Here is a 63,272-nt window from a genome sequence, read left to right on the forward strand (position 1 = left end):
TTCAGGACTGAGGCTGTGGAATTTGGCCACTCAAGCCTGGTACAACTCGTGGGTCAGTTTATGACACTGATAGGATTCTACATGCACTGCAATAAAATGTGTCTTTGCATTAAGCAGTTCTTCTTGTGCTATCTTGTGAGGAAGGTGGACTATTTGTATTGACATCCCATGAGATAATGACCCTTCCCACACGATCAGAAATTAGAGAAACTGTGGCTGGGTCACACTGCCAGCACATGCTGTGTCCCATGTTGTGTCCATTGCAAAATAATTTTTGCCAGTTGTTGGTCATGACGTAAATTAAGTCAACAGTGGGAAGGTTATCAGAAATGACAGTATTTCACGCGATCTGTAGGATTTCTTCAGTTTCATTTTTCGTTACACAATCTATAGCCTATTTCATCTTTCAACTTGAACAGATTCGTTACTCCACACACGTGCAATTACGGGGTAAGTTTCTGCCCCAAGAGCATCTCCCTGTGAACAGTAGCGAGAGCTTGCGGTCTTGTGCAAAACCTTTTGCTTAAGCACTGAGTCCAGCAAAAACCTAAAGCGATTGGCGCTTTGGAATAAGGAACTTTGATGGGGGTGGGTTTCTGTTTCAATGCAAGACACAGACATAATACCAGTATTTAGAATTTGCAAGAAAATTAGCAGACTATTAGATTCCGACAATCCTGGTAGAGTTTATCAGGTTACCAGTGCGAGTAAGCGATTATATGCGTGCTGGGGCGCTCTACAGACGTTACAACACTCACTGTTTCACCCACTGTCGCCGTAACCGCTAGAACCCTGTGTCAAATATCGTATTGCAGTATGAAGTGATTCACTTTTTCCTTTTACTTTGCCTTCTTTATAACTTTATTTTCTTGTACACTTGGGGAATAAGGAATGTTTTTATTATAACTGCAACTCAGTGCAAACAGGGCCTTACGAAAGATGACATGGTTAATATGACATATCGATTGAATATTGTTACTTATACTCGACTATCATCTGTAGATCAGCGAGCTAAGTTGATGTTGTAGAGTTATATTAATATGTGGATGTGAAGAAATAGGGTGACCCCCGTCCTGGGAAATAATGTGGAAGTGTTTTGCATAAGTATTAGGATGCTTTGTGTTATTTGCACATTTTGCTGTTGCCTTCAGTGGGAGCAACAACACAATGGGAATAGCTGCGTAACAAACTATTGGTCGTTAACATACGTTAAGTTACTTCTGGAACAGTCTTATTTCGCAACCTCTGTAACCTGTGAACAGAAGCAGGAGACTGCATGGTGAGAACGGGTGGCTTTACACACAACTGTCCTGTTTGTGAGAAACTAGCCATGTAAAGACATGCTGCTACCACTATGTCCCCTGCTTTTCCACCACCATTCATACAGAAACCATCAATGCATATGCTATCATAAACTCTGCCTCCAACATATGGTTCGCCACTGTGACCTGCACCAGCTGAGCACCTCACAGCATTGTCTTAAGCCTCTTGTCGCGCCCCTCAGTGCAATAGAAGCTATAATAAATGTGACTAATACTACAAATGAAAATCCGATGCAAGAAGCAACACCATTCATTGTGGAGATGCATACTCATTCCATGACAAGATGTAATGAAGTTAAACACCAGTTCTGCCAAAAGCTGCTAACATGGAGCTCTCCATCAAATGTGAGAAAGTACGAAAAATGGATGCTGGATGCGAACTAAAATAAAGCAGAATACGTACAATATACCTTCAATGAATTTAAATCTGGCACTTCACATATGGATCTGTAGGCAAGAACAAATAGCCACAGAGCAGTATCCTATGCAACAACTTTCTGTTTTATATGAAACGAAGCTATGGAATCATTTACTCCACACACTATTACAGATGTGAGCAAAGATCAAGCGGGATACAAGCAACATATTCACAATGCAGTTGAAAATGTGGAATATACACAAGTAGCCGTAATCAGGAGTGTAATGCAATGAAAACAGCTCCACTTTACTACGAAATTAAGACAAATACGGAGGACTTTAAACCCGATATGGTGGACTGATAAACGTGCAGTGCTCCAAGCGACCTGGCAGAGATCCAAAGTCGTATTACCGGAAGTCCCTATACGAGATTCAGGCCCATGTTTGAAGTGAATATTTTTGTACCAACTGCCTTATTCCAGTTGATGAAGGTTTCTCGGGTCTCCAGCTGGGTGGTAGTGTGGATATATCTTGCGACGTTTCGGAAAGTGTCATACTATCCATCTTCTGGCGAAGTGTCGAGATTAGCGGAGAGCGGGCTATTTACATGTGTGGACCCCCCCCCCCCCCCCGCCCCTCCAGTAGACCTCGGGAAGCTAAAGTGGACCGGCGGCGTGCGCGCGGTGGTGGGGATAGCGGTCGCCCCCAGCGGCCGCGTTCAGTTCTCGGTGTAAGCATTCTGTCTGCGTCTGCAACGGAAGACGTTGATGGGTGCGCTCCCGACGGATTGCCGCTATCGCAGGGTTCCATGCAACGTTGAGTTGATATCCATCATCTCTTTTGACCAGATTGTCATGGATCCTTATTTCTATGGATTCTTTGATAACGCTTTCCCAGAAGCCAGATGCTCGGCACAGTACCTTCGTGTTTTCCAAGTTGAAGGTAATGTGCCGAGCATCTGGCTTCTGGGCCAGCATTATCAAAGAATCCATAGAAATAAAGATTCATGACAATCTGGTCAACAGAGGTGAGGGATACCAACTCAGCGCAGCATGGAACCCTGCGATAGCGGCAATCCGTCGGGATCTCGCCCGTCAACGTCCTCCGTCGCGGACACAGACAGAATGCTTACACCGAGAACTGAACGCGGCCGCCGGGGGCAACTGGTATCCCCACCACCGCGCGCACGCTGCCTGTCCACTGCAGCCACCCGATGTCTAGTGGAGGGGGGGTGACCTCGCATATAAATAGCCCGCTCTCCGCTAATCTCGACACTTCGCCAGAAGATGGGTAGTATGACACTTCCCGAAACGTCGCGAGATGTCAGCGCTACCACCCAGCTGGAGATCCGAGAAACCTTCATCTACAGTTGACGCCGGGAACGCCTACAGTCACATATGCCTTATTCCTTTCTACCAAAGCAATTACACGCGTTTTTGGTTTCTGCAAGCACTGTTTTTGGAGTACGTTTGGTAACACTGCATTTCATTATTCAAATATATCATATGGATATTTGACCACAAAATCAACAGATACTATATAGTTAACTAGACTGCAACAGAAGTCTTTATGATTTATCCCTGTATTAATTATACATTTTTATCCTGTTCAATATTCTTTCCTTCAACACGAAGGCTCCGTGAGAGACTGCACACGAATGGCTCTCGCTAGAGCTACTTGCACATGAATTCGATTTGTACTCGCCATTCGATGTATCGACATACACCGGAAACGTTCAGTATGCCAGTTTGACGTCATATCCTCATCTTGTTTAGGCTGCAGAGAAGCTTTGCAATCAAACCTTATCCTGTCACAAACATTGCTGTTTCTATTGCGATACGTTTCCAATATTTTTTTCTCGGTAAAAGAAGACCCAATACTTCATAGTTTGTTGTCATTGTAGAGTTGTGTGTGAGGAAAGGTAGGGAGTAGCAATGAAAAAACAGTTTTGTAGACGTATAAGTGAAACTTATTAGGAAAGTTACGCGTTCTTCAATGTTTTTCAGATGGCTTTTTTTCCTTTTATCGCTATGTCAACTGAATTTGACCGGGCGCCGAGCTTGCTGAGTGCTGATCTCGAGCCAACTATTCTTTCTGACGATGTATTTGTCCCACGATTGGCTGCTATGCCCTTACGATCGGGATATCTGCGTTCATGGCGTCATCAGCCGGCTCGTCGAAGCGGAAGATCGCACATTAGAAACAAGAAAGAAGGCTTTGAGGTTAACACTTCAATACTGATATTTTTTATGTTTATCCAGCAAAAAAATATGTATCACATTGCAATGTAAAAGGTTTATTGCGTATGTGTGTGCTTCTGTTATACTACGTACTTTATACATTGTTTACCATTGTTAAAAGTTCGCTTGGTCAATCTCATGTTGCATGGGGGAACAGGGCGGCTTAACTAAAATAACTAGTTTACTGATATGTGGATTGTTTCCAGGAAAGATTATCCTTCCTCAGTAATTTGGGACATATTGTCATTTCACAGGCTATTGCTAATGGATTAAATATAATTAGTTTTGGTAAGACCAGGAAAGACTGAAACGAATTGCATTTGATTTCGTGTAGGATAACATTATCTACATCATGTGTGGAACAGTTATACTCCTACTAACACTTAGTTTCCCAGGTAATTGTCTTGTTGCATTGTCCCAGGTCATTTTTTGTCAGTCGCTGTCCTAGATGTGGTCTGAGAGATAGTTATATTTAAATAATCATGAAAGTTGCATTCAGTACTTTCAGTGAAGTGGTTAGGTTTTTTATGTAAAAGGTTACGTTACTACCGCACGAAAATATATTCACATAAATTTTTAAAATTTGTTTAGGAGAAAAACATATTTAAATAGAAAACTACACAAAATGAATGTAATATTACATGAAACTGTAATGCTGTGAATACTCTAATAGCCTGTGCTCAAAATTTTACTCTTCGCAGTTTTTAATTGTTAATTGAACAATAACATAAAAACTTCGACAAAACATTTTAAAAAATCAAAATTAATTGTGTAGTTTTTAAGTTTTGGGTCTCCTTCCCACTGTAAAGTTTTGTAGAGAATGCAAGCTAAATTGGTATATCTGTCTACATGATTACTCTGCAAATCACAATTATGTGCATGGCAGAGGCTTCATCCACCCACATTAAGTTACTTCTCTACCATTCCCACTCTTAAACAGAGCGGGGGGGGGGGGGGGGGCGAAACACAAACAAGCAAACACACACACTTAAATCTTTCCATGCAAACTCTGATTTGCAGTATTTTCTGATGACGATCATTTCTCTATGTGGGTGCCAACAAAATACTGTAACATTCTTGAGGGGAAAGTTAGCGATTGCAATTTCATGAGAAGGGCTTGCTGCATCGAAATTCTTTGTTTTAATGACTGCCACTGCAAATCATGTATCATATCCATGGCACTCTCTCCCCGTTTCACAATAATACAAATTGAGCTGCCCCTCTTGCAACAGTGGCAAATAGAAGCATATTTCTCATCTTTTTGGATCACAGGTGGAGCATGTTTTGCTCGTTTCCGGTCATTTTACTATGACTTCTGATAGAGGGTCCCCTACAGCCAAAACACTGAACGGTTGCACGAAGTTCACGGGGCATGTGGTAGGTGTTGTCTCACTTCTTATCTGTAATGTTAGCAATGAATTTCCAAGCTTCTTCAGAAAGTTGAATTTGCTTACTAGAATATTGTCTTTGTAGGAATTGTGAAGGACAAACACATTTATCTCTCTTATGTCCATTATGCACAAAAATAATGGCATTGGGCATCTTTGAAAGAGGCTTTGACGATGAGTGATATTTGTTTTGATCATATATATTTCTAGCTGAACCTTTAGCTAAAGAGTCAGTCCCTACACTTCCATTTCTGTCACTCTGATCTCTTTGTCTTCACATTTGCTCTGTTCCTTTCCTGAATTACATTCATTTTCAATTTCATTGCTCCTGTCTGAACAAAAATTCTTTCGTAAACTGTCCTCAGACAGTTTTAAAACAGTATCCACGAAGTCAGGGTGAGCAACATGAACAGTAGACAAAGATCTGGTTACTGAATCCCTGAGGCAAAGACTTAGCACTAAGAAGGAGTAATGTTATAGGGCTATGTCACATTCAGGTGGTAACTGACGAATGAAACCATGGCAGCTTTGGGAAAGAACGACTAGACAACGTTGTAATCTCTTACCCCAGCTCTGTGTGAAAGGAACAGAGTAACAATATTATGTAAATTGAAAATGTGGAGGGGGTGAGGGAAGAAACTGAAGACATCAACTTTATCTGGAAATGGTAGCAATGACTGAAAATGTAAGCTCGACCGTGACATGAACCCAAGATCTCTTGTGTACTAGGCAGTTGTGTTAGCCACTGTGCTGCCCAGGCACAGTGTTTATTGCATGTGCCCGAACTGTCTTGGTGTGCTCCCTGGCTGACCTACATTCCTGCCCAGTCTATGTGCAGTCCCTGTCTGTGTCCTCTTTGGTCACTAATTTTAGATTCCCCCCTGTCATAATTGATTCATCTTGATTAGCAAAGAATACATAACCTTAAATCCCCCCCTGTGGGCCCGGGGGTTAGAATAGGTCCGAGGTATTCCTACCTGTCGTAAGAGGCGACTAAAAGGAGTCTAGCACCTTTTGGCCTTTATGTGGTGGTCCCCTGTAGGGTTTGACCTTCATTTTTCAAAATTTTCCCAAAGGGCGACCCAAGTGGGGAAGGGCGCCTTACATGCTGCATAATGTCCATCGTGCATCGAGATCTTTAGCCCACTTTCTGGTTGTGGCATTGCAGTCTCGCTCGCCCCCCACTATGCACTGTCGTTTTCTGTGTTGATGATGACCATGGAATTCTTTGCACCTCATATCCAGAACTGTAGCCAGTCTGTTGTAGTAGGGCTGCCATGTACCCTGTTAGTTGAAGCCCCTGGCTATACAGGGATCGCTCTGCCGATGCCTGTGCCGTTAACTCCCCCCCCCCCCCCCCCCCCCCCCCCCCCCTGTATGCCAAGGAGTAGATGCCAGTCACCCTGGGGCATCGGGACTCTTGGCAATGGCCATCCTGCCAGGTGGCCTTTACTGCGGCTGGATGGCGCTCGTGGGGAGGCTCCATAGTTGGAGTGGGTGGCATCAGGGTGGATGGCACACGATAAAGCGTACGTCGTCATCACTTGCTGGTGATCGAATGCCAGCCGTCTCTAAGCGTTTCAAGTCTCAGTACAATGCAAGGAAGTATGATCCTAAAGCGTTCCCCTCCCTGGCCACACCATGGGAGGAACGCCAGGCTAAGGATGGCAGTGAGCCTTATTCACCCCGGTACCTCATATGTACGAGAGCTGATGGGAACTGCGTTGTCTCGATGAAACTTCAGTTTTTTGTAGAGCATTTAGAGGACAAGTTTGGGGAGGTGGAGGGCTTGTCCAAAATGCGGTCAGGGTCAGTCTTGATAAAAACAGCATCCTTTGCCCAGTCACGGGCATTGCTCGCTTGTAAAAAGCTGGGGATGTTTCCCTTACCATCACACCTCATAAGACGTTAAATTTGGTCCAGGGCATTGAGCGGCAAAGAGTTCATTTCGTCTCGCGCGTCTGTTGTGGTCTGAGGGATAATCAGGTTGCCTTTGGTGCCTTCTTCGCCTTCGAGGGTGACACATTACCTGTGAAGTTCAAGGTCTACTACTGTGATGTCAAGCCATATATCCCTCCCCCAATGTGGTGCTGTAAATGTGACCATATGTTTTCCTGCTGTAATTCCAGCATTACATTTCGAGATTGTGGACGTCTACCCCATCCCAATACTCCATGTTCCCCATCTCCCGTCTGTGTGTCGAGCATCATTCCCCTTGCTCACCAAAGTGCATGATTTTACAGCAAGAAAGAAAAATCATGGAATACAAGACCCTGAACCGATTGATCTACACTGAGGCCAAGAGGAAATTTGAGTGCCTACATCCTGTGGCGATGACCTCTTATGCTGCCGCTACGAGAACAGGTCCAGCCCCATCAGTTCTGCGAGTTCTAGTCGGCTCTCAGAGCTGGAAGACTACACCTGCGCCCTTGATTGTGGGGGGGCACTTCACTCCCTGTTGCTCCCGCACCACCTACCTCGGTAGCACTGTCGCCCCAACCTTCTCCAACTTCTCAGCTGGAGAAGTGGAAGTCTTCTTCAGCTCCTCTCGCTAGGAAGGGGTCCCTTGGGTCACTCCCTTCCCGGGTTTCTGCTAGTGGCCGAAGTGCCCTAAAGCAGCTGGTCGTAGGGCTTCACGATCATCATCAGTCCTGGAGTCTGAATCAGTGAAGCCCTCCTAGCCAACCCAAGGATCAGCGAGAGAAATCCAGAAAGAAGACCCCCCCAAGACCAAGGGAATTGCGGTGGCACCCACACCACCGCTGCCTACAAGGTCTGCGTCTGAGGATGAGGTGAAGATTTTGGCATCCGCTGAGGACCTAGATCTCGCCAGACCCTCAGACAAAATGGTTATAGCCTGTTCCGGAAATAAGTCTGCGGCAGCAGGTGTCCTTGGGGCGAAGACTGCCTCATTGAGTGTTTCATGCCTTCCCAGTCTCACGATCACATCATCCACCAGTGGAATTGCAGCAGTTTTTTCCACCACCTGGCTGAGCTACGGCAGCTGTTAAGCTTTCACACCTGCTTACTGCATTGCCCTCGAGGAAACCTGGTTCCCGGCAATGTGGGCCCCAGCCCTTTGCAGCTACAGGGGATACTACAAGAACTGTAGCAAATATAATAGTGTCAGGTGGAGTTTGCGTTAATGTCCTGCACTCGGTATGTAGTGAACCTGTGCCCCACCCATCCAAATTCCTCTTGAAGCTGTGGGTGTCAGGATGCAGACAACACAGGAAATAACTGTCTGCAACGTATATCTCCCTCCAGATGGTGCGGTACCACTGAACGTATTGGCTGCACTGATTGATCAACTCCCTAAACCTTTCCTACCTTTGGGAGATTTTAACGCACATAACCCCTTGTGGAGTAGCACCATGCTTACTGGCCATGGCAGAGATGTCGAAAATTTACTGTCCCAACTCAACCTCTGCCTCTTAAATTTTGGGGCCGCCACACATTTCATTGTGGCTCATGGTAGTTACTCAGCCAGTGATTTATCAATTTGCAGCCTGGGACTTCTCCCATCTATCCACTGGAGAGCACATGACGGCCTGTGTGGTAGCGACCCCTTCCCCGTCTTCCTGTCACTCCCCCGGTGTCATGCCCACAGACATGTACCCCGATGGGCTTTAAACAAGGCAGACTGGGTAGCCTTCACCTCTGCTGTCACTGACAAATCTCCCCCACGTGGTGTTATCGATGTTGTTATTGAGCAGGTCTCTACAGCCATAATTTCTGCAGCAGAAAACACGACCCCTCGTTCTCTAGAGAGCCCCCAGCGAAAGATAGTCCCTTGGTCATCACTGGAAGTCACTGAGGCAATTAAGGAGCATCGGGGAGTTCTACAGCGACATAAGTGGCAGCCTTCCCTAAGCATGTAATAGCCTTTAAGTGGCTCTATGCCCGTGTTCGCCTGCTTATAATACGACGGAAACAGGAGTGTTGGGAAAGGTATGTGTCGACCATTTGGTACCATACATCACCTTCCCAAGTCTGGACGAAGATCAGACGTCTTTATGGGTACCAGACCTCAACAGGTGTCCCTGGCGTTAACATCAATGGCAAGCTCTCTACCGACTCAATTGTGATTGCTGAGCACTATGCTCGATCCTCTGTCTCTGAGAACACCCCCCCCCCCCCCCCCCGACACCTCCCCCAGCCTTTCGCACCCTCAGAGCATGGGAGCCTGGAAAGGAAAGTCCTCTCGTTCGCTACATGCTACGGTGAACCCTATAATGCCCCATTTACAGGGTGGGAGCACCTCAGCGCCCTTGCACATTGCCCCGACACAGCTCCTGGGCTGGATCAGATCCACAGTTGAATGATAAAACATCTCTCGTCTGACTACAAGCGATATCTCATCATCATCATCATCACCATCTTCAACCGGATCTGGTGTGATGGCATCTTTCCATTGCAGTGGTGGGAGAGCACCATCATTCCGGTGCTAAAACTCTGTAAAAATCCGCTTGATGTGGATAGCTATCAGACTCAACATTCTCTGTAATTTGCTGGAATGTATGATGTGGTGTGGTGGCGGTTGGGTTGGGTCCTGGAGTCACGTGGCATACTGCTCCATGTCAGGACGGCTTCAGTCAAGGTCACTCTACCACTAATAATCTTGTGTCCCTCAAATCTGCCATCTGAACAGCCTTTTCCAGGCGCCGACACCTGGTTGCCGTCTTTTTTGACTTGCGTAAAGGATACAACATGACCTGGTGACACGATATCCTTGCAACATTGTATGGGTGGGGTCTCCAGGACCCGCTCCTGATTTTTATCCAAAACTTCCTGTCAGTTCATACTTTCGGTGTCCAAGTTGGTGCCTCCCATAGTTCACCCCGAATTCAGGAGAATTGCGTTCCACAGGGCTCTTTATTGAGTGTATCTTTTTTGGTGGCCATTAACGGCCTAGCAGCAGCAGTAGGGCTGTCTGTCTCCCCTTCTCTGAATGCGGACAACTTCTGCATTTCGTATTGCTCCTCCAGTACTTGTGTTGCTGAGCGGCACCTACAGGGAGCCATTCACAAGGCACAGTCATGGGCTCTAGCCCATGGCTTCAAGTTTTCAGCTGCATCATGCACTTCTGTCAGCATCAGATCGTTCATCCAGAACCTGAACTTTATCTTGATGATGATCCACTCACTGCAGTGGAGACGTTTAGATTCTTAGGACTGGTTTTTGACACCCAATTGACTTGGCTACCTCACCTTCATCAGCTTAAGCGGGAGTGTTGGCAGTACCTCATTGCTCTTCGTTGCCTGAGCAACACCAACTGGGGTGCAGATCACTCTATGCTGCTGCGGCTCTACAGAGCCCTTGTTCAATCCCGCCTTGACTATGCGAGTCTGGCTTATGGTTCGGCAGCGCCCTCAGCATTGCCTTTACTCGACCCAGTGCATCACTGTGGCATTCACCTAGCGACGGGAGCTTTTAGAATGAGTCCGGTGACCAGTGTCCTGGCAGAGGCTGGAGTCCCTCCATTGTGGATCCGACGTTCTGATGTGCTCAACTGCTCACCAGTTATGTTGCACACATTCGTAGTTCTCCTGAGCATCCGAATTACGATCTCCTTTTCCGGGAGGGTCCTCTTTCTCCATCTGCTGTGCAGAGCACGATGAAGTAGTTCTAATCGACAGGAGAACTGGACGTCACTATGGGAAGGTACCGACAACCGGTTGCACCACAGGTGGTTGATGAAATTGCTGTTGCTATGGCAGACAATGCTGCGTGTAATTCCTAATCGTCAGGCAGTGCGAGTGCTATGTCACGACAGTCGAACATCCCATGGTCCACTGTATGGAACGTGCTTCAGACCATTCTCAAATGGTATACATACAAGATCAATATCATGCAGCAGCTTGTACCACAGGACACGCAATGAGATGTTTCCTTCGCTCTCCACTTTCTCGCAAGGGTTGAAGTTGATGAGTGCTGGACCATGCTATGGACAGGCAAAACTTGTTTTTCTTTGACGGGTGAGGTGAACACACAGAATTGCCGAGCATGTGGATTTTCACCTCGAGTCACTGTGCTTGAAGTGCCTGTGTGGTGAACGTGTCACCTTATGCTGTGGCTTCAAGTCCACATTCATCATTATCCCATTCTTTTTTGAACAGGTTGATGCTCAAGGAGGAAAGACATGCAGTGTGATTGGCCAGCATCACTGTGGTATGCTTAGCCAGCGTATCATACTGGTCGTACAGGAGAGACACATTGAACTCAACAGTTTTCATGCAAGGTGGGCCCCAGTGCACATCGATCATGATCACCTACTTCTTCTAAACACATTTGGAAATGTTCGAATTATCAGCCGACTGTTTCCAAATGCTTGGCCGGCACAGTCACCTGACCTCACTCCCTGTGATTTCTGGTTGTGGGGCTACCTGAAGGACAGGGTTTACCAGGGGAACATTCACACATTTGCTGTAGCCAGCATGCCTATGGACATGCTTCGTTCTGCGGTGCAGAATGCAATCCTATGCTTTCAAACTCTTCTGCACACTGATGGGCTGGGCACCATATTGAGCCCCATTTGTTGCAGTAATGGTATGATGTACCGTAGCAGCACGTTAAAAGTATTTCAGTTGAATTGACTCTGCATTATTTCTCTTCCCTATGTCCTTAACATTAATGTTACTAAGTTTGGTACTCGTACGGTAATCAGTTTCCATATTATAACATGATAGGTAGGGAAAGTTTAATTATAACCGCTCTGTACTTAAATATGTGATCAGTATGACCAACCAGGTGAAATACTTATGTATCCATTTCAATGCACTACATCTTGGTAGAACCTATATTTGAAATAACTATTAGTTTGGAATACTTCCAGTTTCGTGTGGCATTCATAAACTGGTATAGAGGCTCATTTTGTAGCTATCTAATCATTATTTTTCATATTATAGCTTCTGTTTTGTTAATGTGGGTGGGTGTTCTAAGCCTGAATCTAGGAGTTCAGTTAAACATAGTAAATATTAAAATGTACTGTATTAAGTGTAATTTTAAATGCTGTGTCCTATAAACAAAATTTTGGTGATTGAATTAGGTTGACTCATATGTGGAGTAAAATGTCAGCAGAGAAACTATAAGAAGTTAGTTGCAGATGCAATCCCTTTGTGTGTATGAAACAGAATAGCATAAAATTTCTGTTAGGATTTTGTGTTGACTGTTGTTTCTTTCATAGGTAAATCTTGATGTCCAGCAATTCAAGCCTGATGAAGTATCAGTAAAAATGCAAGATGATTTTATTGTAGTGGAGGGAAAACATGAGGAACGTGAAGATGAACATGGCTACATATCCAGACATTTCGTCCGTCGTTACAAGTTGCCTAATAATATTGATATAGATGCTGTAACATCAAAGTTATCATCAGATGGAGTTCTGACAATTGCAGCTCCCAAAAAGGTAAGTATGCATCACAATATAAGGTATTTTATGATAATGAAAATTATACTGTTGAAAATGAGCTACCAGTATTACAGTAGACAGTAAGGTTCCTTTGACTTTGTTCTTGCAGCATGATGGGACCCCCTGCACGTTCTATAGTGGGTGAACAAAAAGTTTGTTTGAAGGCTGTACAGTCCGGAATTGACATACCAATCAGGCAAAATTGCCTTGAGCATTGAGACAATCACCCCATCGATGCACTAGGTTGAACATACCCATTTAGTAAAAACCGTATTCTGCTATGTGAAGTAGTCGTTGCTGTCTACTGCACATCCTTGTCTAACAGGAGTCATTGACACTGCAAGGCCTGTTTTAAGGGACTGAAGGCACAATAATCACATGAGGAGACATCAGGACTACAGGATGGGTACTCTAGTGTCTATCACTTTAGTTGATCTATGGATGAGCCTGTCCTTCCTGATTGACCAGTGTCTTGTGTTGAATTAAGACCAAGAACAACCTGGTGCACTGTTCCACAACGGTAGTTTTTGGCAAACATGCTGCTCCATACACATTCTTCATTCTCTGATGGATGTCTGCGTTGCAGCAATGCTCTCAAATGGAAACTTTGATTACCTCTTATAATTGCCTGATGACACATCTAAACCCACCATATCCAGATCGATGGATTGGTAGACACGGTTACGTTTACTTGACCATCAAGGTCCCCAGGTCTTTACACCATTTTTGTGCATTGGTTTGAAGACTGACCTAGACATCTTCGTGTGGTGTTTGGAACAGTTGTCCTTTGTGTGCTTGCTGTTATAACTAGAGTACAGACCTGCTAGAACAGGACTAAGGACACCTGCAGGTTAGGTCAGTTATCAAAATATTGTTCACAAAAGGAAATTATCAACTCTACAAGAAACTTGAGGACATAACATAAGTTGTGGAGATAATACATCAGAAATAACATTTCTGCATATTACTTTGTTACAGGTACCATCAAAAGATCCCAAAGAACGTGTAGTCCCTATTGTCCAGACAAATAAACCAGCTGTCACTGATGCAGCAGAGGAGAACCCAGATAATAAACAGGAGAAAGCAGAGACAAAATAAATTTCACAAAAATATTACTCATGTGAAAGATTTAATTATACATAGTACAAAATCAGTCCATTTTGTGAAAAGAAGCTGTAATGTATGTTCCTTTAATTACTTTTTATGTATTTCATCCACTGCAGTTGTAAGACTGGATTTAACATTTTTTTAAATTATATATTTTTAAGTATTACTTTTTTTACAAATAAAGAAAAGAAAATTTATAAATGTTGTGGTTTCTTTCTCCTGATGCCCTTATTGGCCATATCATGAAGCAGTTAGAGCGAGATTAAAACTGAACTATATTTACCTAATGTAATAATATTGAGCTTTTGGACAAAGTCCTTCTTCAGAAGTAGGAAGCTTTTTCACACAAGCACAATGCTGTCTTACTTGCTTGTGCGAGTGTGTGTTTTTGCTGCTTATGGAGGAGAACTCTGTATGAGAGCTGAATATTTCTTTTCCTTGGGTCTGTTGGTGACTCAGTGCCTTATTGTGGTGAGTAGCAATATCTCTTTTCCATATTATTGATATTCCATCCTGGTCCTTTCAACTGTTTAATTTATACCTATTTTAAAAGCATTTATTGGCTTTTTTGGAACAAGTTATTTTGCATGAATCATATCGAAAAAATTGCTTCCTGACCTATATTCAAGTGTTTTCTTTTTAACACAACATTGTGGCCCAAGTTGTGCTTGAGCTTGATCTCCAAAGCTTTAAGAACTCATTTTTGATAACTTGCCAGGGAGTATACTGTTCCGCATACACTACAAGCTGCAAATAGACAACGTAGAAATATTTCTGAGGGGAATACAGGTTGTGGGAAACATAGAGGCAATGAAAAAGTGGAAACTCATTTTTACAGTGATAGAAATCTTCAATTTAGGAAGTAGGATTGTGATTAAATTATGAATGAGAACAAAATAATACCAGCGTAGTGTACAAGATACTGTTGTTATAAGAGAACAAAATACTATTCTTAATTCACAACACTGAGACTTCAAAGGCTTTTTTTATCGTGTACTTACAAAGTGTGTTTTCCTTAATGGTTGGGAGTTCATCAGAAGTGATTTGTGCCCACTTGCTTCTTTGTTGAGAGTGTTGCTTCAGTTTGCTCTTACCTCACATCAGACGTTTAAAATACATTTCTCACAGTCAAATAAACGTTTTACAGTCTTATTTTGTGGTCATGCAACAAGTGAAAGTACATGTGATAAGAGACTGAAGATCATGTAAAATTTTAATGGCACTCCTGTATTGTTCATAACATAACATAACATTACAATTTAAAATACGGAACCACCTTTGATGCAAGCCATTTAAAATTGTATTTTGTATAAATTAATGTAATGCATAAATTGTGTGATGGGGTAGCTGTTATTAATTTAAGCTGATTTAATGCGAGACTCATAATTTTTTTCCCTGTAGTATCTGGAGTTCGAGTAAGTTCTTCAGTTGTAATAGATGTTATAGATAAGTTCTTCAGTTATAATAGATGTTATGGTTAAGAAGACATGTAAAATGTGTGATTTTCCACAACCAACCTACATAGTGAGACTTGATTCCGAATTGCTGCGTAGAATGTGTGATCTTATAAGTGGACCAAGTAGAAGTAAGATATTTTCAATGATTAAACATGAAAAATTAATTGCACAAAATTACAAATTATGTTACGCATCCTTTGTCCTCTTGATTGTGTCCCAGTATTGTCCATACTTGATTTATATTCAAACTTGATTGTTGTAGAGGGCAGGGAAGACTTGTTATTTAGTCCTGATGCTCATCAAATCACTTACCTTGGAAGATACAATCACTTAGTGAAAGCATTGCGAGCTCCATTGGGGAACATGGTCCTATTAAATGGTTTTGTGGGCTTTGCTAGTTACCCTGCCTGTCAATGTGGGTACAGAACCCACTGTAAACAATATATCTGTACAAACGACCACAGAACTTGTGATGCGTTATATTTGGATGCTTTCATAGTGTCCTGTGCATACTTTTTCGAGTTTTTTTGTTTTATATTTTTTTATAGATCACAGCAGTAAATGGTAAGAAAATGATCGTGAACTTTTTGGAATTCTGTTTCTTTTCCTCCATTTTACAAAGGTGGTAGTTGTAGTACTGTCTGATGCACTTAAGACTACCAATGAATGAATATTAGGAAGGCAACTATATAGTTTCTAAATTGAATTCAGCAAAAATAATATTTTTACAGTAGCAGAAGAATACTGCAGAAAATAAACATTCTGAGTTTGATCTAGATAGCACCTCGACTACATACCTCACGTTCCTCGACCCATCAGTCTCTGAGCAATATTTCTCATAAACTCCTAAATGGGAATCTTTCCATACAGCTCAAAGTACTGTTTATAAACACTGAAAAAAATCCTTTTTGGATCTTCTTTCCAAGCCATAGGCATATCTAAATCTGTCGGTATGGTTCACACCTCAAATATTGCAATTGTATACTACAGTACGGTACCAAATGTTGAGTTTAGTGCTATTATTCTGCCTTCTGGACACACATCTTGTGTTCTGTGGTAACTGGAAGCAAGATACACAGTTTTCTTGTGTTTCCAGAGGACGATGTCCCATAAATCAGTCATCTATTTTCATACTCTTAGAAAGTTAAAGGGCCAATGGGAAAGCTTTCCTGTTTGTCCTGATTACCCCACAAGCCATGTTTTCTCTGCTTTTTGCAAAAGGCAAAGTGAGTAATAAAGTTATCGAAGACCAGCCTCCTGTTTTTGTCCCGAAACTTCTTTGATAAACCTGAAACTACAGTTTCTCATAACACGGTTTTCAGATTACCCCTCCAGAAATTCATTTCTCTCTTGATAAATATTAAAGGCAAGAGTGGTTTGCAGTACACCACAGTTAACTGCTTCTTTTGGTTGTGTTGTTTAATTGAATTTTTACCAGAGAATAAAATGATTGAGTCATCTATGCTTCCTCCACTGATTTTGGTTTCGGCCTCTGCCACCTTTCTACTTTTGCAAGCATTTTCATGCAAGCAACCATTTATCTATTGTGTTCCACATTTCTCTACAGTTTCAGGTACACTGATTTCGAGCTCCACTGGTGCTTATTCTGTCATCTCTCTTTCAAAAATTGTTTCAAAAGCTAAAGATTTTTTAAAAACCCTATCAGAACCTAAATCTGCAGGAGTGTTAGTGTCATTTGCATCATCATCATCACCACCACCATGCACTACTTCCATATCACCACCACCTGACAAATGTTTGAGAACAGCTGCAACAATTTATTCATTGGTAAGTATTGTCGACACACGAAAAGTGATACTTCTGTGAAACATTTATAACAATGAGAACCATGCTAACACTAAAAGCAGCTTTACATTTATAGAACTAGATATTTATTTATTTATTTATTTATTTATTCATTCATTAATTCATTCATCCCATTCCATTGTAGCCTGTTACCTATAATTTAAACTGAGGCTGTATTTTTCTTAGACAAGTTATGCTGCATACATTACTACCTACACAATAATTATTTCTATTATTTACAATAATAAAAATAAATGGTCACAGTTAAATACTGCACCTACCATTGCATCTATGTCTACTACTATTACAATTGTTCATCAGTTCTTGGCTGTCACGTTCCACAACGAACTCCATTGCCTCATGGTTCACAGGCATTTGCTGCCAGTTCCTTGGCCACTGAGGAAGGTGTTGGGATTGCATCTGCCTCTCTTGTTTGTTGGCTCCCTAGTTGCAGGGGACGATTCCCATGTTCAGAGGAAGTATCATTGTTGCTGGTAAGGAGCATAGCCGCGTGGCAACCCACATCATCTTGGTTCTAGTTCATTGGCTGCCAAGAAACTGTCCACAGCTGCCTTTCTCTAGGGTATTGTTATGATAGATGGGTATGAGATGTTGCCTGTTCTTCTGCCGCAGCTATTGACTTCAGCTGACTTCTCTGTATTGCTTCTCAGTCTTCTGGTGCAACCTCTTGTAGTGCAGTAGACTGATGTTGATTTATAAGATAACATACTATCCAAACCTTTCTTGAAATAGCGTCAGCAATGTTGCCGAAGATGTGCCATTCAGCCTTGCATTGCAGTATCTTCTTGACATTGACTCTTCCATGCTGATTCAGTTCCTGTCAGAATCAGGATATTGTTCTTTCTTCAGCCAATACATCACTTTTTTCTGTATCTGATTGCATGGACATATTCCAAGTATTACTTGCAACACGTCAACTGGCACAGTGCAAAAGCCACTCCTAACCAAAGTAGAATTCCACATCGCACCATGTTAACTGTCCATGCTGGTTTTATGAGCAGAAGTAGTTACACCCAAGCTCTTGCACAGTATCCCATGGTCACAGTTAAAATAGCATTATGATATGTTCTTATGTTTGCATCTTGTAATCTTAACTGGCGAGACTAATAATTTTGCTCATAATATACCCGGTTTTGTTGCTTGTTTCTTCAATATGTGCATTATAATTTTGTCTTTCATCCAAGAAGACTCCTAAGTATTTGGTGACAGGCTTTCTCCTTTGGATCTGTCACTTAATTTCATTGTCAGGTCTGTTAAAAGATTCCCTTTTAAGAGCATGTATATGATCTTTCCAGGCACAACAGACAATGTTGACATCTTGGCACCATTGATGTAATTGTTGAAGGATTATGTTACATACATCTTCCAGGTTGCTTCTGGAACTTCTGTTCAGAATGCTAATCAGGTTGTTGGCATACACCTGAAATACTGACTCAAGTACTAGATCCCAGAAAACAGTGCCTGTGGTCAGCCTTTCGAAATTCCTTTCATTAGCGTCTCAAGGCATGACCCTGTTGCTCTGTTTTCACAGTAGTTCTTAAAGCAGTTGTATGATGCTCATGAGCAGTGTAACCTAACCTAACCTAACCTAAGTCCATTATGTGGTCAAAAAGTGCTGGCCACCATAAGTAATCGAACGCCCCAGTGATGTCAACTATTATGACTACAACACACTGAAGCACATCTTTTTTCAGAAGTCTTATCGCCTCATTTACATCGTCCTCTGTTGTCTTCTCACTTCTGAAACCATAGTGTTGCGAGTTCATTCCGTGAAGTAGTGTTTTCTACTGTAGTCTACTGCATAGCAGCTTCTCCAGAACTTTCACTAAGATGTTGAGAAGGCAAATTGGTCTCTAGGACTTTGGAGCTAAGGAATCCTTGTCTTCACCCTGTTTCAAGATAATCAAACACATTGTAGAGTTGGCATAAACATAAACTTAAATGCATATGAAGGGCTTGTAGAACTTAAGCTGGGGTGTCTTCAGCACCAGGTGATTTCTTTCCTCATCTTCTCTTCAGAAAATGAACAAACTACCCTGTCTCCACAGTATGCTTCCCAACTTTAGTTCTGCAATCCTGTGTCCGCCAAATACATTTTTTGCAATATCGTCTGGAAAGCGTCCATCAGTAACTGTGCAGATTGGCGCCAGTTTTTCATGCTGTCATCTGGGCATTTGGAGTTGATAACACATACAGAGATTTTATCTTTCGGCAGATGATTCTATATAACATGCCCCAAGGATTGACGTATGTTATGTGCCACAAATCAGTTCCAGCTCTCTGTTCATGCATACCATAGGCGACTTTTAAATTGCTGCTTCAGAGTGCTGTATCTGGCCAGTTTGCAAATTCTTTCTTCTGTAGTGCAACCTTTCAGGTAAAATCTCGTTGCCCCCTGTGACTTCTGTTGTCAGTCTCTGGGGACCCTCCTTCCATGGTACTTGTGAACTCCAGTCCATTTGTCTTATGACTGATATTGGTCCTTTTGTAGTGTCTTGTATTACAGTGATGAGTTCTTGGCCTTTTGTGTCTGTTGCCATCTACTTCCACTGGGTCCGAACAGTGGAAAATACTCCACAGATGGTTCCAGTCTTTAATGTGTTTAATGCACCATCATTACAGAGTCAGCTTTGAAGTTTTCAATGATGTGGTCACTCATGGTGAGGCCTCTTTCAACTTTCCAGGTTCTGATCTTTCTGTCCACATGTTCATTAGCTACTGTGTTGTCTATATTGGGCTGTGCACAAGCCCTCCCTTCATATGTGAGTGGATTTTTCACTTCTTTTTGCCACCTTCACATTTAGTTCCAATATGGCTTCCTACAATGCCTCTTTCATTGTGCACTGAGATGAACCATAATGGTGATTTAGTGTTCACATCCATGGTGTAGATGAGTGGTGTCCTATGGCTAAGATGAATGATGTCTTTGACCGCTCTATATATTCATGTATGGTGTCACTGAACTGAAAATAAATACAACTAGATAGACAAAGCTAGTAAAATATAACACAAAACAAAGCAACAAACTACTCTAATAATACACGAAAAATGCGCACATGCCCAGATGGTACTCTAAGAGTACTATGGTGTTCGGCTTATTTCTTAAATAAAAGCTAAAGATGCATTAGATTGAAAATAGGACCTAAGAATTGTACCTGAGCTAGTAAATGAAAACTGCTAATGGTTGTACAGTAGTAAACATAATAAGTATGAAGAGTTTGAGTTCGAGTCTCGGTCCGGCACACTGTTTTAATCTGCCAGGAAGTTTCACAATAAATGATTTCTCCAAAGCAGATCTTGAGCTGTCACCAAAGGACACACAAACATACTTCTTGAAGAGCACATGAGATTTAGAAGGCAGTGGAATGTTTCCAGCTGAAAATACAGATGTACTGTACTTATATGTACAATTACCCCAGGATGTGGGGAATATAAGTGCAGTTGGAATAAACCGTTATCAAAAGAAGTGGGACCTATTAGTGCCAGTGGCAATAAAAAGTAAACACACACTGTTGTAGGACTCACTGTGAAAGTTCGTTAGTTGGATGACATTACATGTTTTGATTGCTCAATATTCCACTTTTCTGTTCCTCGATTTCATGCTGATTACAAGTGTTTTGGCAATAGCAACTCCATCCTGACTGGTGTATTCAGGTGCCTTGACACATAATTGATACTGTTTGCTAGTACATTTTAAACCTTGGAAGTTACTTTCTATGCCAGTACTATTCTTTGTAAAGGCAACAGTCCTGTCATTTTGTCCCTTTTAGTAAGTTCAGATTTTCTTCCACTGTTGTGTTTAGTCATAAGAGGTTGTCACGATGTGCCGAATGTTACCACTAAATGGATAAACTAGATCTGATGTGATGATTTGATGGTAACCCATGTATGCCAAATGCAAGCAAATAACTTTTAAAAAGTGATCAATAAAGATCACAGCCCTACAGGCAGCTCAGAATTTTTTCCAAAGATGAGATCATACAAAGAGGAAACAACATAATGTCAGTACATAACTGATGTAGGTGTAGAAATGAATCGTTTGTACCAGACATTTCATATAATTTTGTCCAACGTGTGTGTTTCCAATAAATACCCCACATGCATATGTTTTTATTTCTTTTTCTGACTAACAGCAGCTTTTGAGCAGTAGTTAGTGTAAAAAATAAACTAAGTTTTTAAGGAGTGGGAAGCTATTATAAAACGTATTAGGCTGTTCTTGAAGTTACTCTAAGGCAAATGGATGTTGCTGCTCTTAAAAAATTGTTTGTCAAGATTGTGACCACCAACTAAATACAGGGGTGAAGAGGGGTTTGTCCACAGTGGTTCAGCAGTATAAATCTCGAAATGTCTTGTTAAAATGGTCTGATGTACACTTTAACAACTCAATAAAGTGATATTATTAGAAGTGAAACACCTCTTACTGGAAGGTGGGGCAGACTAACCAAACTGCACCAGTCCTCTAAAGGCTTTGTAAAGTGGTGCTACACAACTCAAAAGTAGTCCGGGGCCAAATCAAAACTAGAATCCGAAGTGCGGGTCACTGTAGACTTCTTGGTCAATTGTGTTGAATATAGTCTTTTAAAATTAACAAAAATTAATCATTATTCCGGTTATCAATTATTACTTTATTATATATTTTCATTGAACTGTGACATAGAAATAGCTGACGTACTGTACAGATGTAGACTATGTAACATAAACAGCAACCTGAAATATTAAACTTTGTAAAACTACAAAAAAATTCTTTTCGAACTCTTGAGAATAAATACTTGATCTACAAAATATTATTATTAAAAAAAAAACTTTTTTAAAGACAGGGAGGAATGACAGTTTTAATAGCATACTTTTATGGCAAACAATTATTTATGAAAATAGTATAAAAAGATGATAAACTGAAACAAAGGTGTAATGTGAGACATAGCATTGCATGTCAGCTATAAGTTTTTCAAAGTCTGGAGTCATACTTGACATTGAAGTTCTTAGTATGTGTCCTAAATGTTCATCAGCTAAACAAGTGTGCAATTTGCTTTTATTTTAGTTCATTCATACATGTAAATTCTGCCACACATACTGAATGTTTTTATTGCTGTGTCTCTTAGGTTATTAAATTTATTTTTGACCAAGCGTTTATAGAAAACAAGAAGACCACATTCTCTTGCTTGGTTTTATTAATTGGAGAACACTGAATTTTTATGATCTCCTTTAGGATTACAGAAAAAGGATCTTCAACCCCCTTGAACATGATGTCCTCCTCTTTTGACAGAGCAAACATATTGTCGAATTCTTCAATTAAGTTATCATTGTTGTGAGAAAATTTCCTCCCTAGCACAGCATGTTAATCTGAAGAAATTGTTTTGCTAGTAGGAAAATGGGTCATGTCTGCTTTCAACAATTGGTTTTGGAAGAGTGTAAGTTTCATTTTGAAAGCATGTGCTGCAGCCAACAGATGAAAACACAAGTCATTTTTCAATAGGAAAATCCTTTGGATAGTTTTTCATAAAGCCGATTATTTCCTTTCTTAGTGCAAAAAAAGTTCTGCAATACTTTCCCATGACTTAGCCAATGAAGTTCTGTATGATACAGCAAATCCTCAAATTTCTTGCCCAGTGGTTCTTCAAGAAATCCGTGAAATGTTCGGTTTTAAGGCCCTCTTGATCAGGTGTAGTTGATAACAGGAACCATAGTTGGCATATGGTCAGCTCCCAGAACTTTGCTACGTAACACTTGTTGTTGAACCATACAGTGGAATTTGCTTATTCTTTTTCCGGCATATTCTTCCAGTAGTGATACTGCACCAATTGTCTTTCTACAGATAGAAGGTGCTCCATCGGTGCAAATGGCCACAATATTTTCAAAAGTCGAACCCAGTTTCTGTGTGACACATTCTTTCACTTCGTTAGAGATGTCTCCATCGGGTGCTCACCCTTTCATGGAACACAATCCTACCAATTCTTCTATGATACTGAAATTTTTATCAACACCATGAGTGAAAACTAAAAGCTGATCAGTATCATTTATGTTGGTATATGTATTCTTCAGCATTCTTTCTTAACTGGTTTTGAAGGTTGGCAGTGTATGCATGCTTCTTTGACATATATTCTGGACAAGCTTCTCAAAACTTGATTTTTTTTCTGGAAATATACTAATGAGCCGAAACATTATGACCACCTGCTTAATTGCATGTTGAGCGGAGCTACCTTTGGATTGCAATACAGCAGCACTTCTACATGGCATACATTCGACAAATTCTTGGTAAGTTTCTGGAGATATGTGGCACCAGATGTCTATACACAGGTCATGCAATTCCTGTAAATTATAAACCAGTTGCTTGTGGGAGAGAAACTGTTGCTTGATAGTGTTTCACTTGATTTCCATCAGGTACAGATCAGCCAAATTTATGGCCAAGGCATCAGCATGAGTTCACTATTATGCTTCTCAAACCACTGTAGCATGATTCCGGCTTTGTGACATAGACATTTACACCGCTACAAGAGTCCATTGCTATCAGGGAAGACATAAGCATGATTGTCCACAATATTGTTCATGTAGTCCACCACAGTCATTGTGCCTTCCATTACTACCATAGGTCCCATGGGCGACCAAGTGAATGTCCCTCATAGCATAATTCTGTCCCCACCTGCCTGTGCCTGTGGCATATTGCAAGTTTCAAGCAGTCATTCACCTGGATCATGGCATATCCGTACACGATCCTCAACCTGGTGTAACAAGAAACATGATTCATCTGACCAAGTGGTATATGACCACTGATCCACAGTCCAATCTTGAAGATCCTATGCTCACTGAAATCATAATTGATGGTTTTCTTAGGCCAACATGGCAGCATGTAGGAGTCGTATGCAGGGGAGCCCAAACAATTTGCACTGAACAGTAGAGATCCAAAATGCTTGTGCCTGCACCACCACTGTACTCTGTTAGATCTGTCACAGATCGCCGCCTATCCTGTTTTACAGAGCAGACAAGCTGCCAATCTCCATGCCCTATGATGAGGTGTGGACGTCCACACCTGGTGGACTACTCGTTGTTTCACAGTTCTTCAGCCACTTTCCCAAGGTGCTCGCAACAGTAGCACGCAACTGGCGACCAGTTTTACCTTTTCCGTGATGCCTGTTCCCAGCATCGCTTATGCTGATGGATTTCTCAATTTGCAGCTTATATCATCGCAAAAGCAATACCCCATTCACCTTTGCTCTGTTTGTATACTTTCATTTCCGAGCCATGCTCACAACGGCACCAGGTGGGTGGCATTCAGTCTCACGATGGGCAGTGGTCATAATGACTAGAAGTAGTTCTGATACAGCGATCGCCATGCACATTATTAAGAAATTGCCTTCCATGAGAGGTTTTCCAGCAGCACCAGTTTCTTTAGAAATTAAGAAGCTTACTTTTGTAGCCACTTCATTCTATGTCATTCCTTTCTTGAAAAATTGGTGTTGACTAGACAAAGATTTTGGTTAATCTGACACCTTGATTTTCCTCTCGTTATCATCCAACTTCGCCAGATCAGCATATTTTGATTCAAAATGACATCAGATATATTCTTTTACAATGGCAATTGATTTGTGGCAAACCAAAGTATTTAACTGTTGTACAGTATTAAAAAATACTTATTTGTCTATCTGCGTTAAATACTATGGATTCGGACACAATTTTTTGCTTACACTTGTTGTCATCCATTCTTTTGTGGCCAGCTTGATGCGAACATTAGTAATTAAAACTTGTACTTTACCATGCATGCATACATAAAAGCAGAGGGCTCATGGTAATTAACACAAGCTAACAGTAAAGTGGTATGATGGCCTCAAGATATCTGAATTTGAAATTTTAATCAAAGACAATAATTTTCATCTTTAATTAAAGCTATGTCAGCAACATTATTTCCACAAGAGCACAACAAATACAAAGGCATGTCCATTACTCTTCTAATGGTAAGATGTAAACATTTGTTAGAAATTAAATTCAAATACTGTGAGACAACCTGACTACAGGACACAGAACTACAGTGCAGTAGCCTGGAAGTGCGGAAAACACTTCACACGTCTCTTGAAAAAGCAACAGTCACAAGCAGTGGTTGCTTGTGTAGTCAGAAATACACTATGTGATCAAAAGTATCCGGTCACCTGGCTGAAAATGACTTACAAGTTCGTGGCACCCTCTATCGGTAATGCTGGAATTCCGTATGGTGTTGGCCCACACACAGCCTTTATGACAGCTTCCACTCTTGCAGGCATATGTTCAATCAGGTGCTGGAAGGTTTCTTGGGGAATGGCAGCCCATTCTTAACGGAGTGCTGCATTGAGGAGAGGTATCAATGTCAGTCGGTGAGGCCTGGCACGAAGTCGGCGTTCAAAAACATCTCAAAAGTGTTCTATAGGTTTCAGGTCAGGAAGTCTGTGCAGGTCAGTATATTACATTGATGTTATTGTCATGTAACCACTCCACCACAGGCCGGGCATTATGAACAGGTGCTCGATCATGTTTAAAGATGCAGTCACCATCCCCGAATTGCTCTTCAACAGTGGGAAGCAAGAAGGTGCTTAAAACATCAATGTAGGCCTTTGCTGTGACAGTGCCATACAAAACAACAAGGGGTGCAAGCCCCCTCCATGAAAAGCATGATCATACCATAACACCACTGCCTCCAAATTTTACTGTTGGCACTACACACACTGGCAGATGACGTTCACTGGGCATTCGCCATACCCACATTCCGCCATCAGATCGCCATGCTTGTGTAACATGATTTGTCACTCCACACCACATTTTCCCCCTGTTCAATCGTCCAATGTTTATGCTCCTTACATGAAGTGAGGCGTCGTTTGGCATTTACCGGTGTGATGTGTGGCTTATGAGCAGCCTCTCGACCATGGAATCCAAGTTTTCTCACCTCCCGCCTAACTGTCATAGTACTTGCAGTGGATCCTGATGCAGTTTGGAATTCCTGTGTGATGGTCGGGATAGATGTCTGTCTATTACACATTATGACCCTCTTCAACTGTCGGTGATCTCTGTCAGTCAACACATGAGGTAGGCCTGTACGTTTTTGTGCTGTACGTGTCCCTTCATGTTTCCACTTCACTATCACGTCGGAAACAGTGGACCTAGGGATATTTAGGAGTGTGTAAATCTCACAGACGTATGACACAAGTGACACCCAATCACTTGACCACGATCGAAGTCCACGAGCTCTGCAGAGTGCCCCATTCTGCTCTCTCACGATCTCTAATGACTGCTGAGGTCGCTGATATGCAGTACCTGGCTGTAGGTGGCAGTACAGTACAATGCACCTAATATGAAAAACGTATGTTTTTGGTGGTGTCCGGATAGTTTTGATCACATAGTGCAACTAGCTTATACCCGTAACTTTGTCCACATGGGATAGCAGCTGATCAAGCAGCATCTCCCACCCTAAATCACCACCTGTGTGCCACTCACCAGGTGTGTGTACCACCTGTTAAGTGGAATGAATTGGCAATGCATTTTTATTCCAACTGCTGTATGATAGTGTCACTGGCCCCAAGCCCAAAACTACCATCTTGTCACAAACACTTCCATTACTAATAAGTTTTGTAACCTAAACCTATTTTATCCTAGTTATCACAGAGACTGCCATCAATTATAAGTCAAAGAATTTATTTGTGACAGTCTTTTTTGTTGTGCCTATCTGTGACCCAGCACCTCCACTACATGGCTAGTGGCAACTTTCCTTTTCCATAATATTGTTACATTGTTTAATATACAAAAGTCCACAGCTTACAAAACTTATTAACATGAGCAACGATAAATCAGTAAGATAAGTGAGGTGTTTATCATAATGTTAAATAATTATCTTAAAACTCTCATAAAGGTAGGGATTGATTAATGTACGCTAAAATTAAGTACTCATTTAAGTCAAGTATGAAAATGTTTTATATAGGGTCAAACTGACTGCTTTCTTCTGTTTAGGAATGTCAAAAACTCCACTGTCCTAGGTGTAAGGAAAGAGAAGATCTTTCTTACACCTTCCTCCAGAAAAATCTGATGTTCCCTTGCAGTAGTTCTTGCAAGATACGTGCCCTGATGCAGAAGTCTGTTGTGAGACGTTGGTAGTATGAGCACATTCTGAGAGAACTTCTCACATCGTGAATGTGCATTGGAATCAGGAAATCTGTGATTGCATTTTTTTCTGTGGATCAGGACACAGTCCATCACCATTCACTAGATACTCCAATTGGGGGTATTGGCTAGTGGTTGTTGAGCTAAGGTTGATGTTTGATCAAAATGGAGAAATCTGAGAAGCTCTTAAAATCTATCCCTTTTCCTAACATCTTTGATGAAACTAAGCCCCCAAGAATGCGACCAAGGATCATCCAAAGACATATCTTTTGTGCAAATGACACCATGAACATATATGTCACTATCAATTTTTCAAATTTCTCAAGTGATACAGTCCAAACTTTTGTGTTGTCTCGTTGTCATTGTAGGCTTGTACCATGGGAATCCTCTTTCTATAACACAACTGCATGCATGTATTAACTGTGTTCTATATTTATCAGAACAGAAAATTACTTATCTTGTTGTGGTACAAGCCCTCTGTAATAGTCCACGTTAGCTTCACTGCTGGTGAAGTAGAAGTCCACTGTGTACACTTCTCTGGTCTCTGTGTGCTGCCTGTCTGAGGTAGAGGCTGAGCTAATTGTGACTACAATTTTGTCATATGATGACATGGTTGGAGACCATGGCTGTTATTTGAAGACAAATGTTGACGGTGTTGAGATAGCAGTCAGCCACAAATTTATTTTCAGTTCCTTTATTCAAACTGTACTGTTACCAGTTTCGAATCATTACGATTCATCTTCAAATGGTTTTCATGCCTTCATTACAACATGTGGTGCATTTTTTTACAGATTAATTGTCCTAAAATATAAATAATACATAATTATAAGCACGTCACACAGATGGTTGCGTTACAGATTTGCATCGGATGTGACTTATGTGAAACGTCCATTTGGAGCGTTTGTTTTCATAGTTTTCATCCAACAGATGTGAAAACATTCCCACTGCATTCTTATCGTTGCACACGTACATTTTTCTCACTGAACACTTCAGATTTGTCACAGAATGGATTTCTAATACACACCACATGTTTTGATACATACAAAGTGCTTACAAACATATGTGTGACTGCGACTCCCACTGGGCTGCAGCTGATGACTTGATTCATTGACTCACTTTATGTCTGACTGGGCCCTCTGGTCCGTGGCGGTGATCTAAATACTGGTGGCCGAAAGGGCATTGGCGGCGCATTTCTTGCGCTTCTGTCATTGGCCTCTGTCAATCTTCTCACAACCTCTTTGCCACCCATTGTGCTGGCGACAGCTTACGCCAGTACACAATCAGTACTTTTTGAGCATTTGATTCTGTGTATTTCTTCATCAAAAATAAGAAGGAAAGCACTGATGACAGAGTCATCTACTCGTTGGCAAGCATAAGTTGCGACTTCCTGTCTCGTTTAGAAAATTCACAGCTGACCTTATTCCAGAAGATGGAACTTCGGCCATCTCCCACTCGATTCCATCACTAGTGACCTTCTTTGTAGAGGCTTTCAAATGGGTCTGCTGTGATGTATGAGATGAGGACTGACGTAGCTCAACATCTGAACCCTCCTCCACTGACTTCTCCTCGCCCACAATGTCTTTATCTTCACTTGTCTCTGGTACGGAATCCGCCTCATCATCATCATTATCATCAGTGAAGTCACTTTCTGATTCAACATTGGAATTCTCTAAGAGATGTAAAAGTTTTTCATCAGAAAGTCCACGCTGATGAGACATGTTCGAAAACATCTTTTATGGCCAAAGAATATTACCCAAATGACATGATATACAAACTGTGGCAGATTGAAACATGTATGTGGCAAGACAGAACAATGAGCAGCAACAACTCTGCATGATTACTGATATGTGCAGCTTCATTGTTGGATTATGTAGGTATATCCAGAAGAGAAATTGCAGTGGTGGCAGATTTACTCCTTCCACTGTTCTAGGTATATCGAATGAAATGTCCAAGAAAATATCAATATTTTATAAATCCTCATACATCATTGTAAAGAGGAGAGAAAATTTAGGAAAAGCTATGTGATTTCATAAATGCAGTAAAAAGTTGGATATGAAACTGAAGAAAAAAGAATGACATAGGTAATTTAGTCCTCTTTCACTGTTCTAGTGTTAAGGAGGCACTAACATCTTCCCCAGGCTAGTATCACCACATGATGAGAATGCCAAGGCAGACCTTCACACCAATGCTAGCAGCTATGGAATAGGTGCAGTTCTAGACAAATCCAGGAAGATGTTGAAAAGGTCATAGCTTATACTACCAGGGTGTTTTCTAAGTCGCATTTGTTTGGGCCATCAACAGTTTCCAGCCATTTTTATTTAGCAAACCATCCACCTTAGTTACAAACCATTATTTTCTGTGCTGGCTTGACTAGCCTGAAGGATCTGTCGGATCACCTGGTGAAATGGGTGCAGAGGCTACAGGAGTATGATATCACAGTGGCATGTAAAAGCAGACACAAACATGACACCAACTGCATTTCATTAGATACTTTGGCAGAATACAGGGGCATGGATGAAATCTCAGTCTCTGCTGCATTAAATAATATTGCTGCCAAACAGAGGGAAGAAGGGAAATAGCAAAGTTCATAATTTTCAACCATGGAGCACCCTCTGTGATGTGCTCTGATACTAGTATCAGAGGTAATTTCATGTTGCAACATTACCTGTAGTATGGCAAATGGACTCACAGAATGCCTGAATAATACTTTGGCAGATTCGCTCTTGATGTAGGTTCATGTCAGACACTGAGATGGGGAGATAATACTGCTCGCCATGACATTTTCCATACAACATTGCAAAGCAAGATACTTCAGACTTCACACCATTGCTTCTGCTCCTTGGATGCAATTGCAATACTGAAATGACAATAGATACACTGTTTCCTTTTCAACTGGATGATATTGTGGATGACTACTTGAAACACCTCATCACCAGGACCTAAGAAACAAGGCAGCTGCCTTGCTTATTGACCCTGGACACTCAGGAGGGAGACTGAGAGCACTGTAAACACCAGCCACTGAGATATGCCTGTGCAGAAAGAGGACTAATGGAAAAGCTACTAAAGTGCTACTTTGTGCTCTGTTGTCTTTGTTGGTTGTCGGATGTCATGTATGAAGTTGAGAATTATGAGCCTTCAACAGGAAGACTGAAGCACAGAGACATCATCCATGTCCTATGTGTATGAAGCCCTACTAGTGTCCAGAGGCACAGACTGATAGTGGGAGGTTCAAGGAAACTGAAGACCCACTTGCTGATGGCAAAGCTTTGATGGGAAGGGCTACCTTCAATGCTCATCATAATGGAGAGATTGTAACAACAAGTGCAAAACGTGATGATTCAATAGCTCCACCACACAGAGGACCATTGACCAGATCTAGATTGATGGTGCTGTAGTCACATCCAATGACAATTTCTGAAATAGGACACTGTTTCTCCAGGAGTGAATGTCACAAGCTGTAATGCAGTGTATCCTACGGCCCAGGGTTGCTGTCTGGCACCACCGATTTTTTGTTATTTATTACTTCTGGATGGTTCTTGAAGTATCTCATGTTGAGAATATTTGATGTTTGTATAAAGCTGCACTCTTCATCCAGGAGGTCGGTTATGTTCTGGCTGTACATTTGTGTTTGTAAGAAATGTGTTTCCAGTCCTAAGTATTGCATTTCAGTGGCAACCCTGCTTTCAGGTTTGGACTTTAGTGTGGTCATGATGTGATAGTATGTCAGCCACAGTATTAGTACATTTTTATAAAAATAATGTCACATATTATTGTGGTTACTGCTGTGTGCTTTACAGTTTGGTGTTCAATCCATGTGTGTGGCAGAGGGAACTGTAACTCGTCCATTTAATGAAAATTTAAGCTATTAAAATTCTAAAAATCTGTGTTCCTGATATTTTCTCTGAGGATAGAAAAGCTTTATATCTTGAACTAAATGCTACAGTAAAAGCTCATTTGATACTGCAAATAGTATACACATGGTTTTATTCTTTAGCAGTGCACCTTTAAACTATTTGCCAGAGCAGGATTCACATTCAAATACCTTCTTTGCAGGTGGTGTATTGCCAGCTGTGTGAGCAGACTATGTTACATGATACAGAGGCGAGAACACCTAGAAATGCATTAACTCTCACCCCTGTTTTGCAAAGAAGAGCTTCAAAAATCTATACAACAATAAAAGAATACCAAAGCAGTTGGCTTGGCTGACATTTGAACGGAGCAGATAAATAAAATTGAACCAACAACGCCGAAAAAGTTTATGGAATCCTACAATAACTATTTAAAGCAGAACAGTATTCCAGAAATACAGAGGAAAACCAAGATAATTTCTGCCTTGAAACTGGGAAAAGAGCCTTCTGATACTCTGAGCTAATGGCCTATCTCTTTATTATTATGTCGTCTTTAAAATATCTGGACAGATGTTACAGGGGACCTGTAATACCAGGGGCATTCAATAAGTAATGGAACACGGTTTTTTCTGAAAACAGGTTGGTTTTGTTCAGGACACCAGTACAGAAAAACCCTTGTTTTGAATGTAATCTCTGTTCAATGGGATGGCCTTATGCCAACTTATTGGGAGGGCCAGTATGCTCCATTGTACCACTCTAATGGTCAATGCCAGAACCAATATCTTGCTGTGTTAATAACCTCCCCATCATCCGTATATTGCTTCCTGTGGAGTGCATCCTTCTTTGGGCCAAACAGATGGAAGTTGGAAGGTGCGAGATCCAGGCTGTGGGAGTCACAGCTGTATGCAGCTATCAGGCACATGAGATGTTGAACATGTTTGTGAAATCTTGTTGCAATGATGACAGACACCTCGCCCAGCTATTCAATATGCTTTTTTCACTTGCAGGTCTCCACAGACATTCTGCAAATGCCTATGAATATCTGTGATGTTCTGGTTTTCCGCCAAAAGAACTTAGATGCCAGCTTACTGTTTGGAATGCATCTCCATTAAAGATGCTATTTCGAAGGCTGCATGTAACGCTGCCACCCTCTGGAACTTCATGAAATAATAGAGCCTGTAGTAAGAATATTCCATGATGTCCCACAACAAATTCTACATGTTTTCAACTCAAACTGGCTGAGAAAAAAAAGCTTTTAATTTCTTATTGAACTCTCTTCCTCCTTGGAGTGTAACAAATTCTAATCAACTTCTAATCTTACCAAGTCGGATGTTAAGAGTTATTAAAGCTATTTCATTCAGCAAGCCTCACTAGTATCTCCTGTGATTTTTCTTGCAGCATATTTCATCAAACCTTGGCAACAAGTAAGAGCACGAATTATAAATTGATTTTATTAAAAAGTGAGTTTATTTATCTTCTCCTCATTGTCCATTCCATCCAGATGTCATTGTAGACACAGTTTTATTCTGGGATTTATGATAGCCCTGCTTACAAAATTGTTTACGGGTTTCAGAATTCTTTATGCATACCATTTAAATGAAACACTACTTGAACTTTTCCATTTTATTAACGCTTCTATACAATTATTCTCACAGTAGAATCAGTTGTAACAAGGCCAGTCATACAACTTTTTACAAGCACATCTGATATGTAACTCATTTTCCTACAAATAAATGACTTCAAAGAAGTTGCATTAAAAAGTTATTCTATTGGCTTCAATGTTAAATTTTTAAGAGGAAATGTATTTACTTACAACAGATTTTTAATGTCTTATTGCAAAACTTTTCAGTAATCAAACTACTATGTTGTTGTTGTTGTTGTTGTTGTTGTGGTCTTCAGTCCTGAGACTGGTTTGATGCAGCTCTCCATGCTACTCTATCCTGTGCAAGCTTCTTCATCTCCCAGTACCTACTGCAGCCTACATCCTTCTGAATCTGCTTAGTGTATTCATCTCTTGGTCTCCCTCTACGATTTTTACCCTCCACACTTCCCTCCAAAACTAAATTGGTGATCCCTTGATGCCTCAGAACATGTCCTACCAACCGATCCCTTCTTCTAGTCATGTTGTGCCACAAACTCCTCTTCTCCCCATTTCTATTCAATACCTCCTCATTAATTATGTGATCTACCATCTAATCTTAAGCATTCTTCTGTAGTACCACATTTCAAAAGCTTGTATTCTCTTCTTGTCTAAACTATTTATCGTCCACGTTTCACTTCCATACGTGGCTACACTCCATACAAATACTTTCAGAAACGACTTCCTGACACTTAAATCTATACTCGATGTTAACAAATTTTTCTTCTTCAGGTACGCTTTCCTTGCCATTGCCAGTCTACATTTTATAACCTCTCTACTTCGACCATCATCAGTTATTTTGCTCCACAAATAGCAAAACTCCTTTACTACTTTAAGTGTCTAAATTGCTAATCTAATTCCCTCAGCATCACCCGACTTAATTCAACTACATTCCATTATCCTCGTTTTGCTTTTGTTGATGTTCATCTTATACCCTCCTTTCAAGACACTGTCCATTCTGTTCAACTGCTCTTCCAAGTCCTTTGCTGTCTCTGACAGAATTACAATGTCAACTGCGAACCTCAAAGTTTTTATTTCTTCTCCATGGATTTTAATACCTACTCTGAACTTTTCTTTTGTTTCCTTTATTGCTTGCTCAATATACAGATTGAATAACATCAGGGACAGGCCACAACCCTGTCTCACTCCCTTACCAACCACTGCTTCCCTTTCATACCCCTCGACTCTTATAACTGCCATCTGGTTTCTGTACAAATTGTAAATAGCCTTTCACTCCCTGTATTTTACACATGCCACCTTCAGAAGTTGAAAGAGAGTATTCCAATCAACATTGTCAAAAGCTTTCTCTAAGTCTACAAATGCTAGAAACGTAGGTTTGCCTTTCCTTAATCTTTCTTCTAAGATAAGTCGTAGGGTCAATATTGCCTCACGTGTTCCAACATTTCTACGGAATCCAAACTGATCTTCCCCGAGGTTGGCTTCTATCACTTTTTCCATTCGTCTGTAGAGAATTCGTGTTAGTATTTTGCAGCTGTGACTTATTAAACTGATAGTTCGGTAATTTTCACATTTGTCAACACCTGCTTTCTTTGGGATTGGAATTATTATATTCTTCTTGAAGTCTGAGGGTATTTCGCCTGTCTCATACATCTTGCTCACCAGATGGTAGAGTTTTGTCAAGACTGGCTCTCCCAAGGCTGTCAGTAGTTCTAATGGAATGTTATCTACTCCAGGGGCCTTGTTTCGACTCAGGTCTTTCAGTGCTCTGTCAAACTCTTCACGCAGTATCATATCTCCCATTTCATCTTCATCTACATCCTCTTCCATTTCCATAATATTGTCCTCATGTACATAGCCCTTGTATAGACCCTCTATATACTCCTTCCTCCTTTCTGCTTTCCTTTCTTTGCTTAGAACTGTGTTTCCATCGAAGCTCTTGATATTCATGCAAGTGGTTCTATTTTCTCCAAAGGTCTCTTTAATTTCCCCGTAGGCGGTATCTATCTTACCCCTAGTGAGATAAGCCTCTACATCCTTACATTTGTCCTCTAGCCATGCCTGCTTAGCCATTTTGCACTTCCTGTCGATATCATTTTTGAGACGTTTGTATTCCTTTTTGCCTGCTTCATTTACTGCATTTTTATATTTTCTCCTTTCATCAATTAAATTCAATATTTCTTCTGTTACCCAAGGGTTTCTACTAGCCCTTGTCTTTTTACCTACTTGATCCTCTGCTGCCTTCGCTATTCCATCCCTCAAAGCTACCCATTCTTCTTATACTGTATTTCTTTCCCCCATTCCTGTCAATTTTTGCCTTGTGCTCTCCCTGAAACTTTGTACAACCTCTGGTTCTTTCAGTTTATCCAGGTCCCATCTCCTTAAATTCCCACCTTTTTGCAGTTTCTTCAGTTTTAATCTACAGTTCATAACCAATAGATTGTGGTCAGAGTCCACATCTGCCCCTGGAAATGTCTTACAATTTAAAACCTGGTTCCTAAATCTCTGTCTTACCATTATATAATCTATCTGATACCTTTTAGTATCTCCAGGGTTCTTCCATGTATACAAACTTCTTTCATAATTCTTAAACCAACTGTTAGCTATGATTAAGTTATGCTCTGCGCAAAATTCTAACAGGCGGCTTCCTCTTTCATTTCTTAGCCCCAATCCATATTCACCTACTACGTTTCCTTCTCTCCCTTTTCCTACTACCGAATTCCAGTCACCCGTGACTATTAAATTTTTGTCTCCCTTCACTACCTGAATAATTTCTTTTATCTCATCATACATTTCAATTTCTTCGTCATCTGCAGGGCTAGTTGGCATATAAACTTGTACTACTGTAGTAGGCATGGGCTTCGTGACTATCTTGGCCACAATAATGTGTTCACTATGCTGTTTGTAGTAGCTTACCCGTACTCCTATTTTTTTATTCATTATTAAACCTACTCCTGCATTACCTCTATTTGATTTTGTATTTATAACACTGTATTCATCTGACCAAAAGTCTTAATCCTCCTGCCACTGAACTTCACTAATTCCCACAATATCTAACTTTAACCTATCCATTTCCCTTTTTAAATTTTCTAACCTACCTGCCCGATTAAGTAATCTGACATTCCACGGTCCGATCCGTAGAACTCCAGTTTTCTTTCTCCTGATAACGATGTCCTCTTGAGTAGTCCCCGCCCAGAGATCCGAATGGGGGACTACTACTACTATAACTAATAATAATCGTAATTCAATGTATCCAGTCACACAAATACATGAAATATGTATGGTATGGCAATTTTGAGATAATTTCTTTTGAGTAAAAATTGATTCATATGCAAATTCCAGGTAAATAATATCCAAATGCACCCCTGCAGCACTGAGTATCAGAGAGGTTGGATGAAAAGAAGGCGAGTGGTTGCCATACATTGTCCACGCATTGTTGTAGGACAGTCCCAATAGGTGTCTGGCTCACTCCCAACACCATTGCAAGTGGGGCACTGTGGTGGAGGTGGGCCAAAAGGGCCACTTTTTGAGGTCCCATTTTGTTTTTCCAAAGCTCTTGATCATGGCCAGGGTACAAGGGACCAGTTTATTGCCTTTGTTTTTATCACCACGGAGTGCTGTAGTAAGCAGCCCTTAGGTGGCAGTGGCGTCATCAAGGTGGTTATGGGAAAGCTGATCAATCCAATGAAATGCCGGAGACCTTTGAAGGTAGTACGGGGTGGAAAATCTGCTACTGCCTGTTCTGTCTTGGGGAGGGGGCGGGAGTGGGAGCCAGTGGCAGAGACTAAGTGTCCAAGGAATTCAACCTCGCTCACCCCAAAAATATATTTTGCTGTGTTGAGGATCACTCCAGCTTCCTGTAGGTGAGAAAAAAAATTTGCATAGGTGTTGGTGGTGTTTGGTAGGGCCCTCAGAGTAGATGAGCAGTGAAGGCATGATTTAAGTTTCCTTCAATGCTTTTAGGGGGCCTACATGCCTATAGAGGTACACTAATTAATAATATCAAAAAATAATGGGATGTGCTGGAAGAGGTATGTGAGCTGGTTTGCAGATATTATTCCGAAAAGCTAAAACCTGCAATAAAGTTTAACGAGTTACTTCCTCTTAGTCAAGGGATGACCTCACTTTTGGTGGAGTCTCTGAACAGGGCGGGCAATGGATGGTTCACAATGCTTTGTTCAGTATCGTCTGCCGGCATGGAGAAACTCACTTCAGTGGCGCACTTGGCTGTAAAGGGGTGCCAAAATGGCAGGAGACAGAACGGTAATAAACCCATCTGGTACTCCTGGCACACTCTGCTCTTCACTGCACTATTTACACCATACTGCACACAGTATCCCAGGTGCTGATGCCAGGGGGATGAACCAGGCATCTGGCATCAGGCTTGGTACAGCTGCAGTCAAGGGAAGCCCCTTGAGGTACCATGGTTCAGGAAGGCAGCACAGAAGACACAGTAGCACTTCTCTGTTGACCCAACTGCGACAAAACACTGACACTGGATGTGAGTGCAATATCCTGCTGTCCCCACGTACTCTAGTGAAGTGTGGCAGATGACGACATGAGCTACATGGCGTTGCATGAGAGAGCTGTTGAGAGTACGGACAGGAGGTGTTGTCTCATTGAAGCAGAAGAAAAGAGCACTTGAGTGATTGTTCTGTGTGCATGGTGTTGAGAAAGTGTTGCCATCTAAGCTCTACCTCCATCGGAAGTGACCAGTGGAGGTGCTGGGGGAATGTGGTAGTATTTTGGCTGGCAGGCACTTTTCTGGCAGGCACTTTGCTGATCACTCATTTTTGGTCAGTGCAGACAATCATCTGCTGCTACAGGTGGAGGCAAACAGAAAGTGTCACTGCAGGCATACTTGCAAATGTATGTATACAAAGCTACTATATGCATAGTTTCTAGAGCCAGAAAATTAAATTTACGCTTCATTTAGCAGATAAGAACTAAAGCAATGGAAAGTTATGCTGTACTTAACTTGCTCAAAAGAAAACACAACAATTAAATGAGATTTTTTAAAGTTTACTGTGCCAAAAGGTAAACAAAAATATGACTGTAACTCTACTTTATGATCTTTTCATGTTTTCTGGAATAATATGTGAAGAAAGCAAGAAAAACAGACCAATACATGTATTTAATTAGTTATCAGTATTAAACTAAGTTTTATTTTAGTTTAAATCACTTATCTGTATGAGAGCACAAAACTCATGCATTTCTCAGGGTGAAGGACTACCAAATAGAAACTGAAGCTGTGTGTGAGATTGGTTGGATAAAACTCAGTATGAATTGTAGGCATAAACATATAGATGGCACTTTCTAGTGGTCACTGGATTCACCTCCAGATGTCATTGAAAACTTGACAGAAAACCTCAACTGACTAGTAAATAATTATGATCTCTAATCATACTGTCATCATTGTAGGAAATTTTAATCATTGAATAGTCAACTGGGGTAGTTACTGCTTTGTATGTGCCAGCCGTAAGACATCCAGTGAAACAGTACTAAATGCTTTCTCTGGAAACTACCCAGAACAGAACAGTTTGGAAGCCCATGCATGATGGAAATATATTCGATCTAATGGCAGACTTGTCCTCTTGAGGATGTCCGCTTTCAATCAGAGGCCATGTGTCTGTTTAGCAACAGTGATTACCAAAGCACAAAAGGCATCTTAAACAAGTAGGAAGATTTAGATGTTCAGTAATCTAGATGAGGAAGCATTTCAGTAAGGCATTTGGCTCAGTACAAGAGCATGCAGATGAACTGTAGCTCATGTTTAAGCAAACAGTTGACAGTGCACCGGATATGTATGTACCTAGCAGTACAGTTCATAAGGGGAGGGACCTCCATAGAACACTGTCATAGCAAAAATAAAAAAAATTAAAAATAATAGAAAGAACTGCTAAAGAAATAGCACCTTCTGCATAATAGATGTAAAACAAAGTGTAATGCTGCAGATAGAAGAGGCTGAATGAAAAGCATTTGGCTGTCAAGAGGGCAATGTGTGAAGCTCTGAATAACTGCTGTACTTGAATGTAATCAAAAGATCTCCTGCAAAACCCAGAAACATCTAGTCTTATGGCTCTGAAGTTGAGCATACAGACACGGATAACAGAGGACTTGACATTGAGAAATACTGAACACTGTTTTCAAATGTCCCTTTACAAATGAAAATCCAGCTGTATTACCAAAATGTAATTCTCATACCACTGCAAACATAAATGATATAGCTATTAATGTCAGTAGTGTAGAGTAACAGCTGAAACTGCTAGAACTAAACAAAGCTCCAGCGCCCATGAAAACCTCATCAATTTCTGTACAGAATTCATGGCTGGGGTAGCCCATCTTTTAACCACAATATACTGTAGATCCCTGAAACAAAATACTGTGCTCAGTAGTTGGCAGAAAGCATAGGCCACAAATGTCTACAAAAGTACAACAAAACTTCCATCCAATACCAGTTGTAGAATCTCAGTTGCAGAATCTCAGAACATAATCTGAGCTCAGATGTAATGCTAACGAGCATGGATTCTTAAAACAATGAGCATGAAAAACCCAACACGTGCTTTTCTCGCATTTCATCTGAAAGCAATGTATCAGTATATTTGCATATGTAATGTATGCAATATATTTTTTACTTCCAAAAAGCATCTGACTAAGAACAACACCTATTTCTACTACTGAAACTTCAGTCATATGGGGCATCAAGCAAATTTTGAGACAGGATTGAGGATTTATTGATAGACAGGTGACAGTACATTATCTTGGATGAAGAGTCAAAAACAGAAATAGAAACAACTTCAGGTGCACTGCAGGGAAGTGTATCAGACTCCTTGCTGTTCGTATTTTGTATTAATGACCTTGAAGACAATAGTAAACTCAAACTATTTGCAGGTAATTATAATGAAGTACAAACTGAAAAATAAGCTGTAAAAATGTTCAGTCAGGTCTTGATAAGATATCAAAGTGGTGGGAAGCTTTGCAGCTTGCTTTGAATGTTCCAAAATGTAAAATAGTGTCTACAGTATCAGTGGGTTACAACTGAAATCAGTTAACTCATACAAATACCTGGGTGTAACATTTTGTAGGGATACAAAGTGGCAGTGATCATATAGGTGCAGCAGTGGGTGAAGCAGGTGGAAGACTGTGAATCATTAGTAGGATACTAAGAAAATGCAATCTCTCTACAAAGGATATTGCTTACAAAACATCTGTTTGATCCATCCTAGAATATCATTGTGCTGAGGCCATATCAAATAGGACTTACAGGGGACATTAAGCCTACACAGGAGGGAGCTCCATCAAGGTGTTGAGAAAACTGATCTGGCAGATGCTTGAAGATACGTGGAAACCATCTTTCGAAACCCTACTTACAAAATTACAAGAACCAGCTTTAACTGAGGAATCTAGGAAAATACTACAACCCCCTATTTAACACTTCCTTCTTTATCTTCATCATAATTCTTCTACTTGGTTGTCAACTCTCCCATAGGAGTCACACAGACAAGATTAGACTGATTACAGTGTTTAAGCACTCAATCTTCATGAATTCCATATGTAAAGAGAATGGGAAGATCCATAATAACTTGTACAACGAGAAAATGCTTTAATAAACATGGCCAACACATTCAGTCTGATTCTCACAATACACTATAAACAAGATCAACAGACTGTACAAATTCCATCATATCCAATTGCAAATAAGTACTTGTTTCTCTGAACACAACATTGGAACATTTAATGTCTTACAAACTAGGGAAAACTGGGTGAAAAATTCCATTCAGGGCAATGTTGATAGCATGTTGCACTTTCAGAACATCTTCCATCACCGTTTTAATATAGCAATACCTACTGAAGAAACAACATTCAAATCTAAGAACAATAATAAGTATATATTACTAAACAGCCAAAAAGGTCACACATGTCTTATTGCAGGTTGCCTGTCTAATGGCTTCCAGGGGCAACAACATATCATTTCTGGTATTTCCTATAATTATTGACAGCATTTAAAAATTAAGAGGTATACATAAGGTTTTGGCCAGAAGGCATTCTTCTGAAATAGACAACATACACATTTACACAAACACAGCTCACACACAAATGACTACTGTCTCTGGCTGCGAAGGCAAGACTGTGAGCAAATGTGCATGATGGGAGAAGCAATCTTCATGATGGCAATAAGGAGGGGGATGCAGAGCAAGGTATGGGTGGGGGAAGGTAAAGTGCTGTTTCTGGAAGCACACAGGGATAAGGTGGAGAGAGGTTAGGGCAGCTAGGTGCAGTCAGGAGGTTAGATGGAGAGCAGATTAGGGGCAGAAAAGGAGGAAAGTAAACAGACTGTAGATGTGCTTGTGGAGTGGGAACAGGGTAAGGATAGGTGGGTGAAGGACAATGACTAACACACCATAAACCTGAGGCAAGGAGGGTTACAGGGACGTAGGATTCTCACCAGTGCTATTGAGAAAAGCTGGTTGGAAGGAAGGATCTAGATGGCAAAGAATGTGAAGCAGTCATTAAAATGAACATTGTGATAGGCAGTATGGTCAGCAACAAGGTGGTCCACCTATTTCTTGGCCCCAATTTTTCAGTGGTCATTCATCCAGAAGATAGCTTGTTGGTTGTCATACATGCCCAGCATGAAGCACAGCTTGTAGATGACAAGACTGTTTTCACATGTAGCCCTACCTTTGATGGGATAGGTGGTCCTTGCGACTGGACCGGAGTATGTGGTGGTTGGAGGAGGATGTGTGGGACATATCTTGCATCTAGGGCCATTACAGGGATAAAAGCCATGAGACAAGGGGTTGGGTGTGCGGGTTGTGTAGAGATGGCTGAGGATATTGTGTGGGTTCAGTGGGCAGCGGAATACCACTGTGGGAGAGATTGGGAGGATAGTGGATAAGACATTCCTAATTTCAGGGCATGACAAGAGGAAGTTGAAACTCTGGTGGAAAATGTGATTAAGTTGCTCCAGTCTTGGATGGTACTGAGTAATGATGGGTATGCTCCTCTATGACAGGACGCTGGAACCTTGGGAGGTAGTGGGTGTCTGGAGACATAAGGCATGGGAGATCTGTTTCTGTACAAGTTTAGGAAGGTATTTATGGCCTGTGAATGCTTCAGTGGGACCCTGGCCATGGTTGGCTAGACTGTATGGAAGGAACTTCTTGGTACGGAATGGGTGGCAGCTGTCGAAGTGGAGGTATTGCTGGTGGTTGATTGGTTTGGCATGGACAGAGGTACTGATGTAGTCGTCTTTGGGGTGGAGGTCAGCATCAAGGAAGGTGGCTTGTTGGGCTGTGGAGGACTAAGTAAAGCAAATGGGGGAGAAGGTGTTGAAGTTCTCGAGGAATGTGGATATGGTGTCCTTGCCGCCAATCCAGATCACAAAGATATCGCCAGTGAATCTGAACCAGGTGCCATACGAACTTGTACGTCATGCTGTCAACCCCTTCCCACACCCCACAAGTTCTCCTCCCTTATTCAAACTTACACATACTAATCTCATCTTATCAGATGTGTGTAACATCTGTTGCCCCCTCTCTTCATGCATATCTTCCCACAGACCTGAAACCCACATTACATTCTTTTTCTTATTTTTATCTTTGATCACGTTGTGTTTTCACCTCAATTTCAGTTCATTTTCAGTTTTTCCTATTGGCCTACTGCCTTGGTTTTCATCTTGTTTCCTCATACTTCATCCAGTTCACCCTTTTTGTGATTTTTCCCATGTATTTTTGTTGTTTTTTGTGAATTTTTTCACATGTATTTCTACATTATTTACGTACTTTTACATGTTTTTATCCTCCAACAAGGAACCTTGCTTCTTCCATCTGCACCAATACAAAAATTTTCCTTATACCTAGCCAGAACCAACTCTCACATACCATTCCTGCGTTGTTGCTTGGCTCATGGAAGTCCCCTAAATGGCCTTACCATCAAATTACCTATCTCTGACTGCAACCCATCCTTCCACAATTATGTCCATCTGTTCAGATTTTGCCTGCCCTTAACCCTTTCCAACATAGTCCTGCAAAACCATGCCAACAGGTCCAAACCCCCTTGCAGTACCTCCTCTCCATCTATGAAACTCTTCTGCTGTGCAGTCCCAATTGCCTGGATCCCATCTCACACATTGAAACTCTTTCTGCATAGGAACTAGAGCAGCATGCACACCACCTCAAAAGATTCTCCATCCTCTTTGCTTCCTACTCCCACCTTGCATTACCACTATCCAACATCTCTACAACAGCCTCCAGACCTCCCCCCACATTCCCTCATAGCTGACAAACCCTACATTTCAGACCTACTACATTTACCCCACCCTCACACTGCAGACCTTATACATTTTTTGCACCCTCAAAAACTTCCTCCCACCATCATACAGATTTCAGAACCTAAACATACCCGATACACAGTCATGAACCTTTCTTTCAAAAGCCTTAGCCCCCACACAAATCTCAGTCTTTTTCAAAGGCCTTACCTTTTGCTCTACTCACAAATTCAATCTTTCTGGACTTGTTAAAGGCCTTCTCTCCTTCACCTAGTCCCTACAGTGGAAACAGTTTTTTACCACCAACCCTGCCAATCAGTTTCAACATAAGGCTAATGTTGAACCTTCCTTGACTTGGTTCACTCCTCCTCTGAACTGTGATCCATTCCTGCTGCCCCCTAATCACTCCCTGTTAACTTTCCAGAATTTCTTAACCCTGAAACTTGCCTCTCCATTATTCCCCGAATCCCTCAGCATGCAAACTAACCTTACTTAGTAGAAAGAACCGCAATCCACCACCTAAGATCTGATCCTGACCTTGTTATCCTACCTGCTGATAAAGGCTCCACCACTGTTGTTTTGAACTGAAAGGATTACCTGCCAGAAGGACTTCACCAGCTGTCAGATTTCTTCTCCTAAAAACCCTGCCACAATGACCCTTTCCAGAAATCCGGAATGATTTCCAGTTTTTCCTCAAATCCTTAGGCCAATCCCAGGATCTCTTGCCAGAGTCTGTCTCTCTCTTTACCTCTACCACTCCCTACACTTCTGTATTCTACATGCTTCATAAAGTCCATAAACCCAACCACCCAGCTTGTACCAGTGTGGCCAGTTACTGTGCCTTACTGAGAGAATCTTTGCTCCTGTAGAAAAACACCTTCAGCCTGTTACCTGCAATCTACTGTGCTGCATAAAAGGTACCAACCATTTCCTCCACTGACTCTCCACATTTCCTGTTCCTTCACCACATGGTGCACTGCTCATCACTGTTGTTGCCACTTCACTTTACACTAACATCACTAATGCCCTTGGCCTAGCCACTATTGAACACCACGTTTTCCAATGCCCAAGGATTCCAAATCTACAATCTTCTCAGTGATCACCATGACCCAACTACAGTCTCACCCACAATTACTTCTTTAAAGGCATCAGCTACAAACAAATCGGGTGTATAGCAATGTGTACCCACATATCTCCATCCTATGCCAACTATTCATGGGGTATATAGAGGAATCCTTTCTGAACAAGCAGAATCCCAAATCCCTCACCTTGCTCAGATTCACTGATGACATCTTCATGATCTGGGTTGAGAATGAAGATGCTCTGACCACATCCCTCCAGAACCTCAACACCTTCTCGCCCATTCACTTCACCTGGTCCTCCTCAAACAACAAGCCACCTTCCTCGGCGCTGACTTCCATCTCAAAGGTACCTCTGTCCATATAAAACCTACCTACCACCAGCAGTACCTCCACTTCAACAGATGCCACCCATTCCATACCAAGAAATCTTGTACAGAAACAGATCTCCGGTGCCTTATCTCTTCAGATGCCAACCACCTCCCAAAGTCCCAGCGTCCTGCCACAGAGGAGCTTATCCCTTTTGATCTGGTACCATCCAGGACTACAGCAACTGAAACACATTCTCTACCAGCTTTCTGACTACCTCTTCTCATGACCTGAAATGAGGAGTGTCCTACCCACTATGCTCCCCACCCCTCCCTCAGTGGTATTCTGCAGCCCACTGAACATCTGCAATATCCTTGTCTATATGTACACAACCCCAGCTTCTAACCCCTTGCCTCATCACTCACATCCCTGTGATAGACATAGATGCAGGATCTGTCCCATACAGTCTGGTCACATGCATCACCTACCCCACCAAAGACAGGGCTACGTGTGAAACCAGTCATGTGATCAACAAGCTACGCTTCAACCATTGCACTTTGTTCTACATTGGCTTGATAACCAAAAAGTTATCTGTCCTGATGAATGGCCACCAACAAACTGTGGCCAAGGAACAGCTGGACCACCCAGCTTTTGGGCACATCACCCACAATGTTTTTCATTTTAATGTGTGGTTCACAGCCTTTGCCATCTGGACCCTTCCTACCAACATCAGCTTTTCCGAACTGCACAGGAGGAACTCTCCCTGCAATTTATCCTATGTTCCCATAACCCTCCTGGCCTCAACCTTAGTGAGTCAGTGTCTTTCACTCAGTCATCCCTTCCATGTTGGCACCCCACAGCCTTCTACTCCACCAGCACACTCACAGTCTGTTTACTTTTCTCCTTTTCTTTCTGCCCTCACCCTGCCCTCCATCTAACCTCCTTACTGAAACTAGCTGCCCTACCCTATCTTCATCTCATCCCTCATCTCTGTATGCTCTCACGAACTTGCTTTTCTCACCGTGCACAGTTCCTCGTAGTTTGGCCTTAGAAGCCAGAGAAAGTGCTCGTGTGTGTGTGTGTGTGCATCTCTGTATGCTCTCATGAACTTGCTTTTCTCACCGTGCACAGTTCCTCGCAGTTTGGCCTTAGAAGCCAGAGACAGTGCTTGTGTGTGTGTGTGTGTGTGTGTGTGTGTGTGAGTGGCATTTGTGTGAATTTATATGTGTATGTTGTCTATTTCAGAAGAGGCCTTCTGGCTGAAAGCTTACATGTTTAGTATCTTTTTCTTGTGCCTGTACATCACCAATGTATGGTGAGTTGTAATCTACCTTTTTCATAATATTGAGGTATAGTCTTACTTTGTTTAACACAGTAAGGCCAATATTATGATTAGAAACTATGTATGTCTTGTGCCAGTGTAATTATGATGTGCAAATTACCCAGTATTTGAGACTGACAGTAGTTAGCAAATTATAATGAACTTTATATATAATTTCAAAACTTTTAGAAAGTTTTGCTATGATGAAGCTTAAAATAAATAGTTTGGTACTATGCAGCATATTTTCCATAAAGTTCTTACAAGATCACATGAATGGGTTATCACCTATTTAGTTTTGTTTTTGAGTTTTTCGTTAGTCTGTGTGTGAATAATCTGAAACTAAGAATTTTGATATAAATAGGTTTTGCATCTTCAGCCTAAAGGTTTTACATAATTAATGTCAAATATTTAACACATTAACTATTTTGTAATGTAATCAGACATTAGAAGCTATTTTCATATATGAGTTTGATACTTTAAAGAACTGGGATGGGGGTGGAGGTTTACCAGTGAGTAACTAAATGGATGAAAGTTTCTAGCATAGGAAACAGCTTTCTGCAGAAACTTCTGTAAAGAAATTTAGGTCTACCAAAGAATTTGCAGATTATTTGAAACCGTGCAAAAGAATCTATGGTAGAGCAGCCAGACAGACTAAAATTATGCAGAATGACAATATGATCAGAAACTCTTCAAACAAAATAAGATTCTTGTGGGCAGTTATAAAGAATTATGTTACTCAGCATCAAAAGAAAGATTGTATCTTTAACACTAGAGGGCTATGAAGTCACACTCAAATGTACTGTGAAAAAATTCAGTGAATACTTCATTTCACTACCTGAGGACCTCATTCAGGAGAACTGTAAAGGATCAGTCCCATGTTTCTCAACTAAGTTGTGATCTAAGATGCCTCTATGTATGAAATCAATCCTGGTGAAATTGTAACTAGAACTAAATCATTAACCAATGTCAACTGGTGTTGGTGAATTACCTGACTTCAGATTAAAAGCATATGCTCACCACATAGCTATACTATTAGCAAAAAATTTCAACCTCTCTCTAGTAACTACTATCATTCCAGATGTTCTGAAAATAGCAAAGGTTTCACGTCTGTGAAAAAAGGGAATATTGTTTTCCTACCATCCATATTTACAACATAGATAAGATATGTATTCACACTGTCCCTAATAAGCTCCCTAAACATGTTGCCCCAAAAGATAGAAATGGTGAAATCAGTGGCTGCAGAATGGGGGCAAACAGTCAGTGTTGTCTGTTCCATGAGTGCCGTACCAAAAATTTAGACAGAAACTAATAGGAAAGAAAATGTCAATAAAGTTCTTGAGCAATGTAAACTCGGCAGTGGAATTTAAGACTCAATGTTTAGATCTCCATATCTGCTTTGCTGCTGATGTCCTGTTATCCATAATATGTTACTGTAAGGAACTGTAGCAGTCTTGCCATATTGTGGAAATCGTTAATGAAAGTTCAGGAGTTGCAATGAGTTCTTTTATTACTGCGTAAGTGGTGAGCATTAATAAACAATTGGCATTACAAACTGACTACATCTTGACTCTCTAAAACTGGCTACAGTCTGGGTAATGGCAGTGCTGTTTCATGTATATTTATACTTTTAGCAACAATCAATAGTACTGTTTACAATACAAAATTATAATAGCAAATTAATACACAGAGATAAACTGTGAACAGTCTAATTTAGGTTCACTATTTCCTGATGAGTATGTATAGGTAGCTTGTGAAATAAAGAATTTACAAGTGTGAAACAAGATAATATGCAGAAATTAACAATGCACATTAGATTTGATTAATTTAGAATCAAATTGTAAGTTGTGTCATTTTCCTAACATAAACTGGAGTTACAAATCGCATATGCTTTCATTTAACAGTAGCCACATAGTTCAAAATTACTGCTAAGGCTGAAAATCGGTATCTGTTTACATTTGTAATGAAGGATTGCATAATTTCTCTTTAATTACAAACAATGCAGCAAGTTCTTTACTGTGGTGACCTACTGTACTGCAGGCTTTGATAAAATAATGCATACAATGCTAACAGCATATGAGGACAATTAAATTCTAGTCAACAATGGTAGTCACTAAAGAATTCAGCTAATTAGTGACTTCAATGTTAACAAAAAATATTCTTACCAATTACAGAGTCTGAATATTAAGTATTCTTGAATCTGTTGTGGTCATGAACTTTCTATTTGGTTTCTAACCAGAACTTCCATATAGACTGTTGTGTAATTCACATAGCAATTAGTATCAAACTGCAATATTTGAATGTTTGACAATATTTTATATCGATATCTGAGGCTTAAATGACTCTTCAGAGGGTGTTCTGTTACACTACAATGGAGTTTTTTTACAAGCACCTCCCGGAAACATTGTGATTTCAGGAAAGAAGTGAGGAAGGTTAAGTCAAAATTAAAAGCATTTGTAAAAACCAATACTATTAGCTTTCCAGAAGATTTGTCTGGCTTACTAATTTACTAAAAATATCATTAAAATGTAAGTATGGATAGGTAACCGCTATTCTTTCTACTTTCCTCATTTTTATTTAATCATATTAAAGTTTCTTAATTTCAAAATGGCTTTTTTTCCTTTCAATTGTTCTATTGAGTAATTTGTATATTTGATTCATTGTTATTATTAGTTACATCAACATCCAAAGCTATACCCAGTAACCCTTGCTAGACAATTACTTTATAGTTTGTAAGACAGCAGTACAAAAAGCCTGTTATTAATTATAATGTAATATGTTCATGTGATATTTGCGATAAAATAAAGAGTTCCTAATTTGTTTTCCCATTTATTTATTTATAATCCTTTTTTATTTTCTTCAGCTGAAGGTAAAAGTATGCACTGCGTACTCTTGCCAAAGCCTGCACAATCTCATCTCACAGCATCTGGTAGGACTAAACAAAATTATTTTTTAGGAAAACTTTTATTACTCCTCTAATATTTCGTGGAAGACAATGAAATTTTCACATGATGTTACCAAGATGTCCAACTAGATGTTGCATGTATACTTGATATAATACCACTGTAAGTTTTTTCAAATATTCAGTGGACCAGAAATGAGTACTTTTACTCTCACTTACTCTACTTTAAAATCTTTCAGTCAATGTAAAACAGCTGCAGGTATTTTCCCAGTCCTTCCAAAATCTTTGGTGTCCTGTATCACAAAATCCTATTTGGAAAATTATAAAGATGAAGAATAAGAGGTGTATCACACACACACACACACACACACACACACACACACACACACACACACACACACACACACACAAAAAAAAAAAAAAAAAAAAAAAAAAAAAAAAAAAAAAAAAAAAAAAAAACTACAGGCAGCCGGCAGACGGTATCACTTCAGCATGAGTTCCACACACTGAACAAAACAAGAAACAATTCTTTCCTTTGCTGCAAATTACCAATAAAATATGGTTTACCTCAGCATCCAATCATAAGACCATTACTCTTCTTGATTTATGTGGATGACCTCATTGTATATATGAATCCCCACAAAACTATCCTATTTGCTGACAACACCAGCATATTGTTTAGTGGATGCAACCCAGAAACCTGGCAGTCTATAGTGCACCGTCTGGCCAAATGCCCATTCAAGCAAACTTAAAAAGATGTAAATGTAAATGTAACAAATCTTGTAGGTCTGTAACTTCAGGAGGACTTGATATGGGACACAGATGTAAATAACTTGTCAGAGAAACTCTTGTCCCTGTGTTATGGTCTAAAAGTAGTAGATTCTGCAACAAGCAAAACAACAGCACTTCCAGCGTACTGTGCATAATTCCAACTACTGCTTCAATGTGGGATCATTTTCTGGTGTTACTCAACACTTAGCATGGAAGTTTCCAGAAAGCAAAAAGGAGCTCTAAGACTAATTTGTGGACTTAAAGAAACTGATCTCGTAAACTTCACTTTACTGAGCTTGTGTTTTGAATGTCCCATGCTTATTCATGTACAAAACTTATCTTATTCAGTAGAGACTACCTCTTGCAAACATGTAAATTACTGGAGAAGAAGGATATACACAACTGTTGTACCAAAAGTCAATCAAATATCTAACAATCAAATTGCAAAATGTCATTCTGGCCAGAGGAGCATAATTAATACTGGTGTCATACTATGCAATGAAATGCTAGAGGAAGTAAAAATTGCTATGCATCTAGTATTTAAAATAAAACTAAAGGCATTTCTAATAAAGCACTGTTCTTCTTGTAAAAGAATTTTTGAATACTAAAAATAAATATTATTCAAACAATTACTGATAATCTTAGGTTGTAATAATAGGCATGTAGTTTCAATTTGCCTACATTTTTCACTATTGCTGTGTATTAGTGTACCCTTATATTTACTTACCCTCAAACAATTATGGATAAACTTCAGTTGTAAGAATATACCTGCTGACATTCACTTCCTTCTTTGCTAATACTAAACAGAATTGCATCCACATTTTGACACGTCCCATATCACATATACAACTCATGCTTCAAGATAAAATTGTACCAACAAAAAATCAGTCCATCAAAGTAACTTCCGTCATGCATTTCACAGTGATTTGTGGAGTATAGCCAATAGACTACTAAGGAAAGTACATACACTAATGAGCTAACACATTATGAGCACCGGTTTAATATCATGTTGCTCCACCTTCAGAATGCAAATATAACAGTAGTTTTGCATGCCATGGATGAGACAACTCCTTGGTATGTTTCTAGAGGTATGTGGCACAAGATGTCTTGTTACAGGGAACACAATTCCCATAAATTATAGGATGGTGGCTTGTGGGTATGGAGCTGGCACCTGAAAGCATCCCGGACGTGGCCAAGACATCAACATGAGCTCACTATCATACTCCCCAAAATCACTATAGCATGATTCTGACCTTGTGACACAGACAGTTATCCTCCTGGAAGATGCCATCACTGTATTGGGGCAGACACTAAGCATAAAGCGATGGAAGTTGTCCACTATAATGTTCATGCAGTCCATAGCTATAATAGTGTGTTTGATTGCTTCCACAGGTCCCTTGAGAGTCCAGGTGAATGTTCCGCATAGCATAATACTGCCTCCACAGGCCTGAAACTGTGGTGTAGTACACACTTTGAGCAGCTGTTCACCTGGATGATGGCTTATCTGGACACAAGCATCAACCTGATATAACAAGAAGTGTGATTCATCTGACCAGACAACATGTGTCAACTGATCCGAAATCCAATGTTGAAAATCATGTGCCTACTGAAATTGTAACTGACAGTGTCATTGGAACAACACATAGGGGTCATCTGCTCTGCAGCCCTTTGTTCAAGAATGTGTTCTGAACAGTGCACTCCAAAACACTTATTCTCTCTCTCCCTCTCTTGCAGCCATATGAAGCAATCCATGCTAATGACTAGTGGGCTGATAAAAAGCAAAGTGAACTGATGTTGCTACAGTTTACTGCTTGTCACGTGAGCCATGTTTGCTTAAATGTTAATAACATCTTTACTTAGTGTATATTAACTTACAAGTAGCCCACAAATTATTGGCACAGATCACATCATATGACTGAAAGAATAAATACATATTGTTAGATTTATGGAATGACATAAGATCTGACATGGCCACTTGGCACATAGAAATAAATCCTAAAATGTGCATATGGCATAATTTGGCTGGGAGTCTCCTTCAGGGATTTCGGCCATCTGGTGGAAGTCTCTTTATTTGACACCACTTCAGTGACTTGCATGTCAGTGGTGATGAAATGATTATGCCGGCCGCTGTGACCAAGCGGTTCTAGGTGCTTAAGTCCGGCACCGCCCGGCTGCTACAGTCACAGGTTCGAATCCTGCCTCGGACATAGATGCGTGTGCTGTCCTTAGGTTAGTTAGGTTTAAGTAGTTCTAAGTCTAGGGGACTGATGACCTCAGATATTAAGTCCCATAGTGCTTAGAGCCATTTGAAATGATTATGAGGACAACACAACATCCTATTCCTGAGTGGAGGAAATCTCTGCTCTGGCCAGGAATCAAATGGTGGTATTCAGCCACACTGATCACTCACCTACAAGGCATATTGAGGTAGATCCAAATTTCATATCATTACATTCTTTCTTAGTATTACAGGGTTTTGCAGCTTACAACTCACTTACATGTATTAACAAATTTTGCTTTAGTACTAGGATGATAATGCACACGCGTTATGGATCTACTTCGATACTACATGGTATCCTGTTAAGTTCCCTAACCATATTTTACTGGGCCCTTTCAACTAAATTTGAAGACTCTTGCCTCTGTAAATTTTATCATGGGATTATCTTTTCCTGTTAAATCTCAAAATTCTGGTAACTCTTACAACATAGCTACAATGAGAATCTCTGTCCAGCCTAGCATTACAACAAATATGAACTGCCGCTTCTGGCCTATTGTACTGCAGTATGCCTCATAATCTGATATTTTATTTGATTTGGTTATTTGGTTATTCACCAACAAAGGTACTAATTTTAATTGCCCCAATATTAAATAATATAGCCTCAATTCTGTGACAGTCAAATTTAATAGTAATGTAACAACTGCTTCCAATACTAAACTTTATTTCCTATTACACACTTACTGTTCATGACAGCTTATTTTTTATGACTCACTATTATACTAGATAAATACAGTAACACTGCCACGTATGTCATACAAATGTATCGTCCTTGATTATGTCTTAATCAGGAACATTTATCCAGAAATTACTCATATACAGCTGACTGTTGTAAAAAATTATATCCTAATCCCTAGTTAATAAATAACAACTAAATTAACAATCAGTGAATTATTAAAAAAAATATAGAAAATTTCTTCCCCTTAAAACTATAGCCAGTAAATTGCTTGCAAAAATACTAAAAATTATTATAATAATTATTATTAGATAGAAATATTTTACAACAATCTCAGGTTTAAGCATTAAAGTTGTGGTAGCTTTCACTATTAGGTGTTCTCTGGACAGTGGCATTACTTGTGCTGTGTGTCCATGTGTTAATTTTTTTCTTTCTAATGTGGAACACTTGGTACAAAGTAATACCTCCTTTTTTCTGACATGAAATACATGGAACCATCTTGCATTTTCTATTTTTTTCTGGACATGGAAAACATGATGTCTTAGTACACTCTTTTTCCTTACTTGAAATGAAAGATACTTAAGTGTACACTTTGTCTTAGGTCTAATATAAGTTATTAAATTTTTTATCTAAAAACAAAGATGATGTGACTTACCAAACGAAAGCACTGGCAGGTTGATAGACACACAAACAAACACAAACATACACACAAAATTCAAGCTTTCACAACAAACTGTTGCCTCATCAGGAAAGAGGGAAGGAGAGGGAAAGATGAAAGGATGTGGGTTTTAAGGGAAAGGGTAAGGAGTCATTCCAATCCCGGGAGCGGAAAGACTTACCTTAGGGGGAAAAAAGGACGGGTATACACTCGCACACACACACATATCCATCCACACATATACAGACACAAGCAGAGATATATGTTCTTAAAAATATGATGGGATGTACACCATTACTGGTTTAAGTACTTGGTCTCTCTTAGATAGTCTGTCGTTGCATGCAAAACATAATGGAAAAGGAGAGGAGCAAGGAGAGAGAAAGACAGGCGGGTACACTGGCAGAGGATGGCACACAAAGAGGGTGGGGGTATGTGAATAGGGATAAGATGATAGGACAGAGGGGGCAGAAACTATTGGGAGGAGAATGTGGAGACAGTAGGTTACCTTGGGTTGAGACCAGGATATTTTCGGGAGCAGATTATGTGTTGTAAGAAGAACTCCCATCTACACATTTCAGTAAACCTGGTGATGGTAAGTGTGGTGGTAGGAGCTGGGAGGAAATGGTAAGGTGCTGGACCAAAATTACACTGCCCATTATTTTTAAAATAATTTATTACACAGAAATTCACCTTCAGTGTTAAAACACAAAACCTTGTTTTAACTTCCACAGGATGAATAACACATGCAGTGTACTTCTCATTACAATTTGTGAAGACATTGTGCTAACAGAAATGACAGCTTAACAATGTGATGGTGATCCACATGAAACCAAGCTGAAACCACTAATTTTACACACCAACCAAAGTTCAGGAAAAGGAAGTTTCACAGCTGACATCAATTTCATAGGCCTTGAACAAATTTTAAATGGAGCAACAATAATTACATAACTTCAGCTAGTGAACACCTCAAAATCTAAAGATTAAATACACAAATACCAAATAATGTAAATTTCTGGTACACAGCATTTTCACTCAGTATCTGCATATAGGAGCTGATACATCAACAGTGGTAGTTGCAAGGAAACAATAGTGGCTGCTTAGAATTAAATAGCAGTTTTCTGTAATAAAACCAAGTATTAATTACTGTTGACTAACTTACAGCATGACAAATTAAAATGTTGACTAGTTTACAATATAACAAAGTAAAACCCAGATAACTGAAGAGCCTGGCTCCAAATAATAACCAAGTACAAGCCCCACTGTCAAATGTCTGCTTCCTGGGTTTTTAACAAAACATCAGTCATCAAGGTGGTCTCTACAAAGCATTAACAAAGAAGAATATATGGATAGAAATACATGAAACATAGATTTGTTACCAAAATTAATCAACATAACTAAAACATAAGGGATGGCTCTTATACACTTGTTATGCTCAATAGCTATTGACTTGAGTGTTAACAAAACATAACCAACTTGAGGTCACAGCACTGTTCAAATGTCAACATGAGAATAAATATAACTTGGCTTTCAGATGTAACCAGGGTGAAGGAATGTACAGGTAGTACAAAAATTCTCACCACTTTCTGGAGGACTCGGTAGAAGGAAAGCACTGGCACATAGCTTAGCCTTCTGGACCAATTAGAATTAACTTGGTGACAACAGAATACCAGAGTAAGAACAACAGACAAGACTCCCACAGCAGCTTGCCACAATGTCACCAATTCATTGCAGACTCCACAAGAGTGGTGTTGGCAAAGAGCAGACACAAAGAGGATGGAGTATATCACCTCCTACCAATTGAGGTCCCCCACCTTTATTGTGCTCTGCTCTCTGCCAATGCCAATGGTCTTTTCCCCCCTCTGCTGCTCTCCTCTTCTAGTTCCCTCCCCCCCCCCTTCTTCTCCCCTCTCCATAGCCTCCTGCCACCACACCAGGCAGCTTTGTCCAGGCACCATGTAGTCCTTACATGCTCCATCAGGCAGCATTGACTCCTTTCCCCTCACCCATATCTTGCTATCTCTTCCCCTTCCCTGTTTCGCTCTGAATTGCTGCACCTGCTTGACATGGCACCATTGCATTCTGGCTGCAGCGGGTGGAGAAAGCAGTCATGTATGCATCAGATGTGCTCGCTCATGCGATTGTGCATGTGGTGTGTGTGTGGTTTTTTTTTTAAGAAGTCTTTGGCTGAAAGCTAAGTTTGTAATGATCTTTTTGTTGTGCCTGTCTGTAACTCAACGTGTCACTATTATGGTGAGTAGCAATCTATCCTTTTCATAATATTGTTGATATTCCAAGCTGGACTTCCCATTGTTTAAGTTAATTTTGGTATTTTGTTGATGTCTGATAGCTAGAATGGATATTCCAGTTTCAGCGAAATTTTCACGGCTGGTAGAACTAAGGTTAAGTATGTTCTTATTACCCCTGTATGACATACATTACATATATAAGGGAGAGGCCTCATGTCTTTCAGTAACCCCAAAATGGATAATTATAACATACCATTGCTTACTTAATGATTATTTTTAACTGTTAATGGTTTGCCTGCTAAATACAATAAAAATTTGAAGGAAATAGGGAAGTCTAAGTATTACGACAAAATTCAACTGAAATATCTAGGTTGCTACATTTTGGAGTTTCTCCAAGATTTAAAAAAATGCGCATTTAATTTCTTTTCTATTTACCATGGTCTCTACTGCTGCAGAAACATAACTGGTTGCATTATTCACCCAATGACCAAATTAATTAATAAATGCCTATCTTCTGGTGAATTCCCACACTTCTTAAAACTAGCATGCACTGTAACAGTTACAAAAAAGGAGACCTCAGTGAAATCAGATCTGTCCTCATACTCCCAGTGCTGGCTAAGGTATGAAATCTACAATTAAAAGTCAACTCTTCATTTATTTTGAACACAATAACCTCTTTCATTATGCACAGCAAGGTTTTTAGAAGGGACAAGTCCATGATAAAAGCAGTAGTGCACCTAATTACAGAGATTAATAAAGATTTTGAAGAAAGATCAGAAGTCAGCTGGCATATATGAAGTTCCTGTCTCTGTTCTGAAGGCATATAGCATACAAGCCCCAATAACAAACATAATAAATGAATCCTTTAGTTCAGAGTTAGCATTGCATGAGTGGTACCCTTGAAAACTACAGTCTAGTTTCACTACTGTCTTCATACTCAAAACTAATTGAATCAGTCATGAAAGAGAGGCTAATGAGTAAATACTATCTTTTTAATGGAGCAAAGTTTGGTTTCTGAAGTGGGAGAAGTACAACATTAGCCATTACAAAGTTCACAAAAGTGGTACTTGAAGCTCTTGATAGGGATAACTGTGTTGCAGACATTTTCTTAGACTTGACCAAGATTTTTGACACTGTTTACCATAAAATACTACTAAGCAAGCTAGATATGCTAAGTGTAAGGGGAACGGTGAATGAATGGTTTCAGCTGTGAATGGAAAATAATGTGCAAATGGTGAAGATACTTCACACACCTGCTGATAGTAAATTTTTGATATAAAAGCTCTGAGATAAGAAAAATATAAACATATGTGTTACTAAGAGTAGAGTATTGAGTCTAGTACTGTTCTTGATACATATGTATTTTCTATGTATTTCTATGTATCTTATACTGCCTGTAGGGTGAGTCATAAATATGTCAAGGAACACATGCTGCTATGCGTAACACATGGTGCACCATTGTTAATTTCCTTCTCCTTTGTGTACTGTGTACGTAAAACAAAAACACCTGTTAACCATTGAACAAGATACCGACGTACCTCACGATCATGACATGTCATTCACCCATAGATACAACACATGACACACCAATGAGCTGATGTGTATCTGCCAGCGTTTGAAAGATACAAGAAAGAACAAATGTATGTGAAATTGTATCAGAACTTGTGAATCACACGTTGCCGGTGGTAACAGAGTGTACAGTCCCATGTTAGATAATGTGTGTCCTGTAAGCGGAAAGAGTGGTCAACAGCAGAAGTAAAACCGCCGTGTGCATGATGTGTTTACAACACCTCTGCGCTGCTCATTCTGCCCAATACTTGCCATGTTGACAGCTGATATGGCCAAATTGCAGTGTTACTACAATACCATGGCAAGTTTCACAAACGAGGAATACACTGACATCCACCTCACCTATGGGCTTGCAGATGGAAGAGCTGATGTTGCAAGGCAACTGTATCATGAGAGGTTTGCTAGCTGGCGCCTTCCATCTGCAAAAACATTTTACTCTGTGGACAGGCACTTGCATGTGTAGCAAAATATCTAGGATTTAGTGGTCGTGGCCGACCGTCAACGTACAGTGCGGATGATGAAGAAAAAGTGTTAGAAACTGTTGCGGATGACTGAACAATAAGCACCAGGTCTCTCGCCACTGCGGTCGGAATGTCACAATTTACTGTTATGAGAGTACTCCATAGAAACCATTACCATCCCTTTCATATACAGAAGGTACAGGCATTATTGCCAGAAGACTACCAGAGGAGGCTGGACTTTTGAAACTTTATCCTACGGTGCCAGACCCATGACCAGCATTTTTCACAAACAATACTGTTCACTGACAAAGCCTCTTTCATGAAGGAGGGCATAGTGAATTCACATAATTGGCACAAGTGGGCACAAAAAAAAAAAAACCCACAGCACAGTGATACGAGGGTACTAACAATGATGTGGTGTCAATATCTGGTGTGGTATTATTGATCACCATCTCATAGGGCCACATGTGCTACCACCAAGGCTTACAGGAGAGCGGTATCTGCATTTCCTGAATGCTACATTACCAGAATTATTGGAAGACATTAGTTTGGACTCTCGTATCAATCTGTGGTACATGCATGATGGTGCTCCTGCTCACTTCAGCAGCACAGTGCTACACCACCTGGACAATGCCTTCCCTTTGAAATGGATCGGTTGTGGAGGCCCTGTAGCATGGCCAGCAAGATTACCAGTCGTGAGTCCACTGGACTTCTTTTTGGGGGGCCATCTGAAATCTGTGATTTATGAAGCAGAGGTTGTTGATGTCAACACCCTTCAACGCAGAATACAACATGTCTGTGACATTATGCAAACAGATACAGACATGTTGGATTGTGTTCAGCAATCCTTCCTGCGAAGAGTTCAACTTTGCCATACACACCGTGGCTGTCATTTCGAACAGTACTTATAAACCGCCACTGCAGCTTCTGGTCATGTGTTTCTATGTTAGTTTTGATTTGTACAGCTGTATTGTATTCATTTGTATTAACTGCCTGTGTTGTTGTATTTTGTATTCTGCATCTCTGTACTCGTTTCTTAAAACTAAGTATGGGACACAAAAACCAAATTATAAAACATGCATGTACAGTAGTGCAGCCCCTCCTCACGTTCCTTTCCCTATGCCAACTAGCCACGTTACATAATACTGGCCAGCGTAACCGGTACGGGATAGATGTGGGCACTGTCCTTGCTCGCAGTGTCATGCTGACCATCACTTGACGCCGCATGCCTCGCCTTCTCATGAGCGGCTAGACTACCTACAACACTTGCATGTTGTGCTCTGTTGCTGATCTGTCCCCTTGGCCAATGCCGGCGCACAGTAACACCCAAAAGTCCATTCCATATTTCCAGATTTTTACCATTCAATTGCATTGTCATTTATTGATGTAGGAACATGTGGAAAATGAATTTATGTTTGTAGCTTAGTGTGTGACAATTTGCACAACATATTTTTCCTCATTTATGGCTCACCCTGTATGTATAAAAACAAAGATGAGGTGACTTACCGAACAAAAGCGCTGGCAGGTCGATAGACACACAAACAAACACAAACATACACACAAAATTCAAGCTTTCGCAACAAACTGTTGCCTCATCAGGAAAGAGGGAAGGAGAGGGGAAGACGAAAGGAAGTGGGTTTTAAGGGAGAGGGTAAGGAGTCATTCCAATCCCGGGAGCGGAAAGACTTACCTTAGGGGGAAAAAAGGACAGGTATACACTCGCACACACGCACATATCCATCCACACATATACAGACACAAGCAGACATATATAAAGACAAAGAGTTTGGGCAGAGATGTCAGTCGAGGCGGAAGTCCAGAGGCAAAGATGTTGTTGAATGACAGGTGAGGTATGAGTGGCGGCAACTTGAAATTAGCAGAGATTGAGGCCTGGTGGATAACGGGAAGAGAGGATATATTGAAGAGCAAGTTCCCAAATATATATATATATATATCAATGACTTTCCAGCCAGTATAAGATACGTAGAAAAAATTCACTTTGTTGATGACAGAACCTTGTAGTCACTGACAAAAACCCCAAATTACTGTTACAGAAAAAAATTGAACCCTGAAGGATGTGAACAATTGGGCACTATGTATTAAATTACTGTGAAGCATAAGTAAAACAAACAGTATGCACTTCAGAATATTTGTGGAAGGTTATCTCAGTTGCGAAAAAAAAGGGGACAAAGAACTTCCCCAAAGCTAAAGAGCAGTCTCAATTGTGCCAATATTTTCAAATATAGTTGAGGCACTGCTACACGCACAAATAAGCAGCTACTTTGAAAAAGACAATCTCCTATGTAACAATGAGTTTGATTTTTGCAAGGGGAGAAATACAACAATGGATGTTTTGGAAACTGTGCATCAAACACTGGACTTTTATGGGGTGTGTGGAAGAAAATTAGCTACAATGAGCTCTCATTTAAACAACAGAAAACAACTTGTCTTAAAAAGAAATCTAAACTTCCCCTTAAGAAATTAGCACAGATGTTCCACAAGGATCTATTCTTGGATCCTTCTTCTGCATTACAGCAAACAATGATTTATCCAGTAATGTAGCTCACTCTGTCCTATCAAACAATGTAAAATTCAGGATGTAATAATGACAGTACAACGAGAAGGATAGACTGTTACTCATCGTATAGAGCAGATGCTATGGTGCAGACAAGCACACCAAAAAAACTGTTACACATGAGAGTTTTCAGCCAAAAGGCCTCATTCTAAAGTAGACAAAAGACACACACATTCATGCAAGCACAATTGACGAACATATGACTACTGACTCTGGCCACTGTGGCCAGACTGTGAGCAATTGTGCATGGGTCTGGGTGGGGCGGGGGGGGGGGGGGGGGGGGGTTCGAGGAGCCTGGAGCAGGGAGGGGGAGTGGTAGCAGGGTAGGGGAAAGGGGACAGTAACAGGATATACTGATGTAGTCAGTATTTTTGGTGAAGGACAACACCATAGAAGGTGGGTGGCCTGTTGGGTTGGAGACATCAGGTGAAGCGAATGGGGGAGAAGGTGTTGAGGTTCTTGAGGAATGTTGGTAGGGTGCCTTCACTTGTGATCCAGATCACGAAGATCTCATCAATGAATCTGAACCAGATGAGGGGTTTGGGATTATGAGTGGTTAGAAAGTATTCCTCTAGAAGAATCATGAATAGGTTCGTGTAAGATAGTACCACATGGGAGCCCTTTGCCATACTACAGATTTGTTTGTAGGTGATGCTTTTGGAGATGAAGTAACTGTGGGCAAGGATATAGTTGGTCATGGTGACCAGGAAGGAGGTTGCAGGTTTGAAATTAGTTGGATGTTGGGAAGGTAATGTCAATAGCACCAAGGCCAAGAGCATTAGAGATGTTAGTGTAAACGGAGGTGGCATTAACAGTGACGAGCAGGGCGCCATGTGGTAAAGGAACAGGAACTGTGGAGACTCAGTGGATGAAATGGTTGGCATCTATTACATAGGAGGGTAGGTTACAGGTAATAGGCTGAAGGTGTTGGTATACAAGAGATTCACTCATTGGGGGCACAGTAACTGGGCACAATGGGGCGTCCTGGGTGGTTGGGTTTATGGACTTCAGGAATAAAGTAGAAGTTAGGGGTTCCGTAGAGTGGTAGGTGAGAGGAGAGAGATAGACTCAGGAAGAGCTTCTGGGATGGGCCTCAGGATTTGAAAAGAGACTGGAGATCCTGTTGTATTTCTGGGAAGTGGCACTGTGGCAGGGTTTGTAGGTGGATGAGTCTGACAGCTAGTAAAGTCCTTTCACTGGGTGATCCTTGTGGTTCTAAACCACAGTGGTGGAGCCTTTGTCAGCAGATATGATTATAAGGTCAGGATCAATTTTTAGGTGGTGAATTTCAGTTATTTCTGTGGATGTTGAGGGATCTGGGGAATGATGGTGAAGTAACATGAAAATTCACAATTTTAGCAGTCTTTTTGGTGTGCCTGTCTGTGACTCAGCATCTCCTCTATATGGCGAGTGTCACTCTGTTATATATTTCACTGATGATACAACACTACCTACCACACATAAGCGATTTTCGATCTGAATACAATAGCAAAAGAAACTCTTTATATGGCCTTGGACTGGTTTGCAGCTAATAAGCTCCTGTGTAAACCTGATAAAAATCAGAACTCCTTATGGGTACGTCAAATAAAGTAAATCTGCTGGGAGGGACATATCAATCATGCATGTGACAAGATGTCATATCTCATTTTGAAACTTAGGGATGTAGTGAGCTTGGATGACCTTAGGGTGACATCCACTACTAGGCTATTCCAGTCACAAATGATATATGGTCTGATAGTATAGGGACACTCCCCTCACATAAAGAATGTTTTAAAAATTAAAAAAAAAAGTCTTATGCATAATGTGTAAAGCAGGTCATATGGAGCACTGTTGTCCTCAGTTTTTTTCAGGCTCCAAATATTCACAATTACAAATTTATACATCTGTGTGTCCATGCTCTACACTATTAAAAATAATATTTCATAATTTGCTGCTGGGGAGGGGGGGGGGGGGGGAATTCACAAATAAAATACCAGATCTAAAGCTAATTTAAATTTACATGTTAGCAAGAACTGGAAATTCTCATAAAGTGAACCCACTCAGATTTTTCAGAAAATTAGCATCTTACACTTGGACTAAAGATCTAAAATTATTGAAATTAAGTGGTATAGCTGGCTGTCAGATCACCCATTTCAACATATTAAAGATTTCTTGAGAAACCTGAGGATTATATTAGCATTTAACAAATCTTCCTATAATTTATTACATTATTATGTGCTGTGATTATGTTCAGTATAATTATGTCTTGTATACTCTATCCAGGTATTACGTACAGGGTTTATACCATACTATATTATAGTGTAGCTTAGAAATTTTCCTGTAATATATTTCACTATTGCTGTGTTTAATGTGTATACTACAGTTGAAAGTTCCTGGCAGAATAAAACTGTGTGCCAGACTGAGACTCGAACTCGGGACTTTTGCCTTTCACGGGCAAGTGTTCTACCATCTGAACTTCCCAAGCACGACTCATACCCTGTCCTTACAACTTTACATCTGCCATTACCTCGTCTCCTACCTTCCAAACTTCACAGAAGCTCTCCTGCAAACTTGCAGAATTAGCACTCCTGGAAGAAAGGATATTGTAGGCACATGGCTTAGCCTTATGGTACACAGGAGAGCTTCTGTGAAGTTTGGAAGGTAGGAGACGAGGTACTGGGAGATGTAAAGCTGTGAGGATGGGGCGTGAGTTGTGCTTGGGTAGCTCAGATGGTAGAGCACTTTCCTGTGAAAGGCAAAGGTCCCAAGTTCAAGTCTCGGTCCTGCACACAGTTTTAATTTGCCAGGAAGTTTCATATCAAAGCACACTCCACTGCATAGTGAAAATCTCATTCTGTATACTACAGTCAACTGACATTAGATTATTTTATTACTATGTATGTATTACTACATCAAGAATTTTATTCACCATAGATCATTTTACAATGATATTGGCTTCATCATACAGGATAATAAAATAAACAAGTGTCAGTACATTAAGAATACATTTCAAGCATGGCAGTGTACCAAATTACACCAGGATAGCTTCTAAAAGTTAATGCAATAAGCTATACTATACTCTAATATACTGTACTATTGTATTGTTTATTGTATACACTATGTAATTACACATGATTAACCACAGCACACATAATATCTTTAATGACAGACAACTTTTAAATGCTAATATCCTCCTCAGGCATCTCAAAGAATTCTTTAATGTCATAGAATGGATGATCTGACAGCCAGCAGTACCGCTTAATTTAAAAAAATATATCCATAGACTGAACACGAATTGGCAGTTTATTGACATTTTGTGTGGGTTTACTTTGTGGGAATTTCCTGTTCTTGCTAATCTGTGGCGTGATATGTCTAAATTACCCTTAGCCAATGTGTTGTGTTCATGTATTTCTCCTCTGGCAATAGATTCTGAAATACTATTTTAATATAGAGTACAGACACATAGATGTATAAATTTATAATTGTGAGTATTCTGAGTCTGGAAAAAAGAGGACGA

At 40.5% G+C, this 63,272-nt stretch overlaps 1 protein-coding gene across 1 annotated transcript; it reads left to right on the top strand.

Annotated features, from left to right (window-relative positions):
- The first annotated feature begins 3,442 nt into the window (after positions 1–3,442).
- LOC124622168 (alpha-crystallin A chain-like) lies at positions 3,443–13,971 on the top strand. Its single transcript, XM_047147812.1, has 4 exons — positions 3,443–3,600; positions 3,686–3,901; positions 12,494–12,715; positions 13,697–13,971. Exons 2-4 carry the CDS (start codon positions 3,686–3,688, stop codon positions 13,814–13,816), a joined length of 558 nt encoding a protein of 185 aa, XP_047003768.1. The 5' UTR covers positions 3,443–3,600; the 3' UTR covers positions 13,817–13,971.
- Positions 13,972–63,272: the final 49,301 nt, after the last annotated feature.

This window comes from Schistocerca americana, chromosome 7, assembly GCF_021461395.2.
Source record: "Schistocerca americana isolate TAMUIC-IGC-003095 chromosome 7, iqSchAmer2.1, whole genome shotgun sequence".
NCBI classification, from domain to species: domain Eukaryota; kingdom Metazoa; phylum Arthropoda; class Insecta; order Orthoptera; family Acrididae; genus Schistocerca; species Schistocerca americana.

What these genes read in the sequence shown, in the direction of transcription:
- LOC124622168 (XM_047147812.1), top strand. Translation starts at nt 3,686, where the DNA reads ATGGCTTTTTTTCCTTTTATCGCTATGTCAACTGAATTTGACCGGGCG. An exon ending in ACAAGAAAGAAGGCTTTGAG is followed by an intron (nt 3,902 to 12,493) that starts GTTAACACTTCA and finishes TTTCTTTCATAG; the next exon opens with GTAAATCTTGATGTCCAGCA. An exon ending in CAATTGCAGCTCCCAAAAAG is followed by an intron (nt 12,716 to 13,696) that starts GTAAGTATGCAT and finishes ACTTTGTTACAG; the next exon opens with GTACCATCAAAAGATCCCAA.